At 64.5% G+C, this 67,254-nt stretch overlaps 2 protein-coding genes, 1 long non-coding RNA gene and 1 other non-coding gene across 5 annotated transcripts; 2 read left to right on the forward strand and 2 right to left on the reverse strand.

Moving 5' to 3' along the window:
- Positions 1-16,013: 16,013 nt before the first annotated feature.
- KCNN1 (potassium calcium-activated channel subfamily N member 1) lies at positions 16,014-39,300 on the forward strand. Its single transcript, XM_012735689.3, has 9 exons — positions 16,014-16,438; positions 18,576-18,671; positions 24,812-25,230; positions 28,657-28,798; positions 30,753-30,863; positions 31,327-31,454; positions 34,455-34,463; positions 34,682-34,751; positions 38,739-39,300. Exons 1-9 carry the CDS (start codon positions 16,037-16,039, stop codon positions 38,985-38,987), a joined length of 1,626 nt encoding a protein of 541 aa, XP_012591143.2. The 5' UTR covers positions 16,014-16,036; the 3' UTR covers positions 38,988-39,300.
- Positions 35,195-41,819, reverse strand: LOC142870559 (uncharacterized). The gene is made up of 2 exons (XR_012918878.1): positions 41,568-41,819; positions 35,195-35,542 (listed from the first exon to the last, which is right to left on the reverse strand). It is a non-coding gene; the product is annotated as an uncharacterized LOC142870559 (long non-coding RNA).
- On the reverse strand, positions 35,254-35,387 carry LOC142870822 (small nucleolar RNA SNORA42/SNORA80 family). The gene has a single exon (XR_012919152.1). It is a non-coding gene; the product is annotated as a small nucleolar RNA SNORA42/SNORA80 family (small nucleolar RNA).
- Positions 40,898-47,522, forward strand: ARRDC2 (arrestin domain containing 2). 2 transcript variants are annotated; one of them, XM_076001532.1, is made up of 8 exons: positions 40,898-41,171; positions 43,836-43,902; positions 44,092-44,239; positions 44,730-44,832; positions 44,992-45,248; positions 45,374-45,536; positions 45,778-45,935; positions 46,391-47,522. In XM_076001532.1, exons 1-8 carry the CDS (start codon positions 40,913-40,915, stop codon positions 46,439-46,441), a joined length of 1,206 nt encoding a protein of 401 aa, XP_075857647.1. In that variant the 5' UTR covers positions 40,898-40,912; the 3' UTR covers positions 46,442-47,522. The 2 variants fall into 2 exon arrangements, with proteins under 2 accessions (XP_075857647.1, XP_075857646.1); XM_076001531.1 differs by lacking the exon at positions 40,898-41,171 and adding an exon at positions 41,806-43,712.
- The last annotated feature ends 19,732 nt before the right edge of the window (positions 47,523-67,254 follow it).

Genomic DNA, 67,254 nt, shown 5'->3' on the forward strand with positions numbered 1-67,254 from the left:
TTCCAAAAGGCTTTCCCGAAAAGGGAAGTCGTTTTCCTCCCGGCATGTTATTCTGCGGACCCTCGCCGAAGACGCCTTTGTGCGCCGCCTCCCTGCGCCCCCAGCCCTGCGCGCGGCGCGTCCCCTCCCCCGGCCGTCTCCCTTCCTCCCTTCCTCCCGCCCGCCGGAGGCCGAGTCCCCGCTGCGCACGGCGCGCACCCAGGACACCCGCTCGCACCCTCGGGGGGTCTGCTGATGTCCCCCGCACCCCCTAAAGCCCCCCAACTCTCCGCTGCGGGCCTGGCCCCGCCGGCGCCAGACCTCCGCGCCGCCGCCTCCCGGCACCTCGGGGCTCCCCGCCCTCGGGCGGCAGCCCTCCCTCTCTGGGCGCGCGGGCGCGTGGTGGGCGCTCGCGGGAAAGGCCGGAGGGCGAGGTCGTGCGGGCGGGTGTGGAGGAAGGGGCCTTTCGTTTCCGACACGGACGGCTGCGTCCTCGGCCCCCGGGAGCCCGTCCCCTCCCTGCGCCCTGGCGCCCTCTAACACACCAATTTTCTTCTTCTTCCCTTCGGCTTCGAAAAGTGTAAGATAATAAAACGTGATGAAAAGCTAATAAAAGGGGAAAGGTCAGTCCCTGAGCTGCCCCAGCGCCTCCCCTCCCCCCACTTCTCCTCTTTCCTCTTCCTACTTGTCGTGGGAACACTAGTGCCTCCGGCCTGGCCCGGGAACTCGGTCCCTGGGCATCGTTTTCCCCGGTGGCGTGTCATTCCGAAAACAGCCTAAGCGGCCCCTGGTGGAAAGGGCGAGGGCGCCCGTGGTTTGCGTTTCGCTGTCCCAGGCGACGCCCTGCGAAGCCAGGCCCGCGCCAGTTCGGTGCCGCGTCTCAGAGGCCCTTTCCAGGGGGCTCGCTGGGCAGGGTGGCGCCGTCCCTTTCTCGGCAGCTGAGCGGGCCTCGTCCTCCCAACACCCAGGCCCGAGTGGCACCTGGCCCCTTATTCCCTGGGGGAAGCGAAAGGCGGGAAAAGCGACAAGGTCACACCAGGGGCGGAGCGCAGGGAGGACAATGAAGTCAGGCGACCGTGCCCCGAGAAGGGGCGACTCCAGGCATCCAGCTCTGAAAGACGACAGAGCGGAGGGAGAGGGGGTGAGGGGGTGCGAGGGGAGGGCAACGCCGGCCGAAGGAACAGCAGATGCGAGGGCTCAGAGGCGGCTCCGGTTCCTAGAGCCGCTGGGCATGTCCAGAGAGCGGGGATGGGGGGATGGGGGTGGGGTCGCTGTCCAGAGGGGAAGGGGACTGGGACAAAGGGTGGGGGTTGAGGGGACAGACCTCGAGAACCTGCGCGGAGTCAGGGTCCCCCTCTTGGCTCTAGGAGAGACGGGGGTTAGGGGGCGGTTATGCGGGACGGCTACGTGACCTGGCACACGAGTGAGGACGGAAGTCTGTGGATCCGTCACGGAGAAGGGACTCTGGAGGGACAGCCGGGACAGCGCGACCTGCGGGACTGGGGAGGGCTTGGGGGGCTCCGCAGGGCGATCGTGGGGTCCAAAGGGCGGGGGTCCCCGATGATGGGCGCCCTTGTGACCTTCCGGTCTCTCTCCCTCTCCGTGTCCAAAGCAGGGTCGCGGTCTCCCCGCACAGGGCAGGGAGTCCCCGATGTCCCCGGAGGTGCCGGGTGGCGGCCCCCGCGTCCCCCTGACTCTTTTGGGTCCCCCGTGCGGACGCGGGAGGCTCCCGCCCCTTTGTTCTCCTCGCCTGTGCGCGCGGTCGCGGTCGCGCCGGCGGCTCCCTCTGGGCGGGTCGCGCACACACAGCGGGCGGAGTGCGCCGCCCGCCTGCGTCCCCCGCCGCCCGCGTCCCCGCCCGCGCCGCGGAATCCCGGCCTCGACCCCGCCCGCGAGCTCCGCGTTTCCCTTCCGGAGACGCGCCCGGCCGGGGGGGCTGGGGGGGGAGGGCTATTTTTAGAATGAATGGAAGAAAGAGAGAGAAAAAAAAAAACAAACATAAAAAGAATGGAGGCTCGTAGAAGCCTCCCGGCTCCCAAGAGGAAGCCCCCTACCCCAGACCCAGGCGGAAGGTGGGTGGGGGATGGGGGTGCGGCGGGGCGGGAGGCTGCGAGGAGGGCCGCGGTGGTCTCCGGGGGAGGGTGCGGAAGCCGGAGCGCCGGCCCCACCGGCCCCAGAGCTGGAGGGACCCGGGAGGTGGGCGCTGTCCATTCGCTGGAGGGAAACTGAGGCTCAGAAAGGGCCTTGCGCAGGACCCGGGTCACGGGAGGGGGTTTCCCCCCCCCCCCCGCTTCCCCCATCCGTCTTCTAGTGACCCAGACCCCAGGAGCCGCATTGTTCTAATGTGGCAGCGTGACCTTCACGACTCTGTCGCCCAGGCCTCGGCCGTTTGGGCTCCGTGGGGTCCCTGAGCAGGTGCGGGGCGGGGGGCGATGTCACAGACCCTGCGGAGAGACAGAGAAGTTTCTGTGCTTTGCTTTCTGGCCTTCCAGGCTTCCCCCTTCCCCGCCGGGACCTTCCAGCCGGGTCAACGTCACCAGGAGCCCGAAGCCTCCGGCTCCCCGTCGCCCAGTTCCCAGAGCCGGTGGGGGTGGGGGGCAGGCTTAGCGCCCAGCCTTTGCGCCTCTCCTTGGCTCGCTCCTGCCCCGGGTGCCCGAGAGCAGCTCCCAGCCGTGCCCCGTGTTGCTGGGACGCTGGCCACTGGCCAAGGGCTTCCGCCCTCTGGGCCTCAGTTTCCCTGTCTGCCGAACGAGCGCCTCGGGCCCGCGGCGGCGGAGGGTCCTCCCCTGTCTTCCAGCGTTCCCAGACAGTTGCAGTCACGCCCCTGGCGGGGGGCGGGGCGGCGGGCGCGTGCGGGGACTGGAGGGGGGATTCCCTCCCGGGCCGGGCCGGGGCCGCGCGGCGGGGGAGGGGCCGGCTGGGGCGCGGGGCGGGCGGGGCCCGGCCGGCGGGGGGTGGGCTCTGCGGCGGCGCGCGCACACCCTGGCTCACACGCCCTTGCCCGGCCGTGCTCTCCTCTCCGCGCTCGGCCGGCGCGGGGACTCGGGCCGCCGCGGCCGCGTCTGCCGGTAAGTGGGCGGGGAACGGGATCGCCGGGACGGGGTCCCCCTCTCCTCGGGGGGCGGGTCGGTCTGGGCAGGCCCGACTCCCGGGAGTCGAAGGGGGGCTGCGGGACGGAGGAGGGAGGGAGGGAGCATTGCTTTCCTTCTCCCCAACACCGAGCCCCGAGTCGGCTGCAGACCCCACCCCCAGGCCCTGGGGGTGGCAGGAGGGGCTCCTGCTTTCCGGTCTGGGGACCCCCAGGCATCGCCCCGTTCCTGGCTGCGGGGTGAAGGTGGGGACCCCCCAGGCCAGCGCCGTCCTCAGTGGCGGCGGCGGCGGCGCAGGGCTAGCCCCATCGCCCCCTCCTCCTGCCGGGTCCCCGGTCTCCTCCTCGTCCGCGTGCCGGGGATTCCCCGGCCGGCGCGGCTGCGGTGGGCGGGAGCGAACCCCACCTGCCCGCCCGCCCCGCGCGGGGCTCCGCGCTCCCTCCCGTCCGCTGAGCTGCCCGCCCCCATCCCCTCGCTCTCACGGGAGGAGGGGCCGAGGCCCAGAGAGGGCGCCCACTCGCCCAAGGTCACCCAGCTGGGTCGGGGCAGGGGGGCTTTCTGGCCGCGTCGCCTAACCCCAGAGCCCCGCGGGCCGAGTCGCCTCCTCCGCTGCGCGCGTCTGACCCTGAGGGCGGGGCTGGGCCCCGGAGTCCGCACTTTCTCCAGTCTCTGCCCCGCCGGCCCTGGCTGTCCCGCTGCGCTGCCCGGTCCTGGCCCCTCGGCCCTCTGCGCGCAGCTGCCTGCGCAGCCCCAGTCCCCGCGGAGGACACCCCGGCGGCCGGCCGGGCTTCCAGACTGGGCAGTCGAAGCTTCCCGCAGCCGCCGCAGGGAGGGAATCTCCTCTCCCTTGTGTGACCCCCGCAGGGTGACCTTGGACGAGCCCCCTGCCCTCCCAGCGCGGGGCTCAGCTCCAAGGCCCCCTGGCTGGAGCCCGCAGCCCCTGAGCCACCCAAGTGGCCATGGCCCCGCCCCAGATCTGGGCGAGAAAGGGCACTAGGTGATCCCCTTTCAGCCCAGCACGGTGAGGCACACTGGGGACTCTGGGGACAGCCCTGCGTCCTGGGGGGTGGGGGCTGGTCGGGGGAGGGACCTTTTGTTCCTCATCCCCCCCCAAGCCAGCCACGCCCCCCACCCCCCCAGGTCTCCCACGGTGAAGAGCCTGGGTGGCCGAGGGGGGCGGGCAGGAACAGCATGGGGAAGGGCGTTGGAAGCGCTCAGCGTCCACTGCCTGGTGCACTGAGGCAGGGACTCCGGGGAGGGGGGCTGGGATGGGGTGGGGACAACGTGTGGATCGGGGCTCACCCAGGGGCCCCACCGGACAGACAAAGCCACTGACCTTAAGTTTCCTTAAAACTCACAAGGGGACCCAGCCTGGCAACCGCTGCGTTAGGGGGCAAATCTGCTCTCAAGACCGTTGTTGTGGTCCTGGAGCTGTCGCGCCCACCCCCGCGCCGCGCCCCCTGGGGCCCTGCCTCCACCCTGCCCCCCTTGTCTGCTCCTCCAGGTCTCAAGGGGGAAATCGAGGCAGCCGCGGGAACCGGCAGGACTGAAGGGGACAGGCCCCTTGTCGCGGCACCCAGAGGAGACCCCTGCACCCCAGGGTGAGTGAGGCCCAGGCCGGGGTCACCTTGGGGGGGTGGGAGGTGCGTAGACAAATCAGTGACTTCAGGGCAGAGTGCCAGCCTTTGAAATAGTGACAGTAATATCAAGAGCGGTGACCGCCTTCCCGAGCCCCAGCGGGTCCTGCCCACTTCCATGTTCGCGGGCGGCAGGGGGTCCTGGCTCCCGTAGCCGTGACCTCCCGGGGACTGCCGTGGCCTCCCTCCCCGGAGACGACCCCCAGCCTCAGAGCGGCTCCTTCGCTCCTTCTTCCTCCTGTGGACATCGACTGACCCCCGGGGTCAGCAGGAGGCGGCCCTCGGGCATGTGGAGGGAACAGAGGTGGCGGTCACTGAGTCGATCGACAAACACCCGATGGCTAGCTACTCTGTGCCGGGCCCTGGGGACACGCAGCAAGGACCGAGGCGGGCCCAGGCCCAGGCCAGCCTTCGTGGAATCTCGCGGGGCATCCGTTAAGCAAGTGGTGTGACCTAGGAGGAAAACAGAGGGAGGAGGGTGTCCTCTCGTAGGTGGGCCGAGGGCCCTGTCCGGGGAGGCGGCCATGAGCCACCCGAGGTCTGCGGGAAGTGGAGGCGCCAGTCAGGTGCGAGCTGGGGGAACAGCGCACCCTGCGGAGGGAATGGCATGTGCAAAGGCCCTGAGGTGGAGACGGGCTGGGCCCGCTGGAGGAACAGAGAGGAAGCCTGCGTGGCTGGAACAGGTCGAGCGAGGGGGAGAGAGGAGGAGGATGAAGGCCGGGAGGCCGGCAGGCAGGGGCCAAGCCACAAGGAACTCGAGAGGCTGAAATGAGAGGCGGGCTGCAGGGCCACGGGGATCCATGGCGGGTGTGTGAGCAGGGGGAAGCCGAGGCCAGGGAGGAGCAGAGGCCTGGGAGGAGCAGAGGCCGGGGAGGCATGGGGTGGAGCCAGCCGGGTGGGGGCCACGCGGGGTCTCGGGGGGTGGAGACAAGCAGGCAGACGGGCAGACGCTGGGACCTGGTCTCCACCTAGTGCTGGGGCAGCCCGGGGAGGGAAGGCGGGGTCGGCTGTGCCTAGGGAAAGCCTGGAGGCCATCCTGGAGGCGGTGCTCTTCCGGCTGAGTCTGGAAGGGCGAGTGGGAGTTTGCCAGCGGTGAGGGCTGGCGTAGTCGTGCTGGGGTCTAACTGCTCAGACGCCACCGGAGCCCCAGGCAGTCGGGACACTGGGAATCGGGGACCACGGGATCCGATTCGACCCTCCCGGGGCGGAGGGGGTTCCGGTGGAGGCTAGACTTTTGAAGGGGCCACGTCCTGCTTAGGCCGGTGGCAGCTGTCAGCATTCATTGGGCACTTGCTGTGTGCTCGGGGCATTTGACGGGGACGGTCGCCGGAGGCTGATGGGAACGACACTCCCTGGCCTCTTCTAACTCCCGGTGGCGCGGGGCGCGGGATCCTTGTGGCCGCGCCACTCGCATGTCCCTCCTCGTCTTCACGCCGCCCCTCTCTGCGCCTGTGCCTTCCCGTGACCCCCACGCCAGTCGTTAGATCAGGGCCGCCCTGTTCCGGCGTGGCCTCGTCTTAGCTGCAGCCGCAAGCAAGGCCCTGTCTCCAAATAAGGTCACCTTCCGAGGTCCTGGGGGGACCCACGTTTTTGGGGGACGCCGTTCAAGCCAGCACGCCCACGCCCGCCGCAGGATGCCGGGCCGCGGGGCCAGACCTCTGTCCCCCGGGTGCCACCGCTGCCAGGAGGAAGGGGTGGCCAGGAACAAATGGAAGGGAGCGGGGAGACCGGCCCGGGGCCACTGGGTGCGAGGTCGCCGGCCTGAGTCTGGGGAGGGAAGGGACACTGGTGTCTGAGCGGACGGACGGGCGGGCGGGCAGGCGGGACAGTCCTCGGGCGGGTGCCAGGGGCGCCCTCCGTGCCCACCATGCACGGGGCTGCGCCCGGCCTGTCACCCCGGCTCCCACCCTCCTCCAGGGCAGCGGAGGGCGAGGCGGGCTGTCCCTGAGGGTGACCCGGGGCACCAGACGCAGCCCCTCCCTGGCCTCCATTCCTCCGAGGGCCTCCTGCGCAAGCCTCCTGTGTTTGCCGTTGTTCCCTTCCGTTTTGTGTTGCTTTCTAGCTCAGGCTGGAGGGCGGTGGCGTCACCACAGCTCGCTGCGGCCCCGGACTCCTGGGCTCAAGCGATCCTCCTGCCTCAGCCTCCCCCCCCCCAGTAGCTGGGACTATAGGCGTGCGCCACCACGCCCAGCTAATTTTTCTATTTTTTATAGAGATGGGGTCTTGCTCTTGCACAGGCTGGTCTTGAACTCCTGGGCTCAAGCAACCCTCCCGCCTCGGCCTCCCAGAGTGCTGGGATGACAGGCGTGAGCCACCACACCCGTGCCCTTGTATGTTTATTTGTCAACTGACGGTCAGTCTCGCCTGCTGGACTGAAGTCTTTTTTTTTTTTTTTTTTTTTTTTGAGACAAAGTCTCACTCTGTTGCCCGGGCTAGAGTGAGTGCCGTGGCGTCAGCCTCGCTCACAGCAACCTCAGACTCCTGGGCTCAAGCGATCCTCCTGCCTCAGCCTCCCGAGTAGCTGGGACTATAGGCATGCGCCACCATGCCTGGCTCATTTTTTTTTCTATATCTATTAGTTGGCCAATTAATTTCTTTCTATTTATAGTAGAGAAGGGGTCTCCCTCTTGCTCAGGCTGGTCTCGAACTCCTGACCTCGAGCGATCCGCCCGCCTCTGCCTCCCAGAGTGCTGGGATGACAGGCGTGAGTCTCCGCGCCCGGCCAGGGCTGAAGTCTTGAGCTGGGGGCATTTTGTGTGTCTTGGTCACCGCGGCGTCTCCACCTTGGGGCACAAGCTCTACTGCATATGGGAGGTGCTTAATAAATGCTGATAGAATGAACCCCAGGTCCCTGAATCCTGGAGCGCCCAGGCCCCAGCCTCCCCACTCCCCTCCCTGCCCCGGGCAGCCCTTCAGGCCTTCTGCCCTGCGTCAGCCATCCCCTGCCCTGCCCGTGACCCCACCATGGCCTTGGCGACCTGCCCACCCGTGTGCCCCTCGCTGTCCCTTCTCAGAGCCCTCCCTGACCGCTGAGGTTAAAGTCTCCCCCTCCCCCATGCCCCTGTGTCCTGCGTCTCTCCCTGCGGCCCCTCCCGGCCCTGCTGTGCGTCTGCAACTCGTGCAGTCCTGTTTCCTTATTTGGAGAGGGTGGCCCTCTTCCAGAAGGTCAGCTCCAGGGAGGGCAGAGTTTGTGTTTGTCCTGGACTCTCTGTCCCCGGTACCCAGCTGAGAAGGGGCTGGGTGGATATGTGAATGGGTGAATGAATGAATGAATGAGTGGGTGAATGAATGAATGAGTGGGTGAATGAATGAATGAGTGGGTGAATGAATGAATGAGTGGGTGAATGAATGAATGAGTGGGTGAATGAATGAGTGGGTGAGTGAGTCGACGCCTTCCCCGACCTTGTGCTCCTGACACCCACTCAGGTTCTGGTCCGCATGGGTCCAAGAGTTCGGTGGGAAGAGGGCGGTAGAGGTGTGGGGGGACAGTCCAGTGGCCCAGCCACCCCCTGCTCAGGCCGCTGCCCCTGGGTCCCCCGCACCCCGTTAGGAAACGGGCCTCGATTCACCGGCTGAGCCCGGCACCCCGCCACCCACGACACCCCACCCCGCCACCCCTGGTCCGTGAGAAAACCGTCTCCCTTGAGACCGGTCCCTGGTGCCAGAAAGGTTGTGGCCACCGCTGTGAGGATGTCCCAGGCCTCCTGCACCCGGACGCCACCCGCTGCCCAGGGGCTGAGGGCCCGGCCCTCAGGCCCCCCTGGGGAGGGGCTTCCTGTCTCGCCAAGGCCACCAGCCCTGCTGGTCTGCAGAGTGTTCTGGCGATTCTCGGGCCGTGAGTGGGGGGCTGCCTGGCCCGGCCAGGGGCGGCTCATTCGCAGAGTCCTGGGGTCCCTTCCAGCCAGCCCTGGCTGGCGAGAGAGGCTCTACTTGCATGGAGACGCCCCCTCCCCCGCAGCCCCACCCAGAGCCCACCCTCGTCTGCCCTTGACCCCCACCCGCCACCGAGGGTGGGAGTCTAGCAGGTGGCCGGGCAGTCCTTTCCCCCCCCACCGTCCTAAGTTCTGCCCCTTGACAGGGGCAGCCGTGGGCCCCTGAGCCCTCGGGGCAGGCGGGCGCGAAGGGGGCAACAGGGGGCTTCTCGAGCGGGAGAAGGTGGGTGCAGGGGCGCGGGGCCGGGGCAGATGGGGAGGGCGGGGGAGCCCCCGGGGGGCCCAGCAGTGGCGTCTCTGTGAATTTCCGTGGTGCGTCCACATGTGGGACTCCGGCTCAAAGAGCATCCAACACCGCAGCCGGCGTAGGCAGGCCGGGGTCAGGGACCTGCACAGGGGCTGGCTGGGCCCGCAGGGGGCCGGGGGCCTTGGATGTGTGGCAGCAGCCTGTGCCTGGCCCCTCGGGAGCCGTGGGTGGCTGCGTCCATGCTGTGCGTTAGAAAGGGCACCCAGGCAGGGTTAGGGCGGCAGGTGCAAAGGCCCAGAGGTGGGGACAGCGGCGGCAGGGGGAAACCCGGCTTGCTGGCGGGGTGGTGCCTGTGAGTGACGAGGGAGAGGTGGCTGGTCCCCCCGGGCATGCCTGGGAAGCTGCCCCTTCGGGGTCCCCGTGCCCGGAAGCTGCTTGTGTCTGGTCACATCTCTCTGGCAGTCAGTGCCCCTTTGCCGGCCTCGGAGGGACCACCCAGGCCTCCACTTCCCAATCATCCATCATGGCCACCGCCCCAGACATCGGCACCGCAGCCGGGCCGTCCTCGGGGTGGCCCCGGCAGGCTCTGGAGGGGAGGGAACGGGGGTCCTCCTGTCTGCCGACTCTGAGGCGTCACCTGGCCCGACTGTCCACCATCACCAGCACAGGGGGACACCCCGCCCCTGGGGCCAGGCCTCATTCACCCCCGCGCCCATCCATCCATCCATTCATTCATTCATCCATTCATTCATTCAGCCCAACTGTCTTCTGAATGCAGCAGAGGAAACAAAATAGACCAGCTGCCCTCCGGCGGTGACAGATGTCCCTGACCCGGTCCAAAGCTCTGAGCCTGGAAGAAAACAGACAGAGGGAGAGAGAGACACAGAGAAAGAGAGAGAGTGAGAGAGAGACAGAGAGACAGAGAGAGACAGACAGACAGACAGAGACAGAGAGAGAGAGAGAGTGAGAGAGAGAGAGAGTGAGAGACAGAGAGAGTGAGAGAGAGAGACAGATAGACAGAGGATGAGAGAGACAGACAGAGAGAGAGAGAGACAGACAGACAGACAGAGGGCGAGAGAGAGACAGACAGAGTGAGAGAGTGAGAGAGAGAGAGAGTGAGAGACAGAGAGAGTGAGAGAGAGACAGACAGAGGACGAGAGAGACAGACAGAGAGAGAGAGACAGATAGACAGACAGAGGACGAGAGAGACAGACAGAGAGAGAGTGAGAGACAGAGAGAGAGAGACAGAGAGAGAGACAGGCAGACAGAGAGAGGGTAAGAGAGACAGACAGAGTGAGAGAGAGAGACAGACAGATAAACAGAGGGAGAGAGAGACAGACAGATAGACAGAGGGAGAGAGAGAGAGAGACAGACAGAGAGACAGACAGACAGAGAGATGGGTCGCCCCCAGGAGCCCTCAGTCGGGAGGGGATGACAGTGCTGCACACGGTCACCCCTGGCCTGGGGGGACCAGGTGAGGCCGAGGCAGGGACAGCAGGGGAAAGCTCCTTACATCTCGGTCCCCAAGGCCGTGGACATTGAATGAATGAGTCACCCAAGTCCACCCTGGGAGCTTGGGGATCGGTTTGGGGACCCCCAGCTCTGGTCACCCACGATCCCTGGGGGGGGTCTCGCTCCCTGCCCTCCCAGGTGTGGGTGTCAGGAGTTAAGACTGCAGGGCCAGGGTCTCCCTTCCCGAAGAAGGTGTCCCCCGGGCGGTCATCTCGCCGGGCCCACCCAGGAGCCCACACCCGGCGCCAGGCACCCCCACTGGGGACTCCCTGCCCTGCCCAGGGCTCCCAGAGAGCAGACCACTGAGGAGGTCATTGGGGGACTGAGTCGCTTTGCAAACTTGTCCCCTCAGCCGGTGCCTGCGGCACAGACACCCCCCGGGCGAGCAAAGGTTGAAGGGCTGCTCAAGTTTGGGGACCCAATTTTGGGGAGGGGGTGGCTGGCGGGTCCCGAGGGCTGTTGGGGGCGGGGGCCGTCGCCTCTCCAAGGTCCCCTCGGTGACGGCGGAGGGGAAGGGGGGCCCCCCCAGGACCTGCCACGCGCTGGGGGGTGACGGGGCCTCCGGGAATGTGGGATCTTTAAATACGGGCGGGGCTCGCGGGGTCGTCGGGGGCGGTGCCAACCCGGACTCGGCCAATCAGCGGCGGCGCCCGCGTCGCGCCGCCCCTTGTCTCCCGGCCCGGGCGGGCGCTCGCCCCCCGCCGGGCCCGTGCACTGGGCGGCGGGGGATGCGCCGCCGGCCGCCGCCGCCCCCGGCCCCGCCGCCCCCGGGCCCCGCGCCCGCCCGCCGCTGCCCGTCCCGGCTGCGGCCCCCGCCGGGGGGTCCTCGGCCGCGCCGGACGCTGTCCCCTCCAGCCCTGTCCGCCCGCCCGGGCCGAGCCCCGCAGGTACGGGGAAGATGGGGGGACGAGCGGGGGCACGGGGGGGGGGACCCCGGTCTGCAGCGGGGTGGGGGGCGGGGGAGGAGGCACGTCGCCAAGGCGACGCGTTTGGGGGCATGGGATGGGGGGACGCGGTTTGGGGCAGGGGCCAGGAGGGGGGGTCTCCGTGGGGTCCGGAGGGGGGGGACACGGGAGGGGGATGAGCCTGAGCATGTGCGCTGCGCGAGCGGGTGACAACGCGGACCCGCGTCCTGGAGGGGGAGGGCCCGGGCTCGGGCTCGCGGCGGGGCGAGGACAGAGCCCCGAGTCTCCAAACTCTGCACACACGGGCGGGGGTGGGTGGGCAGCCGCCCGCGGCGACTTGGGAGTGGGAGGCTGGAGCCCTTCATCCCCGCGGCCCTGGATCCAGGCTGGGGGCACTCGGGAATGGCCCGGGGAGCCGGGTCCCTCAGCTCTGCCTGGACAGAGGTCTGGGTGGCCAGCTCAGGGCACCGTCCCTGCTGTCCTGCACGGAGGGCCAGGCAGCACACCGAGTGCCCGGGCTGAGCCGGACGCTGGAGGTAGGCAGCGGCCCGGGAGGGCAGGGCAGGCTCCTTGCACCCTGCTGGCTGCTGCCGAGACCAGGTGGGCTGCCCAGGCCACCACCGTGGGGCAAGCAGAGCCTGTGCGCCCTGCAGAGCTAGGGACACACGAGTGGGGGGACGTCCTCGGGGACCTTCCTCACCCTCCACAGGGCCACCACCCAGCCTCTAGCTGCCCCAGCCGGGAGCCCACAGCAGGCCCAGGCGCCCTGGAAGTTTCCGCCGTGTGCTGCTCTGGCTGAGGTCCCTGGCCGGGGTGGGGTGGGGGCGTCCTGCCCCACAGAGGACGGGGGTGGGGGTCGCTCTGCCTGGCGGCTGAGGGCCAGGGGACACCTTCTGGTCCGGTTTGGCAGGGTGGAAAGAGGCGGCACCAAGCTCTTAGGGGCTGCAAGGTCGCACCCCGTTCTGGCCACCAAACCTGTTGGTGGCACCAGGAGGACCCTTTACGGGGAGGCAGTGACTTCACTCTCTGCCGGGGCTGCCTGAGGTTCTGGCCTTAGGGGTTCTGGCCGGGTTTCTTTCCCTTCCTGCTTCCTCTCAGGCCGGCCGCCCTCCCCTCTGCCCGTCCTCTCCAGAGAAGCCCTCCCCGGGGGTCCGGGTCCCCAGGTCCCCGCAGACCTGGGTGACCCCTGGGGGCGTGTGGGACAGGGTCTCTGCTCGTCGGCCACCCGGCCTGCAGGGAGCAGAGTCCTACTTGTGCCCAGACTCAGCCAACACGGCGACTCCAGGGATTCGAGTCCAAACGCAGCCCACAGGGTGTCGTTCCCACGCCCTGGGGGACTCCATGGCAAACCCAGAGCCTTCGCCCTGAAAAACTGCTCCCTTCCATGGACATCCTGGCCCTGGCTAGGGTCCCTGGGAATCGCTGAGGGTCCCGGGGACTCCAAGATGAGGCCGGGGTGCCTCGGGGGAGGGCACAGTGTCCTGGCAGCGCGAGGTGTCAGGCCCTCGCTGTGCTGCGAGCCTGTGGCCGCCCCTGGGGGACATCGCTGATTTAGTCCCTGCTCTTCGTGGCTGTGTGACCTTGGGCAAGGCGCTAAACCTCTCTGACCTTTGTCTCCGGCCTGTGAAATGGGAACACTGGCCACAATGATGCTGGCAGCAGGGATGAAATGTGAACGCCCCGGCCGGGGACTCAAAACACAGCGAGAGCCCGGGGCACGCTGGCGCAGACGGGCGGGCCGCGGGGAAAGCCCCCCGCCCCTCCGCCGCCCGGGAGCCACCTGCGGTCTGTCCCCTCCTCCCCACCCCCTCCCTGCCCAGGGCACCTTAGGACGCGGCTGCCAGGCGAGGAGGAACATGGCAGACACACGGCTGAATTTGGCCCGTGCGCCGGGAGGCTGAGTCACATCCCCAAATTGCATCTCCACCGGTGCGTTTCCGAAGGTCGTTGGCGAGGCCTCTGCGGCCCCCGCCCCTCCTGCCTGCGCCCCCAGCCCCAGGCGGGGACCTTCTGCGCCCTGGCGGGGAGGGTGGAAGGGGTGCGGAGCTTCCTGGCCACCCCCAGGACAGGGCAGAGTCGGGGGGCGGGGGTCCCTGCGGGCATCCTGGCGCCAGCCCCGCTGGGCCCTGCGGGAGGCGGGAGGGGTTCAAGCCTGGGTGGAGGCCGCCCACCGAGTGCGCGCGGGGCTGCAGGAACTTCAGCACCAAGGTCAGCGCCAGGCACGACCCGCTGGACACGCGGGAGGCCGGGCCTCCCAGACCGTGAAGGGCTGGACACGCGGGAGGCCGGGCCTCCCAGACCGTGAAGGGCTGGACACGCGGGAGGCCGGGCCTCCCAGACCGTGAAGGGCTGGACACGCGGGAGGCCGGGCCTCCCAGACCGTGAAGGGCTGGACACGCGGGAGGCCGGGCCTCCCAGACCGTGAAGGGCTGGGCACGTGGAGGCCGGGCCTCCCAGAACGTGAAGGGCTGGACACGCGGGAGGCCGCAGGTGGATGAGGGGAGCGAGGAGGCAGGGGCAGGGTCCAAGCCTCCCGAGGTCACCCGGCCTTGGCAGGGGCGGTCATTGCCCTGTGGGTGCAGACACCAGGATCCGGGGACGTGGAGAGGGGGGACATGGTGCCGCGGCCAGACTTGGGCACGAGCGGCCCTGCCGTGTGAGCAGCGGCCACGCTCACTCGTGCCGCCCGGCGGTGCAGCCTACCTTGGCGTGGCCTAGCGTGATGGCCTCCGTGTCCGTGCCCCCAGAGTAGGTGGGAAGTGTCCTGCCTGTGCCCGCGGCCACCGCCCACGCCCTCCTCCCAGGCCTGGCACCCGGGACCCCGAATGCAGCCGGTCTGGCCTCCTCCAAGGGGACAGCCCTTGGCCCCCACCTGCCCGCGCCCGGCTTGCTGGGACAGTCTCGGCCCTGTGGGGAGACAGCACGACTTTGGCGGGCTCTCAACCCCGTGCCTCGGTTTCCCTGTCTATGAATCTGGCCAAATCCCAGGACTCCCTTCCCGGGGCTGTCGTGAGGGTGAGGGAGGACGGCTGTGCGGGCAGAAGCGGGCGCAGAGCAGATGCTCATCCAACTCGGCTGGGCGGGTGGGGGGAGCCGGGGCTGCCCGGGAGGGCCTGGCCCGGGCGGGGCAGGACCCGGCGAGACTCCAGACGGCCTGTTCGGTACCCTGGCGAGCCGCTGTGTCACCGTCGGCCAGTCCCTGCTCCCACTCGTGGTGCCATGGGACACTGCCTTGTGATCCGCTAGTTTGTCGGGGAAACTGAGGCTTGCCCGAACTCACAGGGCTGGGCCATGCGTGTCGTACGAGGGCCCGTGCAATCAATTCTGGGCTCCTAGTGTTTTTCTTTTCTTTTCTTTTCTTTTCTTTTCTTTTCTTTTCTTTTCTTTTCTTTTCTTTTCTTTTCTTTTCTTTTCTTTTCTTTTCTTTTCTGACAGAGTCTCACTCTGTTGCCCAGGCTAGAGCGAGTGCCATGGCGTCAGCCTCGCTCACAGCAACCTCAGACTCCTGGGCTCAAGCGATCCTCCTGCCTCAGCCTCCCGAGTAGCTGGGACTACAGGCATGCGCCACCACGCCTGGCTCATTTTTTCTATATATATTAGTTGGCTATGTTTTTTTATTGATAGCAGAGACGGGGTCTCGCTCAGGCTGGTTTCGAACTCCTGACCTTGAGCGATCCTCCCGCCTCGGCCTCCCAGAGTGCTAGGGTTACAGGCGTGAGCCTCCGCGCCCGGCCCTGGGCTCTTAGTGTTAAATCCCAGATGGCCATGTCGGCCCTGGAGTCTGCCTAGGCGGGAGGCAGCCTCCGGTCTCTGTGGCCACCCCCGGCCATGGCCCCCGTGTCCGCGCCCTGCGCCTGCCTGAGTGGGAGGCCCAGTGGGAAGAGGTTAACCCAGCCAAGAGATGGGGAGGCTGGGAGGGGGCGAGGCCAGGTGGGAACGGCCCTAGGGAGCCACAGGAGGTCCTTGAGCAGGGGAGAAACACCTCCGAACCGTGCGCTCAGTCTGCCGTCTACAAGCCAGCCGCCGGCTTCCATCTGGTCGCGTTCGGCAAAAGTTTTGTTTTTGTTTGAGACAGGGTCTCGCTCTGCCACCCAGGCCGGAGTGCAGAGGTGTGACCGGGGCTCACTGTAACCTTGAACTCCTGGCTTGCAGCGGTCCTCCCGCCCCAGCCTCCGAGAGTGCTGGGATGGCAGGTGCGAGCCGCCCGGCACGGCGCTGGGTGCTTGCAGGCACAGAGCGGCAGGCGAGGGCGGGCGGGCGGGCGGGCAGAGGGTGCAGCCCCTGCAAAGGCCCCGAGGCAGGGAGCAGCCCGCTGGGCTGGGGGCTCGTGGTGGGCGGGCGGCCCGTGTGGCTGGAGGGAGTGTGCCGGGCGGGAGGGGAAGGGGGAGGATGAGGCCGGTGGGAGCCAGGCCACAGGTGGCAGCGTCTGGCCGCGTCGTGGAGGAGTTTGGTTTGTCAGCGGGACGGGTCGGCCCTAGGGAGCCATGGGAGGTCTCTGAGCAGGGCAGGGGTCCCGGCCGGCCTGGGTGTGTCTGGGACGGCAAAGCCACGAGTGGGCTGTGGGCTGGCAGCCTCTCAGGGGAGCTCCGAGGCTGAGCGTGCGGCGTGGCGGCCCCTGCCCCTCTGGCCGGCCGGCGGGGGCTGCCGTGACCCTGCGTCCCTCTGTGCCCTGCAGGTCTGCGAGGGAGCCCCGCCGCCGCGCCATGCCGGGCCCCGGCCCCGCGCCCGGGTGGCCATGAACAGCCACAGCCACAACGGCAGCGCGGGGCGGCCGCTGGGCGCCCCGGGCCGCGAACCCCCGGACCCCGAGGCCGGCCGCCCCGCGCAGCCCCCGCACGGGCCCGGCCTGCAGGTGGTGGTGGCCAAGAGCGAGCCGGCCCGGCCCGCGCCCGGCAGCGCCCGGGGGCAGCCCCAGGACCAGGACGAGGAGGACGAGGAGGAGGAGGAGGAGGAGGAGGATGGGCCGGGCGGGCAGGGGCGCTCGGGGAGGCCCCCCAGCGCGGGCCACCGCCTGGGCCACCGGCGGGCACTGTTCGAGAAGCGCAAGCGGCTCAGCGACTACGCGCTCATCTTCGGCATGTTCGGCATCGTCGTCATGGTGACGGAGACGGAGCTGTCCTGGGGGGTGTACACCAAGGTAGGCGCCCCCGCCCTGCACCCCCGGGAGGCCCCTGGGCGTGGGTCGGGCTGCGGCGGCCCCCCAAGACGGGCAAGGGGTGCCTGGGGGTCTCGGGAGGGGGGTCCCGCCCCCCGCATGCCGCCCCGGGCGTGGGGACCTGCACCCCGTGCCACCCCGTGCGCCAGGCCGAGCGGCATCGGCCTGTGAGCGTGAAGTGCTGTCCCCAGTGAGACGGCCTCAGACACTGCGAGGTTCCGTCCCTGTGACGCCCGGCCCGGCGACAGCTCTGAGAAATGCCGGGCTCGGCTGAGTCCACAGCAACTGTGGGGCGCTGCGCCTGAGTCAGCCCAGGCCTTGTAAACTGTGGAGCGCTGTACCTGACTCAGACCAGGCCTTGTAAACTGTGGAGCACTCTGCCTGAGCCAGCCCAGGCCTTGTAAACTGTGGAGCGCTCTGCCTGTGTCAGCCCAGGCCTTGTAAACTGTGGAGCGCTGTGCCTGTGTCAGCCCAGGCCTTGTAAACTGTGGAGCGCTGTGCCTGAGTCAGCCCAGGTCTTGTAAACTGTGGAGCACTGTGCCTGAGTCAGACCAGGCCTTGTAAACTGTGGGGCGCTGCGCCTGAGTCAGACCAGGCCTTGTAAACTGTGGAGCGCTCTGCCTGTGTCAGCCCAGGCCTTGTAAACTGTGGAGCGCTGTGCCTGAGTCAGACCAGGCCTTGTAAACTATGGAGCACTGTGCCTGAGTCAGACCAGGCCTTGTAAACTGTGGGGCGCTGCGCCTGAGTCAGACCAGGCCTTGTAAACTGTGGAGCGCTCTGCCTGTGTCAGCCCAGGCCTTGTAAACTGTGGAGCGCTGTGCCTGAGTCAGACCAGGCCTTGTAAACTGTGGGGCGCTGCGCCTGAGTCAGCCCAGGCCTTGTAAACTGTGGGGCGCTGTGCCTGAGTCAGACCAGGTCTTGTAAACTGTGGAGCACTGTGCCTGAGTCAGACCAGGTCTTGTAAACTGTGGAGCACTGTGCCTGAGTCAGACCAGGCCTTGTAAACTGTGGAGCGCTGTGCCTGAGTCAGACCAGGTCTTGTAAACTGTGGAGCGCTGTGCCTGAGTCAGCCCAGGTCTTGTAAACTGTGGAGCACTGTGCCTGAGTCAGACCAGGCCTTGTAAACTGTGGAGCGCTGTGCCTGAGTCAGCCCAGGTCTTGTAAACTGTGGAGCACTGTGCCTGAGTCAGACCACGTCTTGTAAACTATGGAGCACTGTGCCTGAGTCAGACCAGGCCTTGTAAACTGTGGGGCGCTGCGCCTGAGTCAGACCAGGCCTTGTAAACTGTGGAGCGCTCTGCCTGTGTCAGCCCAGGCCTTGTAAACTGTGGAGCGCTGTGCCTGAGTCAGACCAGGCCTTGTAAACTGTGGGGCGCTGCGCCTGAGTCAGCCCAGGCCTTGTAAACTGTGGGGCGCTGTGCCTGAGTCAGACCAGGCCTTGTAAACTGTGGAGTGCTCTGCCTGTGTCAGCCCAGGCCTTGTAAACTGTGGAGCGCTGCGCCTGAGTCAGCCCAGGCCTTGTAAACTGTGGAGCGCTGTGCCTGAGTCAGACCAGGCCTTGTAAACTGTGGAGTGCTCTGCCTGTGTCAGCCCAGGCCTTGTAAACTGTGGAGCGCTGCGCCTGAGTCAGCCCAGGCCTTGTAAACTGTGGGGCGCTGTGCCTGAGTCAGACCAGGCCTTGTAAACTGTGGAGTGCTCTGCCTGTGTCAGCCCAGGCCTTGTAAACTGTGGAGCGCTGCGCCTGAGTCAGACCAGGCCTTGTAAACTGTGGAGCGCTGCGCCTGAGTCAGACCAGGCCTTGTAAACTGTGGAGCGCTGTGCCTGAGTCAGACCAGGCCTTGTAAACTGTGGAGCGCTGTGCCTGTGTCAGACCAGGCCTTGTAAACTGTGGAGCGCTGCGCCTGTGTCAGCCCAGGCCTAAGCAGTAAGGACGGGAGTGTCACCTCCCGAGTGTGGCCCAGCCGAGTGTGGCCCAGCCGTGAGGAAGCTCTTTCACACGCAGCGGCCCCAGGACCGGGGACCTAGCGGGAAGCCGCAGGGGGGAGCCCGGGGGCCGGGGCGGGGCGGGGCGGGGCACCTTCTCGGGGTCTCCACCCGTCTCCCGTCTCTCCCCGCGCAGGAGTCTCTGTACTCGTTTGCACTCAAATGCCTCATCAGCCTCTCCACCGTCATCCTCCTGGGGCTCGTGGTCCTGTACCACGCGCGCGAGATCCAGGTCAGTGCCCAGCGGACGGCGGCGGGCGGGGGCCGCTCCTCTCCCCGCACCCCGAGCCCCCTGGTCCCCAGCTTCCCAGAGAAAGCCATGCCTGTGCTCCCCGTAGGAGAACTCTGGATTCCCTCGGGGGCCCACACTGTAAGCAGGAGGCCGAGCGGGACTCTGGGGCAGGCCAGTTGCTTGCACGCCCTGGGGCTGCTGCGGGTTTGCAGCCCTGGAGACAGGGGTTTGCGGCACGGGGCCCCTTTTGCAATTGGACGGGAACCCGAATTTTTTTTTTTTTTTAAATCAGTGAAGACTTGAAAGGTTGCCCAGGCTGGAGTGCAGTGGCTATTCGTGGGCGCGATCACAGCTCAGCGCAGCCACCAACTCCATGGCTCAAGCGATCGCCCTGCCTCAGCGTCCCCACTGGCTGGGACTACAGGCACCTGCCGCCACCGTGCCCGGCTTTGGAGCCCGATTTTTTAGAGATTCAGTGCGTGCCGGGGAGTTTGTTCTCCTCTTTCAGGCCTTAATCAAAATCAAGTTGGCAGCGGGAGAGCCCAGCTCAGGGCACCTCGGACAGACGTCACCCGGGGCTGGTGCCAGAGTCTGGGGACAGCAGCGGGCATTGGATCTGGCTCCTGACCTCTGGCCTCTGATCCCTGACCTCGAGGAGCCACGGTCTGGCGGGCAATGGGTGCAGGAAAGTCCCGCCTGCGTTACGCTGCGTGCAGATGTCTTTGGGTGCGACCCACGGGGACAGGAGCCTGACAGCCCCTCAAATAGTTAAAGTTACCCTATGGCCTGGCAGTTCCTCTCCTGGCTACATACCCGAGAGGGATGGGATCCTTCATCTGTGGGAAAACTTGCACACGAGCGTTTAGAACACCATTCACAGTAGCCAGAAAGTAGGAACAATGTCCCAACGTCCAGCAACAGGCAAGCGGCTAGATACAGCGTAGTGTGTGTACGATACAGCGTAGCGCGTTCCTACAATACAGTGTAGCGTGTTTGTACGATACAGTGTAGCGCACTCCTACAATACAATGTAGCGTGTTTGTACGATACAGTGTAGCGTGTTTGTATGATACAGTGTAGCGCGCTCCTACAATACAGTGTAGCGCATTCCTACGATACAGTGTAGCGTGTTTGTACGATACAGTGTAGCGTGTTTGTACGATACAGTGTAGCGTGTTTGTACGATACAGTGTAGCGTGTTTGTACGATACAGTGTAGCGTGTTTGTACGATACAGTGTAGCGTGTTTGTACGATACAGTGTAGCGTGTTCGTACGATACAGTGTAGCGCGTTCCTACGATACAGTGTAGCGTGTTTGTATGATACAGTGTAGCGCGTGTACGATACAGTGTAGCGCGTTCCTACGATACAGTGTAGCGCGTTTGTATGATACAGTGTAGCGTGTTTGTATGATACAGTGTAGCGTGTTTGTACGATACAGTGTAGCGCGCTCCTACGATACAGTGTAGCACGTTCCTATGGTACAGTGTAGCGTGTTCGTAGGACACAGTGTAGCGTGTTTGCACGCTGCAGCGTCAGCCCGCCGGGTTGGCCTGGGCTGTCATCGCAGGGTGGCGGCTCACAGCTTGGAGACTGGACCCCTGAGGTCCAGGTGAGCCGGCTGACTTCTCCTGAGGGCCGCGGGGGAGAACCTGCCCCAGACTCTGCCCCTGACTCCTGGCCGGGGACGCCAGCAATCTTTGGAGTTCCCTGGCCTGGGGACACATCACTGGCATCTCTGCCCGGAGGTTCACGTGGCTCTTCCCGTGCGGGAGCCTGTGTCCAAATCGGCCCTTTGTAGAGGGACTCCGCTCCTACTGGATTAGTGATGTCACTTCATTTATTTATTTATTTATTTTTAACCTACTGACTTGCACAGAAGGCAAACATGTGATGTCACTTTATTATTTTTTTTTATTTTTCATTTTATTTTTTATTTTTTGAGACAGAGTCTCACTTTGTTGCCCAGGCTAGAGTGAGTGCCGTGGTGTCAGCCTCGCTCACAGCAACCTCAATCTCCTGGGCTCAAGCGATCCTCCTGCCTCAGCCTCCCGAGTAGCTGGGACTACAGGCATGCGCCACCATGCCCGGCTGATTTTTTGTATATATATATATTTAGTTGGTCAATTAATTTCTTTCTATTTTTGGTAGAGACGGGGTCTCGCTCTTGCTCAGGCTGGTTTCGAACTCCTGACCTTGAGCAATCTGCCCGCCTCGGCCTCCCAAAGTGCTAGGATTACAGGCGTGAGCCACCTCGCCCGGCCTGATGTCACTTTAAATCGGTGACACTTGTAAGGACCCTGTCTGGCAGCGAGGGCGCGCGCCGAGCTGCAGGCAGGGGGCTCGGCTGCCACCGGGTCTCTCCTGAGGGGAGCACGCTGCAGCCGGTGGCCAGTTCCGACGCGCGCTGCAGGGACGGTGGCCAGCAGCAGCCGCCGCCCGGCGAGGGAAGGCAGACGGCAGGCCGCGCGGCGTGGCCCCAGGGACGCGGAATGTCCCGAGCGGGCAGGCCCACGGAGCCAGACGCAGATGGGTGGCTGCCAGGGGCTGGGAAGTGACCGCCGACAGGGACGGGTGTCCCTTTGGGGTGGCGGAAATGTTTAGGGTCGCTGTAGACAGGGGCGGCGTCTGCGCAGAGCCGTGAACGTACTGGACGCCACTGAACTGCACGCTTCGAACGGGAGACGGGCGAATTGTGGGACACGCGACCTATATTTCAGGACAAAACAGCCCAGTGGGGCTGCTTCTGAGGGTGCCGGGGAACGCCCAGGGCGCGGGCACACAGTGGGACCCCTCCCGCCGGAGCCAGGGGCCTGGGCGGGAGGCGCTAACCTTGGCACTGAGCAGACGGGAGGGACAAGAAACTCAGCTGTCAGGATAAATATTATTTTAATGTGGCATTTACAAAAAATCTAAATAAATGCCAGAAAATTCCGTGATGAGCCAAGATCAGCATTTACATTAAGAGGGCGGCAGGATGATTCTCAAGGCCACCTTTGGCCTGCGGCTCCACACGGCCGTCCCGGCGCTGTGCACACGCTGAAACCGTGAGGTGTCTCGGGGCTCCTCCCCAGCCCTGAACACGGCCGGGTCCCCTTCAAGGCCCCAGGGGTGCGGCGACGCCAGGCGGCGTGTCCTTGGCGCCCACGCTCCTCGGATGCACTCTCGGAGGCGGCCCTAGAACGAGCTGCCGCCACGACATTTTAGGGAAGCGATTTTTTTTTTCGTTTCCTTATTTTAGAATGACTTTATTGCTTCTTGTTTTAAAATGAGACGTGAAAAGGGGAAAAAATCGATTCTTGTGAGTCATACACGCGTTCGGAAGGCCGGGCGCGGCGGCGGCTCACGCCTGTATAACGCCCGCACTTTGGGAGGCCCAGGTGGGAGGATCGTGCTTGAGGCCAGCCTGGGCAGCATAGCAAGACCCCATCACTACAGAAAAATTTTTAAAAATTAGCCAGGCATGTAGTTCAGTGGCATTCGTACATTCACAATGTTGTGCAACCGTCAACTCTGTCTAGTTCCAGAACATTCTCACCCCCCCAAGAGGAGACCCCGTCCCCATAGGCAGTCACTCCCCTGTTCCCCCTCTCCCAACCCCCGGCAGCCACCCATCTGCTTCCCGTCTCTGTGGGTTCACCTGACCCCCTCCACTCCCCAAAGCCCCCCAAATCTCAACCCGTCCCGGCATGGGGTCTCAGCCCACAGCCTCTTCTCGGCCCACCTCACCCAGCTGGGGGGCCTCGAGGGCTGGTTCGCCCCGGGACAAAATCCCCTGCAGAGGCCAGCCCGTGAGGCCGGCCGGGTGGGCTCCACGCCCCCACCCGCAGTGCCGGGCCCGACACAGGGGCCGCGAGGGGAGGGGACAAGACGCAGGGGACAGGCAGACCCCACGCAAGCTCAAAACCCAGCAGGCCCCGTGCCGTTGCACCCTCGGGCTCTTGAGTCCTCCTTCCTGGTCCCACGTTCCACCTCCCGCGGGGCTCCTGGGGCCGGGTGACCCTGCTGCCCCCGCCGCCCTGCACGGCCGCCTTTTGTGGCTTCTCTCATTCGCTGTGTGTTGTTTTCTTTGTTTGTTTGTTTTTCTTTTTGACACAGAGTCTCACTCTGTTGCCCGGGCTAGAGTGCCGTGGCCTCAGCCTCGCTCACAGCAACCTCAATCTCCTGGGCTCAAGCGATCCTCCTGCCTCAGCCTCCCGAGTGGCTGGGACTATAGGCATGCGCCACCACGCCTGGCTACTTTTTTCTATATATTTTTAATTGTCCAATTAATTTCTTTCTATTTTTGGTAGAGACGGGGTCTCGCTCTTGCTCAGGCTGGTCTCGAACTCCTGACCTCCAGCGATCCTCCCGCCTCGGCCTCCCAGAGTGCGGGGATGACAGGCGTGAGCCTCGGCGCCCGGCCTCACTGGGCATGTTTTGGAGGTTCCCCCAAGTCGTAGCGTGCAGGGCCGCGTCTCTGTCCGTCTCTGTGGATGGAAGACACGTGCTGTGTGGCCGCCGGTGCAGTGCGCACGCGCGTTCCCCCGCCCGCGCGGGTTTCCCTGCGTACCCGGCCTCCTCCCGCGCCCGCGGCCCTGCGCGCGGATGAATCGGCACCTGTGCTCGGCCGCCTGAGCGAATGTCGGGGTGTGCGTGCGCCCTGCGACCGGCCCGTGACGTCCAGGGCTGGTGCCCGCGTGGCACCTGGGCAGCCGGGCTAGGCTCCAGCCGCCCGAAACCCTGCACTGCAATTTTTTTTCATGTATTTTTATTTTTATTTTATTTTTTGACTAGCCACTATTATAACGAGGATCCCTCTTAGATGACATTTTGGTTGCATCTGTTTGTCTTACGGAGAAAGTCTCCGATGGATAGGCCGTCTTGAAGGCCTAACAGTTGCCAATTTTTTCCTTCCGACAAAGGAGATCAGGCAGGGCTGTATCCAGCAACACTTTAATCACCTCGTTCCAGTCTTGCTTGAGCGGCTGAGACTTAGCTGGGCCCCCTAGGACTCTGAATTTCTGGAGCTTCCAAATTTCTGAATTTGGAAGCAGAAACTGCTTCGGAACCCAAGTTCCTGACCTGCCCGCGCCCAGCCCCTAGCCCTACCAACCTGCGCCTGCGCAGTGAAACGCGTTTGCTCCACGGACCCCGCAGCTTCGCCCTGGGCCGCGCGCGGCGCCTGCGCACTGGATCCAATCGTCCCCAAAGTAATCCTCACACTGCACCTGCGCGTAGGTGCGCTGGGTTTTTTTTTGTTTGTTTGTTTGTTTGTTTTTTTATGGCTCCCCCACGCATGTACGTACAGCTCCCGTTTATTTCAACACCAAATGTTAAAAAAGTGCGTTGGGTCTTTACTTAGGAGGTTGTGGATGTTTTTGTGACCGTCAGCCTTTGGGAAAGTCGGTTCCGTTCCGTACCGTTTTGCTAAACGTCGCAGTTCCCGAAAACGCGTCGGCGACGTTCAGCGAGCGCTGGCTGTGCCGCGCGAGACGCGCCCGCGTCCGTGGGGCGCTCGGGCTGCGCCCGCTCTGACTGCGAAGGTGTCTGCACGCGGCCTTGCCGGGCACCCGTCTTCATCCCCTGCTGGGCTCACCTCTCTCCTCACCCCGCGGCTAGGAGAGGGGCTGCCAGGCCATCTGTCCAACTTTTGGGGGGACCCCGTGGGATGGTTAGTCTCCATCGTGGCCAATGCCAAGAACTAGGGAGTTTTTTAATTTTTTTGAGACAGAGTCTCATTCTGTCACCCCGGCTAGAGTGCCGTGGTTTCAGCCTCGCTCACAGCAACCTCCAACTCCTGGGCTCAAGCGATCCTCCTGCCTCAGCCTCCAGAGTAGCTGGGACTACAGGCATGCGCCACCATGCCCAGCTAATTTTTTTCTATATATATTAGTTGGCCAGTTAATTTCTGTTTATAGTAGAGATGGGGTCTCGCTCTTGCTCAGGCTGGTCTCGAACTCCTGACCTCGAGCGATCCTCCCGCCTCGGCCTCCCAGAGTGCCAGGGTTACAGGCGTGCGCCACTGCACCGGGCCAGAACTAGGGGGCTTTGCCCGCACCGTCCTTCCCTTCGCAGAGTCCGGGCTGGCGGGTCGGGCCGCGGCTGGGAGCGGGGCCTCGACCCCGCCCGAAACCCAGCGCCGCCCCCGCCGCCCGCAGCTGTTCATGGTGGACAACGGCGCGGACGACTGGCGCATCGCCATGACGCGCGAGCGCGTGCTGCTCATCTCGCTGGAGCTGGCCGTGTGCGCCATCCACCCGGTGCCCGGCCACTACCGCTTCACGTGGACCGCGCGCCTGGCCTTCACGTACGCGCCGTCGGTGGCCGAGGCGGACGTGGACGTGCTGCTGTCCATCCCCATGTTCCTGCGCCTCTACCTGCTGGGCCGCGTCATGCTGCTGCACAGCAGGATCTTCACGGACGCGTCGAGCCGCAGCATCGGCGCGCTCAACAAGATCACCTTCAACACGCGCTTCGTCATGAAGACGCTCATGACCGTCTGCCCCGGCACCGTGCTGCTCGTCTTCAGCATCTCCTCCTGGGTCGTCGCCGCCTGGACCGTGCGCGTGTGCGAGAGGTGCGCCCGCCCCGCCCCGCCCCCCTCCTCCCAGCCCCCACCCCCACCCTCCACCCCCTACGGACCATCCCCCACTCCCCCATCCCCCACCTCCCCCATCCCCCACCTCTCCCATCCCCCACCTCCCCCACCTCCCCCATCCCCCACTCCCCCACCTCCCCCATCCCCCACCTCCCCCACCTCCCCCACTCCCCCACCTCCCCCATCCCCCACCTCCCCGGGGGACTTTGGGGACCCCGGGCCTCCCCGACTCTGAGACACACCCTGTGGTCTCAGTTGGTGGCAGCATCCCTGGGGACTGCAGCCCTTTGTCCTCACCCCCCCACCTGGGGAGGGGGGCCCTGCTCTCTCCCCGGCCCTCCCCAGGGTCTCACACTCCTCCTTCTCCTCCTCCTCCTCCCCTTCCTCCTCCACTTCCTTCTCCTTCTTCCCTTCCTCCTCCTCCTCCCCTTCCTCCTCCCCTTCCTCCTCCTCCTCCCCTTTCTCCTCCTCTCCTTCTCCTCCTCCCCTTCCTCCTCCTCTCCTTCCTCCTCCTCCTCTTCCTCCTCCTCCTCCCCTCCTTCCTCCTCTTCCTCCTCCTCCCCTTCCTCCTCCTCCTCTTTCTCCTCCTCCTCCCCTTCCTCCTCCTCCTCCTCCTCTTCCTCCTCCTTCCCTTCCTCCTCCTCCTCCCCTTCCTCCTCCTCCTCTTCCTACTCCTCCCCTCCTTCCTCCTCCCCTTCCTCCTCCTCCTCCCCTTCCTCCCCCTCTTCCTTCTCCTCCTTCCCTTCCTCCTCCTCCTCCCCTCCTTCCTCCTCCCCTTCCTCCTTCCCTTCTTCCTCCTCCTCCTCTTCCTTCCCTTCCTCCTCCTCCTCCCCTTCCTCCTCCTCCTCTTCCTCCTCCTCCTCCCCTCCTTCCTCCTCCCCTTCCTCCTTCCCTTCCTCCTCTTCCTCTTCCTCCCCTTCCTCCTCCTCCTCCCCTTCCTCCTTCCCTTCTTCCTCCTCCTCCCCTTCCTCGTCCTCCTCTTCCTCCTCCTCCTCCTCCCCCCCCCCCCCGGGATGCTGACTTCCCATCTCCCGCCCTGGCGTTGGAGGCGGCGGGAACAGGGGCGCCCCCACGCTCCTCTGCCCCGCCCCACGTTTAACCAGCTTTCCTTCTCCCCTGTGCCCGCCCCACCGGACTGTAGGGAGAACATGTGAGTCCCACTCTCCGCCCAGCTGTGCGCGCAGAGCTGCCACCGCCTCCGCCCCGCCCGCCAGGAATTTAAGATTAGCTGCCGGAGGGGAGGGCCGCGGGGGTCAGCCCGGCGGGCACCCTGTCACGGCAAGGACGGGCTGGGGCCGGGTCAGGCTGAGTCCCTGGGCCGAGGGAGGCAGGCTGCTGTGCGGCTGCGGCCACGGGCATCTCCTCCGAGCCTCGGGGACCCCGAAGGCCAGCGTGGGGGGTGGAGGGACAGAGGCCCCACGCTTGGGGCCTGGCTTGTCCTCCCGCCAGCGCGCCGGTCTGCAGGAAGGGAGCTGCTCCCGACTTGAGAACCTCAACCCATCTTTTTTGTTTTTTGAGACAGAGTCTCACTCTGTCGCCCGGGCTAGAGTGAGTGCCGTGGCGTCAGCCTCGCTCACAGCAACCTCCAACTCCTGGGCTCAAGCCATCCTCCTGCCTCAGCCTCCCGAGTAGCTGGGACTACAGGCATGCGCCACCACGCCCGGCTCATTTTTTCTATATATATTTTTAGTTGACCAATTAATTTCTTTTTATTTTTAGTAGAGACGGGTCTCGCTCTTGCTCAGGCTGGTTTCGAGCAATCCACCGGCCTTGGGCCTACCAGAGTGCTGGGATTACAGGTGTGAGCCACCTTGCCCGGCCACCTCAACCCATCTTACAGATGAGGAAACTGAGGCTCTGAGGGGGAAGGGACTTGCCTGGGGACCTGATTTCTGGTCGTTTCCAGAGACCAGAGGGCCTGGCAGGGCGTAGGAGGGGCCTTCTCTGCCTTGTGCCCAGCCGGCGGGGTCCCCAGAGGGGCCCTGGGGGATCTGCGGTCGGGCCGCTGCGCCCGGCTCCCTGTCCTCCCCCCTTTGCCGGTCCTCCCCCGCCTAGGCCGGTGTCCGGCTAGCTGGAGGGCCCAGCCCCTGCCGTGTTCGCGGCCTGCCGTCCGGGGCGCCTGGTCTCCTGGAGCCCTGCTGTGACCGGGGCCAGTCCGCAGCCCTCGCCCGTCGGGGCGGGGGCAGGAGGGGCGCCGTACGAGGTCCAGGCGGGGTCATGCAGGGCTCCGCCCACCGCTGGGGGTGGGGACGGGGCGGGGCCGGCGGGCAGCCAATCCTAAATCCTGAGCCCCGCGACAGCGCTTGAAGCCCCGCCCCTGCCTCGCTCCGCGCCCCCCCTGCCCGCCCCCCTGCATGCCTCCCCGCGCCTGCTCCCGCGTGGCCCCGCGCCCCCAGTAGCTCCCGCCAGGCCTGGGGCGCACTCGGCCACCTGCTCGGCCCCGCCCCTCCTGCCCCCTGCGGGGCGGGGCCGCGTGGCGCGCGGAGGCCCGGGTGTAAGACGGGGTTCCACCAGGCCTGGAACCCCCAACCCCCAGCGAGCGGCCGGGGACAGCCGGGCTGGAGGGGCTGGAATGCGTCCGGCCCTCGCAGGGGCAGGGACCCCAGACAGCCGATTTCAGGGTTGTTCCCCCTCCGCTCCGCTCCATCCCGGGGGCTCTGTCACCCGCTCCCCGAAACTGCCCCTTTGTGCCCGGGCCGGGGCTCCGCCTCCGACCTCGAGCCCCCGAGTGCTCGTGCCCCCCACGGCGGCCTGCGCCCCACGCCCTGCGTGCTGGGAAGGAGACGGCTGTCCCCGCAAAGGGCCTCCCGCGCCGGCGGGACAGGGGGCCAGAGGGGCCAGCCCCGGGGTCTGGGGAGGGGCTGAGCTGAGCAACCCCTCGGCCTCCAGCCCGGCCCAGCCCGGCCCTGTGGCCGAGTCCCAGCCCTGGCTGTGACCGGGACTAAGTGGAGTCATTTCCGAGGCCTGGGGGCCTGTCCCCCCAGATACCAGAGTAGAGCCCCAGGCCCCCCACGGTGCCAAGGCAGCTGCCCGCTGGCGCTGGGGGCTCGTGTTCCCTCCACATCGAGTCCCGGGGTGCTGCCCCCCCACGCGCCCCCGTCTCCTAACGGCCCTCAGCACTGGGGGGGGAGTTCTTCCTGGTGTCTGACCTGAGTCCTCGCCTCCACTCCTTGCTGCTTCTGGCGCTGCGGCCGCCCGTCTCCCCGTCTGTCTGTGTGTCTGTCTGGGGGGGGCGTGTGTTCCCTCGAGGTCGGAAGGGGTGCAGGGGGAGAGGGCGTGTGCCCCCCGCCCCCAGGGGCACCAGGCACCCGCAGCAGTCCCCGCCCTGCCCCCGCGGTCGTGGTGGCCGCGGAGGGACCCATGTGGGCTGACCGAGCCCCCCACCCCCCGCCCCGCCCCCCTCAGGTACCACGACAAGCAGGAGGTGACCAGCAACTTCCTGGGGGCCATGTGGCTCATCTCCATCACCTTCCTGTCCATCGGCTATGGCGACATGGTGCCACACACCTACTGCGGCAAGGGCGTGTGCCTGCTCACCGGCATCATGGTAAGGGCCCGGCCCCCCAGGGCCCGCCTCCCGCTGCGCCGGTGGCCCTTGCACACCCCCGCCGACGGGGAGCTCACTCCCATCCGTCCTGGCCTCAGCCCCGCCCTCCCCAGCCCTGCTCCTTCCCCCTGGTTCCCAGGGAAGCGGCACCCACGTGTCCCCCGTGGGCCTGCCCCCCGTGGGCCTGCCCCCCAAGGGCCTGCCCGCCCCCATCCGCAGCCCCCACCGGGCCTGGCGGCCAGAAGCTGTGGTCCACTCTGAGTGCAGTGTCCTCATCTCTCCTTTACTCTGCGAAGCCCAGTTTCTCTGCAGCCCTGGGATGCAGGGCGGGGGGGAGGGGGGATGCTTAGACACCCCGCCCACCCCACCCCCGACAGGCCGTGCCCCCCCAGCCCACATCTCCATCCTTGGCCGACTTTGGGGGTGCCCCCAAGTCTCCACACGGTAAAGTTTGTCTCGCGTGACTCAGTGGGCCCAGGCAGCACCCCATCTCCCCCCCCAAACCTGTCAAGTCTGCCTTCCCTGGATGTCTGGTGCCTGCCCCTTCCGGAACCTTCTTTCTCTCCAAGGGTCTTTCGTGCCCACACATGCTTGTTCCGTGTTTTGGGTCAGGAGCCCGCGGACGCACAGTCACGAAGGCCTCTCCCCGCCTGGCCTGCCTCGGTTTCCACTCCGCCCCCGGCCCGGTCACTGAGGTCATTCTCGGAAAGTCAGCAAAGCCAAACGGGCCAAAAGAAGCCACCCTGGTCCCGTTCCCAGCGGCGGCCCTGCGCCCTGCCCGAGCGTGCCCTTCCTTTTCTCAGCACAGAGAGACTTGTCGTTAGTCCTTGCAGAAACAGGACCAACACTGTCCCTGCCACAGTGTCCTTTCTTTTTCTTTTCAAGACAGGGTCTCACTTTGTTGCCCCAGGAAGAGTGCCGTGGCGTCATCACGGCTCAGTGCAGCCTCAGACTCCTGGGCTCAAGCGGTCCTCCCGCCTCAGCCTCCCGAGTAGCTGGGACTACAAGTGTGCTCCATCGTGCCCCGCTAAATTTAATCCCCCGAAATTAATTGGCCAACTAAAAATATATAGAAAAAATTAGCCGGGCATGGTGGCGCATGCCTGTGGTCCCAGCTACTCGGGAGGCTGAGGCAGGAGGATGGCTTGAGCCCAGGAGTCTGAGGTTGCTGTGAGCGAGGCTGACGCCATGGCACTGTAGTCCAGGCAACAGAGTGAGACTCTGTCTCAAAAAAAAAAACAACCCAAAAACAAATGAGCGAATGTCACCACCACCCGGATAATACGACAAACCGAGACCCGGAGAGCCCGGGCAGAACGGAAAAGCCTCGGGCCCTGCCTAGGACGGGGCTGTCAGGTGGCGGCTCCTCCGGGAGACCAGAGCCTCGGCCCGCGTTCAGCCCGGGTCCCGCGTGCGGCGGCCGCGCTGGGGTCCGCGTGGCTTCGCGCTGCCGCCGGCCGTTTCCCGCGACGCGGCTTCTCCTCGCTGGGTGGCGTCCCTCGCGCGGGTCCCGGCTGGTCGCTTTGTCCCCGCGGACAGGGCTTTTCCTGAGACCGGGCTTCCAGGTCCCCCCGCGCCCCTCCGCCCGGCTCGCCGCACCTGCCGGTGTCCGGCGCTCACGGCCCCCGTTATCTCTCGCGGCACAGCGAGCCCCCATTCCCGTCGCGAGACTCCTAATTCTCCACGGGGAGACTCCCAAACGCTCCCGCCGCCGCGGTCCCCCCAGCCCGGCCCGCGCCTGCGCGTTGCCCGCCGCTCGCTGATCTCCGAGCCTCAGTTTACCCTCTCCCTAGCAGGGGCAGGGGCGGGGTTGGTGGCGCTGAACTCATCTGCTGGCCCGCGCCCTCCGCAGCCGTGTCCAGGCTCCCGGGGTCCCGGGGCGGGTGAGATCGGGGCGGGCTTCCTGGCGGAGGGGGCAGCGCGCGCAGGACGCTGACGCCCCGCCCCCACGCAGGGAGCCGGCTGCACGGCGCTCGTGGTGGCCGTGGTGGCGCGGAAGCTGGAGCTCACCAAGGCCGAGAAGCACGTGCACAACTTCATGATGGACACGCAGCTCACCAAGCGGGTGAGGACCAGGGCGGCCCCCTGCCTTGCCCGCGCCCGCCGGCCACCGGCCCCCCGCGGCCCCACACCGTCCGGGCTCTGCCGCCCGCCGCCCACCTGCAGGCCTTGGGCGCAGGGACGCCGAGATGACCTCAGGTGTCCACCCGTGTGCCCGCTCACATCCAGCTGTGGCCAGCTCTCTGACCTCGGCAGGCTGACTGCTCCGTGCCTCGGTTTCCCCAGGTTGAAAGTGAGGGCCAAGTCTGCACATGGACACTCACTGGGTTACCCGTGGTGCGGGCCGTGAACATGTCAGGCACACGTGCACACACGCAGACGTGAGGGCATGAACCCCATCCCCCTGCCTTACAGTCCGGGCACCCGTTTCTGGGGGTTTCCAGAGGCTTCCGGAAGCTTCCAGAGGTTTCTAGAGCCTCCGGTGGGTTTGTGCCCAGCCTGAGGCGGGGTCCTCTTCCCGGCCCCAGGTGAAAAACGCCGCGGCTAACGTTCTCAGGGAGACGTGGCTCATCCACAAATACACCAGGCTGGTGAGGAAGCCAGACCAAGCCCGGGTTCGGAAACACCAGCGTAAGTTCCTCCAAGCCATCCATCAGTAAGTCCAGCACCTTTGCAGCTCGCGTTTCTGTGTCCGCCCCGTGCGGAGCAGCCCCCGGAGCTCAGCGTGGCCCCGTCACGGCCCACGGCCCGGGCTGGGTGGCCACCGGCTGGGGCCAGCAGCCCCTGTGCTGAGGGGGAGGGGAGGACCCCCAGTAGGAGGCAGGCCCTGGGCTCTGATGCCACCCCTCGTAGGCGGCAGGAAGCCCGTTTTATTTTCTGGAATCATCACAATGATTTTTTTTTGCCCTTTAGACGTTGAAGCAATTTCCCCTCTTTGCTTTGGCTGTCAGGAAGCTCAGAATTAAACCTGTGGCTTGATCTATAGAATCCTGCGGGATAATTAGAGATTACCTTGATTTCCTTCCTTGTTCCTTTTCCCAGAAAATTGCTCGATATGTGTGGGTCTCATCCCTTAGCTACTCATTGGAGTTACCTGGGGGGCTTTTATAAAATCCCAGGGGCCGGCCGGGCGCGGAGGCTCACGCCTATAATCCCAGCACTCTGGGAGGCCGAGGCGGGCGGATTGCTCAAGGTCAGGAGTTCAAAACCAGCCTGAGCAAGAGTGAGACCCCCCATCTCTACTGTAAATAGAAAGAAATTAATTGACCAACTAAAATATATATAGAAAAAATTAGCTGGGCGTGGTGGCGCATGCCTGTAGTCCCAGCTACTGGGGAGACTGAGGCAGGAGGATCGCTTGAGCCCAGGAGTTGGAGGCTCCTGTGAGCGAGGCTGACGCCACGGCACTCACTCTAGCCTGGGCGACAAAGTGAGACTCTGTCTCAAAAATAAATAAATAAATAAAATAAATAAATAATAAATAAAATAAATAAAATATCCCAGGGGCCGCACCCAATACCAGTTACAGCTGAGTCTGAGATGCGCCCTGACCTGAAATTTAAGTTCCTCGGGTGAGCCCGGCGTGTAGCGAGAGTCGGCCGGCTTTTTCTGCAAGGGGCCAGATAGTAAATGTTTCCGGCTTTAGGGGCCAGGCAGTCTTTGTCCAGCCACGCAGCTCTGCGCTGTGGTAGCAGGGAAGCAGCGGGGATGAACGGGCATGTCCGCGCCCCACGAACCCTGAGTTTCCAAGACAGACACCTGGCTGCCTTGGGGCCACAGTCCACAGTGTACCCACCACGGCTGCGCTGCCCACCACAATAGCATGTGAGCAACGTATGTAGCTTGAAACGTTCTTTTTTTTTTTTTTTTTTTTTTTTTTGAGACAGAGTCTCGGTTTGTTGTCCAGGCTAGAGTGAGTGCCGTGGCGTCAGCCTAGCTCACAGCAACCTCAAACTCCTGGGCTCAAGCGATCCTCCTGCCTCAGCCTCCCGGGTAGCTGGGACTACAGGCATGCGCCACCATGCCCGGCTAATTTTTTATATATATATCAGTTGGCCAATTAATTTCTTTCTATTTATAGTAGAGACGGGGGTCTCGCTCTTGCTCAGGCTGGTTTTGAACTCCTGACCTTGAGCAATCCGCCCGCCTCAGCCTCCCAAGAGCTAGGATTACAGGCGTGAGCCACCGCGCCCGGCCTTTGAAACGTTCTTATATCCACATTTTTGAAAAGTAAAAAAGAAAAAAACAACTCACAAGTGATGTAAATTTTAATGTATTTATTTAATCTAATACAAAGTATTATGTAACATATGAATAATATTTTAAAAATAATTAATGAGATTTTTTTTTGAGACAGAGTCTCGCTCTGTGGCCCAGGCTAGAGTGAGTGCCGTGGCGTCAGCCTCGCTCACAGCAACCTCAGACTCCTGGGCTCAAGCGATCCTCCTGCCTCAGCCTCCCGAGTAGCTGGGACTACAGGCATGCGCCACCACGCCCGGCTCATTTTTTCTATATATTTTTAGTTGGCCAATTAATTTCTTTCTATTTTTAGTAGAGATGGGGTCTCGCTCTTGCTCAGGCTGGTTTCAAACTCAACCTCGAGCGATTCTCCCTCCTAGGCCTCCCAGAGTGTTAGGATTACCGGCGTGAACCACCGCACCCGGCCATTAATGAGATTTTTTTAAAAAATGTTTGTGCTAGGCCGGGCGCGGCGGCTCACGCCTGTAATCTCAGCACTCTGGGAGGCCGAGGCGGGAGGATCACTCGAGCTCAGGAGTTCCAGACCAGCCTGAGCAAGAGCGAGACCCTGGTTCTAATAAAAATAGAAATCACTTGGCCAACTAAAAACACATAGAAAAAATGAGCCGGGCATGGTGGCGCATGCCTGTAGTCCCAGCTACTCGGGAGGCTGAGGCGGGAGGATCGATTGAGCCCAGGAGTTGGAGGCTGCAGTGAGCTGTGATGACGCCAAGGCACAGCAGCAGAGCAGGATGACGACATGTCTCTAGGGACAGAGTTCTGAAAGGCTTGTCCGGGCTGCTCCACGGCCCCCTCCCCCAGGGCAGCCCAGCCTGCAGCTCCTCCGGGCCCGCTTGTCTGTGGTCCCCTCCTGCTTTCCAGCCGGGGCCTTCCCGGGGGCGGGGCAGAGAGCTGGATCCTCTGGGCACCTGCCACACGGGGCCACATGGGGCTGAGCCTGTGCACAGGCGTGTCACCCGTGGGCAGCTGTCCGGAGCCCAAGAGTGCTGAGGCCAAGTGTCGGGTGTGGGTTCGGATCTCGACAGGGTGTTGACGGGCAGTGGCTCTGCCCCTCTGGGCCTCAGTTGTCCCCTTGGGAGAGGGCATGGGCATAGTTTCCTGAACCAAACGCCACCTTGGGGGCCAGGGGCCTGGGGCGGGCTTATCCGGTGCACTGTGGGGCCTGGCCAGGGCCGTGTAGACGCTGCTGGAGTTGGGGCAGAGAACAGCCGCGACCCCGGGGTTGGGCCCCTCCACAGAGCAAGGGCAACCCCCCCCACCCATGGTGACCCAGGGCGCCCAGCCCGGCCCTGGGGTGTCGCGGTCGGCAGCGGGCTGGGTCGGGCTCGTGCCACCCGGCCGCGCCGAGATTAAAATTGCCTTGTGGTTTCTTTCCTGCTGCGCTGGGCGCCGCCAGGGCTCAGAAGTAAGTCTCTCCCGGCGGGTGGGCGGCGGGCGGGAGCCGGGGCGCGGGGTGGTCACGGGCAGGGCGGCCGCCGTGGGCGGTGGCGGGAGGAATAGCCCCGGGAGCCTCAGCCTCCGTGCACGTCCCAGGAGGCAACCCCCGGCCGGTGCACGAAGGCCCCCCCCACCCCCGCCCTGCTGTGGCCTCATCTGACCCCCACCCCACCCGCCCGTCCCCAGGCTCCGGAGCGTGAAGATCGAGCAGGGCAAGCTGAACGACCAGGCCAACACCATCACCGACCTGGCCAAGGTGAGCCGCCCGGGCGGGCAGGGCAGGGGGCTGGGGGGTCGGGCAGGGCAGGTGGGCCAGGGGGTCGGGCGGGGCAGGTGGGCCAGGTGGGGCCGGGCGGGGCAGGTGGGGCTGGGTGGGGCCGGGTGGGGCAGGTGGGGCAGGGTGGGGCAGGTGGGCCAGGTGGGGCCTGGCGGGGCAGGTGCGGGGCAGGTGGGCCCGGGTGGAGCCGAGCAGGGCAGGTGGGCCAGGTGGGGCCGGGCGGGGCAGGTGGGCCAGGTGGGGCCGGGCGGGGCAGGTGGGCCAGGTGGGGCTGGGCGGGGCAGGGGGGCCGGGCAGGGCAGGGGCGGGGGCGGGGGGGGGGGGGCGGGGACGGCCCAGCTCCCGCTGGGGGAGGGAACAACGGCCCACCACAGCCAGAGCCGCGAGTGTGAGGGCGACACTAGCAATCTACAGCGGCGTGTAGGACCTTGACTTCTTAACATTGGCAGCCGCTTTTTATTTATTTTTTATTTTTCTTTTCCACTGTGCAACCCGATTCAGTGCCGGGAGCCTGCGGGCTCAGGCCAGGCAACGGTTCGGGGCCACAGTTTGCCCCGGCATGGGGCACCAGGAGAGGCCCAGGGGGGCAGGCCTGGCATAAATCCAAACCCATGCACGGCAGCCGCTTTTTACTTTAAAAACTGGGGGGCCAGGCATGGTCGCTCACACCTGTAACGCCGTGACCCTGTTGCTTCAGGAGGCGGAGGCGGGAGGATCAGGGGAACCTAGGAATTGGAGACCAGCCTGGGCAACATAGCGAGATCCCGGCTCTGCAAAAAAAAAAAAAAGAAACATTTAAAAATTAGCGGAGCGTGGTGGTGTGCGCCTGTAGTCCCGCTTGAGCCGGGAGTTGGAGGCTGCAGTGAGCTACGATCACACCACTGCACTCCAGCCTGGGCCACAGAGCAAGACCCCACCTCTACACAAAGATAAATAAATATAAGTTTTCGTCTCTAATAAAATAGTTTTAGGCCGGGCGCGGCGGCTCACGCCTGTCATCCCGGCACTCTGGGAGGCCGAGGCAGGAGGATCGCTCAAGGTCAGGAGTTCAAAACCAGCCTGAGCAAGAGCGAGACCCCGCCTCTACTAAAAATAGAAAGAAATTAATTGGCCAACTAATATATATAGAAAGAATGAGCCGGGCGTGGTGGCGCATGCCTGTAGTCCCAGCTACTCGGGAGGCTGAGGCAGGAGGATCGCTTGAGCCCAGGAGTTGCAGGTTGCTGTGAGCGAGGCTGACGCCACGGCACTCACTCTAGCCTGGGCAACAAAGTGAGACTCTGCCTCAAAATAAAAAAAATCGTAAGGAAGAGAAAATACACTGACTGCTCCTTAAGGGGGGGTGGATCATGGGGAAGGTGTTCGCCCGTCTTCCTTGCCCTGCGTAGGCGGAGGAGGCGGCGGGGGGCGGGGTGGTCCCGGAGTGCCAGAGGCCGCAGAAAACGAGTGGGCCGGGCGGTGCGGACCGGGCGCTGCAGGGCCAGCTCCAGCGGAGGGCCCGTGCTCAGGGCGCGCAGGAACCCTTGGCCAAGAATTCCATGTCCTACGAGATAAAAGGTATAACTAGAAAATGCCTTTGAAAACCTCAGTGTGAGCTGCCAGTGGCACGTTATAATTTGGGCCACCGTGGCACGCTTCTGTTAGTTAGACGACTGAAACTCGAAGTTTAAAAAGGTATTTAATAAACCTTTTCATCGTGGGGTATAACTCATCACAAAATACTTTTTTTTTTTTAGACAGAGTCTCGCTGTGTTGCCCAGGCTAGAGTGAGTGCCGTGGCGTCAGCCTCGCTCACAGCAACCTCAGACTCCTGGGCTCAAGCGATCCTACTGCCTCAGCCTCCCGAGCGGCTGGGACTACAGGCATGCGCCACCACGCCCGGCTGATTGTTTCTATATATTTTTAGTTGTCCAGCTGATTTCTTTCTATTTTTAGTAGAGACGCAAGGGCATCTCGCTCTTGCTCAGGCTGGTCTCGAACTCCTGAGCTCAAACGATCCTCCCGCCTCAGCCTCCCACAGTGCTAGGATCACAGGCGTGAGCCACCGCGCCCGGCCCCACAAAATACATTTAACAAAGGCTTCTTTTTTTTTTTTTTTTTTTTGAGACAGAGTCTCGCTTTGTTGCCCAGGCTAGAGTGAGTGCCGTGGCGTCAGCCTCGCTCACAGCAACCTCCAACTCCTGGGCTCAAGCGATCCTCCTGCCTCAGCCTCCCGAGTAGCTGGGACTACAGGCATGCGCCACCATGCCCGGCTCATTTTTTCTATATATATTAGTTGGCCAATTAGTTTCTTTCTATTTATAGTAGAGACGGGGTCTCGCTCTTGCTCAGGCTGGTTTCGAACTCCTGACCTCGAGCAATCCGCCCGCCTCGGCCTCCCAGAGAGCTAGGATTACAGGCGTGAGCCACCGCGCCCGGCCCAAAGGCTTCTTTAATTGGATTGGATTATATGGGGCTTCTAATGTTTTTAATTTAACAAGGTTGAAAACTTTTTAATGTTTTGTTTTTTTTTTTGTTTTTTTTTTTTTTTTTTTTGAGGCAGAGTCTCGCTCTCTTGCCCAGGATAGAGTGCTGTGGTGTCATCACAGCTCACAGCAGCCTCAAACTCCTGGGCTCCAGCGATCCTCCTGCCTCAGCCTCCCGAGTAGCTGGGACCACAGGCACGCGCCACCACGCCTGGCTAATTTTTACTATTTTTTATAGAGACGGGGTCTCGCTCTTGCTCAGGCTGGTCTCAAACTCCTGAGCTCAAGCGATCCTCCTGCCTCGGCCTCCCAGAGTGCCGGGATGACATGTGTGAGCCGCCGCGCCCGGCCTAATATGACAGCAGAATGCTTTCCAAGGTTGCCAATTTAATATTTCTCTCTCTGACAAAAATAAGATGTATATATTCTAAGTTTAAAAAAAGAAAGTATCAGCCTGAGCAACATACCAAAAGGCATCTCTACAAAAAAAAAAAAAAAAAAAAAGAAAAATGAGCCGGGCGTGGTGACGCATGCCTGTAGTCCCAGCTACTCGGGAGGCCGAGGCAGGAGGCTCGCTTGAGCCCTGGAGTTGGAGGCTGCAGTGAGCTGTGGTCGCACCACTGCCCTGCAGCCTGGGCGAACGAAGGGGGTGGGGGTGCTGGATGTCACCCTCTGTCTGGCCTTAGGAACTGTGGCCACGGAGGCAGGCTGGGGTGAGCTCAGTGGCCGAGGGTCCCGGGCCAGCTGTTTGCTCACCGGGCATGGGGCGGGCGCGGGCGCGGCGGCTGGAAGGGAGAGACTGGGCTGAGAGAAGCGCGCGGGGCTGCGCGGCTGCACCTCGTGTCGTGCCCGGGCTGGGGGTACCCCTGGACTGGCGCCCCGTGGTCAGCGGTGTTTTAGCGCCACCTTGTGGCCGAGCCGCGTCTGCGCCTGGGGCTGTCCCCCGTGCGGGGGCGGGGGCGGGGCGGGGCCCACCTGGCCGGGCTCTGGGGTCCTGGGGAGACGGTGGAGGGCGTGGGGACGCCCCCCTGGCTGCTGTCACACACGGGAACTGTTGTGGCTGTCATGCTCACAGTGTGTGACCCGGTCAGACCCTCGGGGTGCTCACCTGTCCCGCCAGGCTCCCACCCCCCGCTAGCCTCATGTGGGGTGGGGGGGTTCACAGCCCAGCCGGGACCCCCGCTTGTCCTCCTCCCAGGCCACATCTGGAGCCCCTCCCATCCCCGGCCTGGAGGGGTGTCAGCCTGGAACCTCCCCCAGGTCACCGCTCATACCCCCCCACCCCCCCACCAGTCCCCCCCAGGCGGGCTCAGGCCACATCCACGCGTCCCCGGACGCCCCTCGGCCCTGAGCCCGGCATGCAAGGCCTATCTCTGCCCGCTCATTCTCCCTGGCTCCAGCAAGAGACCGCGGGGCCGGGGGTGTCGTGCCAGCGCCCCTCGCTCGGGTCCACTGCCGGCCGCCGCCCCCGCCTCGCTCACGGCCCCTCCCGCCTCCGCAGACGCAGAGCGCCATGTACGACGCGGTGTCGGAGCTGCACGCCCAGCACGAGGAGCTCGAGGCCCGCCTGGCCGCCCTGGAGAGCCGGCTGGACGCGCTGGGCGCCTCCCTGCAGGCCCTGCCCGGCCTGGTGGCCCAAGCCATACGCCCGCCCCCGCCGCCCCTGCCGCCCCGGCCCTGCGCCCCGGACCAGGCAGCGCGGAGCCCCCCGAGCCGCTGGGCGCCCGCGGCCCCCTCGGACTGCGGGTGACGGCCCTGCCCGCCACCGGACCTCTCAATCTTGGCCATCGTGTGGCCACCTCCTCCGGGAAGCCCTGTACAGCGGCGCCTCTTGGAGTCCAAGAAGCCGAAGCTGAGTTGGGCTGAGTGGGCCGGGCGCGGGCGGGGAGCCCGGAGCTTCCTCCGGCCACCGGCCCCGGCCCTCCCCAGGCCCCCGGCGGGCGCGGGGCAGCGGGGAGGGTCCTTGCTCGTTCCGAATAAAGCGGGACCCACCAAGCGGCTGCCTGTCGTGCGTGGTCAGGGCACACTGGGCGGAGGCGGACGCCCGGCCCGGGCACCAGACGGATGCCTGTGCCCAGCTCTGGCCTGGCCTGGTGGGCTGGAGTTCGGTCTGGGGCAGCTCTCCAGGGACATCCGCCCGCTCCCCCGGGCGCGCCGGCAGACGGGCCCAGCCGGGGCGCGGGTGACAGCGGGCAACGGGCACATCCCTCCCCTCCGACCACCGGGTCCGAGGGCGCCCCCCGTGTGCCAGGCTCCAGCGGGACCCGGTGGGGGAGGCGACCCGGGTGAGGAGGGTCATTCCCTTTTCACTGGACGTGTATTGAGCGCCTGCTGCATACAGGGAAGGTGATGTCAGTTACCACGCCGACTCTCCACAGGAACCTGGCCAGGGCAGGGTGGAGGGAAACTGAGGCTCAGAGAGGTGAAGCTGCCTGCCTGGGGCCACACAGCAAAGAGTGGCAGAGCCGGGGCTTCTGTAGGGGCACCTGGCGCCATCCTGGGCTTAGCGAGACCCCCGCCCCGGGGTGGGCTGGGGACAGGGGCGGGCACAAGTATCACAGAATTGGGCCCTTCCTCTGGGCGTGGGCGCGGGGGCAGCGGGTACCGGCCCCACGCTGAGAGGGGGCGGGGAGGCCCAGCTTCTGGGGAGACTGATCTGGGCTCGGCCCGGGGCGCCGAAGCCTGGCAGCTTCTGATAAGGCCCAGGGTGCCCCGGCTCGGGCGATAGCCGGGCCGCAGGGAGGGTCTGAGGACGAGCCGGCCCTGGTCACACCCACTCACGTTCTGACTCCGCGACCGTCCCGTGCCTCTGGGCAGTGGCTGTCCCCCTGGGGTCCCAGTGGTGGTGTCTCTAGGATGGGGTGACGGGCGAGTCAGCCAGAACCCCCCAGAAAGGGCCAGGCAACTGGTAGGTGCCTAATAAATGCTCTTGCCCTCCCGAGGGCTTACATAGGAGTCAGCCGGGCTCCTCCTAGGCTTTCCACCAGCCCTGCTGTCCAGCTGGGGAAACTGAGGCCTGGCAGGGACGAGGGCTCTCCCGCGGGGCGGAAGCTCCCAGCTCAGTTAAGGGACGTCCCTCGGCGGCCCCCCTGTGCCCGGCGGTAGCTCCTGGGTCTGGAAGGACAGGACACACGAGGTCAAAGCGCCGCCAGCCCAGCCGTAAAGAAACGAGGCCGGCGGGAGCGGGGAGGGGACGGCTCCGAGGAAGCGACCCTGGGGCGCGGCCGGGGCGGCTCTGGCAGTGGAACGGGGCGAGGCCGGAGGTTGGAGTGTCTGGGCCACGGCCGCAGGCGACAGGGAGGCCGGAGGGGAGGCTGGGGCTGGGCCCGGCCAAAGGTCCCCCCGGGTGGCGGCGGGGGACGAGTGAGGCCACAAGGCCGCGCCCGCCACATCCGCCCCGCCTGCCTCTGACTCATCCGCGCCGACCCTACAAAACAGGGCCCGCCCCGCCCCGGGGGACGGCGAAGTCAACAGCGTGGGCGCGCAGGCGACGCGGCCCCGGCGGCCCGGGCGCGTCACGGGGCGGCCGCGGAGGACGAGGAAGTTGGCCGACGGCGCGCCCGCGCGAGTTAGCAGGGGCAGGAGGAGGCGGCCGCGGGGACAGCCGGGCCTGCGAGGAAGGGGCGCCGAGCCCCGCGCGCGCCTCCTGCTGCGTGCCCGGCCCCGCCACGCGCCATGCGGCCGGGGGCCGTGCGCGGCTTCGCGCTGGAGCTGGCGCGGGGCCCGGGCGGCGCGTTCCGCGGCGGCGAGCGGCTGTGCGGCCGGGTGCTGCTGGAGGCGGCGGCGCCGCTGCGCGTGCGGGCGCTCGTGGTGGCGGCGCGCGGCGGGGCGGCCACGCGCTGGCTGGAGGGCCGCAGCCTGGGCGCCAACGCCGTGCCCAGCGACCGCGCGGCCGCCGAGACGTACCTGCGGCGGCGGCAGCTACTGCTGGGAGGTGAGGCGCCCGTCCCCCCGCCACCCTCCCCTGCGCCGGGACCCTCCCCCGGGCTGGGCGCCCGCCCGGACGCGGAGCCTCTGAGGTCAGGCGACCCTCCTCAAGGAGCGGGGAGGGGAGGGCGCGCGCCCTAGAGTCTGGCCCCTCCCCTTGGGATGCCCACGCACCCCAGCCGGGACCCCAACTGCCCGGAACCCCTGCCTAGGGCGTCGAGGCCCTCCAGGCTGGGCAGCGGGGAGACCCCTTTCAAAGTCGGGGGACCCTCCTATCCAGGCTCCGGGGAACCCCTGTGGGGTAGAGTGGGAGGTCCCCCTTACTCTCAAGCCTGCGGTCCTCCATTCCCAAAGAAGGCACCCACCCGCCTCACGTGCTACCCAGTGCCGTGCCTCAGTTTACCCAGCTTTGTCGGCAGCTGTGAGTTCTTCCCCGGGGTTAGGAGGAGGGGGTGTCTGGCGGCGTCTGCAGGTGACAGGGTGGAATGCATCCCAGAGCAGGAAGGGACAGGCTGGCCTGCCCGGGCCGCCCTGGAGACCGCTCCCCGCGAAGGCCGACCTCACCATACCCGTCTGCAAAATGGGCGAGGCGGGGCGCAGCTCCGACCGCGGACGGCTGCCTTTCTCCAGCGCCGGGCGCAACAGCCCGCAGCCTCGCAGGCTTGCTCCGACAGAGCAGAGGCAGCGGCGAGGGGCGCCCTCCCTCCCCGGCAGCGGAAACCGGGGAGCAGGGCGCCCGGGCGGGGCAGGAAGGGCCCCAGGAAGCGCTTCCCTCCCTCCGCGACTCAAGAGAAATACTGGCGCCACGCTCGCCCCAGAGTGCCCGGACACCCACCAGCGGCTTTCTGGAGGGACGGTGCTCGGAGACGCTGTGCGACCACAGGCGGAGCCCCGTCCCTCTCTGGGCCTCTGGAGGTGCATCTCTGAAATGGGTCGAGGGAGGCGCTGGCTCAGTCGTGGCCTCCCTGTCCGGTTCCCTCAGGGCCGCTACACTCCCCCTCCGCCCCCTGCGTCCTCAGGCCTTGCTGCGGCTTGCACTTGGCCCTGGGCGGACGACCCCACATTTCAGCGTGGAAGCCCCTTCTCGCAGGCTGAGCGCTGCTCGTCCAGCCCCTTCGTCCCTGCTCTGGCCCCCGTCACGGGCTGCAGGTGGCTGGGTCTGTTGGTGGCCGCCGCTCACTGAGGGCGCCAAGGCCTTGGGGGTCCCCCAGTGTCGCCTGAGCCGGGCTCCTGAGGGGACGGCCAGGGACGGGGACAGGTTCGAGCGGCTGCTCACCCCGCTGCCACCAGAGAGCGCCGGCGACCCACAGACCGCGCCGAGGCCACTCACTCCCGCAGGAGACATTTTCCGAGTGGCTTTTCTCGAGGGAAACTGAGGCCCAAGGAGAGGGCGCCCTGCGGCCCTGGACCTGGGGGTGCCTGAGCGTCCCCTGCACTTGGCTCCGTCCGTGTGGTGGGGGAGGTGGGTAGGGACAGGGGCGGGGTGCCCGGAGCGGGCACGAGGGCTGGAGGGCGAAGGCTGGGAAGGAAGGGAGCGGTGGAGGCGACGGCACCGAGGCGCCACCGAGGGACGGCGCGCGCGGGGGACGGGCTGGGGCCCGGGGAGCGCGGCCCTCGCAGGGCTGGAGCTGGGGCGGCCGCGCGGCGACCCGGGCGCGACCCTGACCCTTGTCCGGACTCCACAGACGCGGAAACCGGGGCCCCCAGAGGGCGTCACCCGCCCCGGGTCGCCCGGCCGAGGGGCAGCGGGCGCAGAGTGCAGGGCGGTCGGTCCCACCCGGCCCTTCCCGTCCCCGCTGGCGCAGGGGCTGCCGGCTCCCAGGCGTCACCGGGACCAGGCGGGCAGAGTGCTCTGCTGGGTGACCTCGGGCCTGGGCCCTGCCTCCGGGCCTCAGTTTCCCCTCTTGACTCCCGGGGTCCGCGAGAGACCCGCCCTGGCCGCCCCTGGCTCTGCAGCTTCGCCCCCGGGCCGGGGTGGGGTGGGCTGCGCCGGGCGTTTGTTATTTTCCTCCTCGCCCGGGCAGAGCCACGCCCCCGTGGCGCTATTGGTGAGATCCCTTCCGGGGGCGTGGCTGCCGTCTCGCCCCGCCCCCCCGCCGCCCTGCCGTATAAAAGCGGCGCCGCGCGTGCGGCGCTGGGGAAATCGTCCGGTCCCGTCGGCGAGTGCGCGTGCGCGGGAGCGTGCGGGGGCGACTTCGCGTCCCGAGGCTGCCGGGCCGCGGGTTCGAGGCCAGGGCGGCGCGCGTCGTGCGTTCGCAGCCCCGGCGCGGCGCGATGCTGTTCGACAAGGTGAAGGCGTTCGCGGTGCGGCTGGACGGCGCGAGCGCGGGCGCCGAGCCGGTGTTCAGCGGCGGCCAGGCCGTGGTGGGCCGCGTGCTGCTGGAGCTGGCGGGCGCGGCGCGCGTGGGCGCCCTGAAGCTGCGCGCCCGGGGCCGCGCCCGCGTGCACTGGACCGAGTCGCGCAGCGCGGGCTCGAGCACCGCGTACACGCAGAGCTACAGCGAGCGCGTGGAGGTCGTGAGCCACCGCGCCACGCTGCTCGCGCCAGGTACTGCGGCGGGGACCCCGGCCCCGCGCGCCAGGCGTGCGGCCCCCTCCCCCAGGCCCAGGGCGGGGACCCCCGGGACGCCCCCGCAGCCGCTGAGCCGCCCCTTCTTGCTCCCACCTGCAGACACCGGCGAGGCCACGACGCTGCCGCCCGGGCGCCATGAGTTCCCGTTCAGCTTCCAGCTGCCCCCGTAAGTCCTCCGGGGTAGGGTCGTGGGGCGCCCCGGCCCGGCGGCCCCTGACCGGCCCGCGGCTGCAGCGCTGGGGGCCTGGGGGCCCGAGGCGTCCCGAGGAGCGGGCCAGAGTCTCTGCGTGTCTCCTTCCCCTCCGTCTGGGCTGGCACCTCGCCCCCGCTGAAGCTCCTCCGCTCCGCCCCCCAGGACCCTGGTGACCTCGTTCGAAGGCAAACACGGCAGTGTCCGCTACTGCATCAAGGCCACCCTGCACCGGCCCTGGGTCCCAGCGCGCCGGGCGAAAAAGGTGTTCACCGTCATCGAGCCCGTGGACATCAACACGCCTGCCCTGCTGGTGAGCCGCAACCTTGGGGCAGGCAGGGTGGGAGCGTTGGAGGCGGGGGCCTGGCTGCTGGATCGCTGGGGGGCTGATGAAGTTGGGGGTCACAGGTGCACTCTTGCGGGTAGGCAGGCCCGTGTTGGGAATGCCTGTGGAAGCCAGGGGAAACTGGATCCAGATCGATCCCGGCTGCGCCAGTTTGCTGTGTGGCTCTGGGGAAGTGTCCTGCCCTCTCTGAACCTCAGCCGCCTTGTCTGTGAGATAGGCCACAGCTGGGGCATAGTGAGCACTAAATCGCACAGTGACTGCTAGGCTCGTTGGCTTCATTTCCAGCTTCATGGGATGGGCGGCATCTCTCCCCGCTCCGTGTTACAGGCGGTCAGTTCCTGGGCTGTTAGGAAGGAAGCCAGGCCCTGCCCAGCGCCCCCGTCAGCTGGGGTGCGTGGGGAAGGCCGCAGGGTCAGCTCAGGGTGACCCACTCGCGACCTCCTCTCCACCCCTGCAGGCTCCCCAAGCCGGCGCTCGGGAGAAGGAGGCGCGGTCGTGGTACTATAACCAGGGCCTGGTCTCGCTCTCGGCCAAGATCGAGCGCAAAGGCTACACGCCAGGTAGCGGCGGGCGGGCGAGGGGTGGGGGGCGGGGGGAGGCCGGCGCGGGCGGGCGGGCGGGCGGGCGGGGCGGAGGGAGGCCGGGGCCGGCGGGGGGCAGGGGGAGGCCGGCGCGGGGCCGCAGGTGCGGGGACTGACCCGCCCCCGCGCGCCCCGCAGGCGAGGCGATCCCCATCTTCGCGGAGATCGACAACGGGTCCCGGCGCCCGGTGCTGCCGCGCGCCGCCCTGGTGCAGACGCAGACCTTCCTGGCCCGCGGCGCGCGCAAGCAGAAGCGGGCGGTGGTGGCGAGCCTGGCAGGCGAGCCGGTGGCCCCCGGGCGGCGGGCGCTGTGGCGGGGCCGCGCGCTGCGGATCCCGCCCGTGGGACCCTCCATCCTGCGCTGCCGCGTGCTGCACGTGGACTACGCGCTCAAGGTAGGGCGCGCGGGGGGCGCGGCCCGGCGGGGGCGCGGGGCGGCAGCGGGGTCAGCGCGCGCCCCCTCCGCAGCGGGAGGGCAGGGCGGGCCCGCCGGCACCCTCCATCACGCTCCTTCCTCCAGGTCTGCGTGGACATCCCCGGCGCGTCCAAGCTGCTCCTGGAGCTGCCGCTGGTCATCGGCACGGTGCCCCTGCACCCCTTCGGCAGCCGGTCGTCCAGCGTGGGCAGCCACGCCAGCTTCCTGCTGGACTGGGGGCCGGGCGCCCTGCCCGAGCGGCCCGAGGGTGCGCCCTGCCCCGCCGCGGGGGCGGGCTGGGTGGACAGAGACCCGGGTGCGGGCGGGCGGGCTTCCCTTCCTTCTGCGCCAACGGCCTCCTACGCAAAAGGGCGCCGCGGAAAGCACGTGGGTGGCCAGGAGCACCCGGGATTCGGCCGAGGGCACCGGCCTGGCCGCTGCAGAGCCCGCCCTTGTCCCCCGCCCCCAAGGCACCCTCCGTGCCCTCACGCCCCGGCTCTCCATTTCAGCCCCGCCTGAGTACTCGGAGGTGGTGGCCGAGGAGGAGATGGTGGCCTCCGGGCAGAGCCCCTCCCTGCCCCTCCAGGACCCGGACGTGAGCCTCGATGGCCCTTTCTTCGCCTACATCCAAGAGTTCCGCTACCGCCCGCCGCCCCTGTACTCCGAGGTGAGCTCCCGGCTCCGGGGACCCTGCGACAAGTGTGAGAGACACACAGGAGGTGGGGTTCGCTTCGGAGACGGGATCTCACTCTGTCGCCCAGGCTAGAGTGAGTGCCGTGGCATCAGCCTCGCTCACAGCAACCTCCAACTCCTGGGCTCAAGCGATCCTCCTGCCTCAGCCTCCTGAGTAGCTGGGACTACAGGCATGCGCCACCATGCCCGGCTCGTTTTTTCTATATATATTAGTTGGCCAATTAATTTCTTTCTATTTTTAGTAGAGACAGGGTCTCGCTCTTGCTCAGGCTGGTCTCAAACTCCTGACCTTGAGCGATCCTCCCGCCTTGGCCTCTGGGAGTGCTGGGACGACAGGCGTGAGCTGCCGTGCCCGGCCCGGGAGGGTGTTCTCGAGCCTTCGAGCCCCCTCCCCTCCCCGCCAGGCTTAACGGGACTGTCTCCCCCCAGGAGGATCCGAACCCGCCCTCGGGCGCCGAGCGGCCGCGCTGCATGACCTGAGCGGCAGACCCACCTCGGCCGCCAGGTTGCTCCTGGCCATCGTGATCGTGGGGAGTAGCGGGACTAAGCGCCGCCCGCCCGACCGCGCTGAAGTTGGGGAAACCGAGTCTCCCAGCGGCGGGAGCAAGGCTGCTCCGACATCACCGGACAGAGGCGCGGGGCTGGAATCCGGCTTCCCCGGGCCGGCTGAGAGGCATCGAGACGCGGCCCAGCCTGCGGGCCGTGCCGGGGTCGCCCCGGGAGCCCTCGGTCTGGGAGAAACAGAGCCGGAGATAGACACCTCTGGCCTTGTGGAACCAGAATAAGAGACCTGAGGCCCGGCTCGGAGGGTCCCGCGGGGAAGCACAGAAGGCTTCCTGGAGGAAGGAGCATTTTAGCTGAGGCTTTGTCGTAGGAGTAGGAGCTCAGCAGGCGGACAAACGAGAAGTTGGAGAAGGTCAGAGCTGAGTGATGATGCCTGGAACCCACCCGGTTCACCTTGGAACCGGGGGCTCAGAGGGCCTCCGTGGAGGCCACACAGTGACGTCCAGCGGGCAAGAGGGTCCCCGGAACGAGGCATTCGGGGAGGCCGGCAGTCGGAGCTGTGTGGGCCGGCCTGGGGGGCAGGGGCAGCGGCCTGTGCAGACTTTGCAAGCCGGGGAGTCCAGGCCCCGGCGGGCGCTGCCCGAGAGCTCCTGCAAGCACTTGGGGCCAGGCAAGCCGCCCGGGTGTTCTGTGGCCCGGGGCCACCCAGGTCCAGGACAGGCGAGACCAGACGAGTAACTTGCAAAGTGAGGACCTTGGGGCCCCCGTGCAAGGATCGAGGACCACCAGACAGCGACCGTGGAGCATGGCGCCCGGGCCTGGGGACAGAGGTCAGCCCGGGTGACACGGGACCAGAGTGCTTCTGGAGGTGCCCTGGGCCCTGGAGAGAAGCACTAAGGGGCCGCCGGACGGGCCCCCAGCGGCAGCGTCCCAGCCGCGGCCGGGGCTGGACCCCTGCCCGGGACTCGGTGGTCTCCCTGCGCCTTAAGGAATCAGCCCTCTTTTGTACAATTATTTTTTTAAAAAAAATAAATAAATAAAAGTGTGGAGAAAGAGACTGGGCCTTACGGGTTGGTTTATTTCCTTAAGGAACTAGGGTCGCCTGGGCTGCCGTCCGGGGTCACCGGCGCGGGGGCTGGGCAGGGTCACCTCGGTGCGGGAAGACCCCGCCGGAGCCGGCTTTGGTTTTATTCAGGTGACGCTGGCACTCCGTGGAATCCGCCACCTCCCTTGCATTTAGTACGGCCACAGCCTTGTGCCCCCAGCTCCTCCGTGCATTCGGCTCCAGAACATTCCATCCCTGCGAAGTGGGGCCTCCTAGCTCACTAGCAGTCACTCGCCGCCCCCGGGCCCGGCAGTGGACCCGACTCCGCGGCTTTGCCTGCTCCGGGCGTCTCCTATAGAACAAATCCCCTTCGCCACCTGGTTTCTCTCCCTCCGCGCCGTGTTTTCGAGGTTCGGGCCCAGGGACGCGAGTATTAGACCCTCGCGCCTTTTTTTTTTTTTTTTTGAGACAGAGTCTCGCTCTGTTGCCCGGGCTAGAGTGAGTGGCGTGGCGTCAGCCTCGCTCACAGCAGCCTCAGACTCCTGGGCTCAAGCGATCCTCCTGCCTCAGCCTCCCGAGTAGCTGGGACTACAGGCATGCGCCACCATGGCCGGCTAATATTTTCTATATATATTAGTTGGCCAGTTAATTTTCTTCTATTTATAGTAGAGACGGGGGTCTCGCTCTTGCTCAGGCTGGTTTCGAACTCCTGACCTCGAGCGATCCTCCTGCCTCGGCCTCCCACAGTGCTGGGACTACAGGCGTGAGCCGCCGCGCCCGGCCCGAGCCTTGCGCCTTTTTATGGCTGGGTGACATTCCACTGTACACTCACGCCACGCTGTGCCGCCCCGCTCGCCCGCGGACGGGCATTCCGGCTGTTTCCACGCGTTGGCCATTGTGAATCTTCCTGCTGGGGACGTTTGTGTACAAAGATATCTTTGTTTTTGTTTTTCTTTAGACACAGGGTCTTGCTCTGTCACCCACACTGGAGTGCAGTGGCGCAACCACAGCTCGCTGCAGCCTCCAACTCCTGGGCTCAAGCGATCCTCCTGCCTCAGCCTCCCGAGTAGCTGGGACTACAGGAATGCACCACCACGCCCGGGTCATTTTTCTTTTCATTTTCTTTCTTTTTTTTTATAGAGATGGGGTCTCGCTATATTGCCCAGGCTGGTCTTGAACTCCTGGCCTCAAGTGAGCCTCCCGCCTCGGCCTCCAAAAGTGCTGGGATGACAGGTGTGAGCTGCCACGCCTGGCTTTTAAGATCTCTTTGGATACTCTCTGAGCTCTGAGGCAGCGGGGGCAGAGCCAGGCGCACCCGGGGCCGGAGGCTGGGAGGTCCGGCGAGGGCTCTGCTCTCTGTGAGGCCGCGGCAGGCGGGTCACTTGCCTCTGAGCCTCGGTTTCCTCGTCCGAGACTTTGGGACGCACAGGGGCGGGACACTCAATCACCACCCCTCTGTGGCCTGAGGGTGGGTCCTCACTTCCACGCGACCTCCCTGGTCTGGCTTCCAGCCCTGGGGACCCCGAGGGCCCCAGACTGAGGGGAGGCCCCCACGTGGCCCAGCCAGCCGAGCCCAGACCGGCGGGCTTGGGAGGGGGTGAGCTCCCCGTCACCCAGGGTGTGCGAGACACCGGATCCCCATTTCCACATCCGAGTCCCCACACAGAGACGCCCCCGCGGTGTTGATTCCCACGGCGGGTGTGGGCGCGGTTCTCCAGTCCCCCCACCCCCAGGTGGCGGCAGACTAGGGAGGCCAAGACATTCCGTGTCCTCAGGACTCCGGGCGAGTGCGGGGAACCTGATCCCCAAGGAGACCTTTCTGGGGCAGACAGACGGTGACCCCGGGGAGCCGGCCCGCCGGCCCGGACACAGGGAGGGGCCCAGGGAGCCCAGGGGAGGGCGGCCCATTTACATCAGATACAAAACAAACCCCTCCCTCCCCCTCCCCCAGGACCCCTGCCCACCCCTCCCCCTCCCCCTCCCGCCCTCGCTGTTGCTGGTCCCACCACAGGGCCTTTGCACGCGCCGGCCCCGTGGCCGCTTCTCCGGCTCTGCTTTGCAGGACAGCCCAGCCTCCCACCCCCTTCTCCGTTGTCTTCACGGCCTTTGTCACCCGCCGGGGTCCTACTGAGACCGCTCTGGCCTGTCTCAGCCTTCACATCGGGTGGGGCCGGGGCGGGCCCGTCCCCAGTCCCCCACGGCGGCCGAGGTCCCTCGGCTGGGACTGGGGAGCCCTGCCCCCCGACCCTGGTGTGAAGGGGGCTTCTGATGGGGCAGGGGTCACCCCTGCACTCGTCCCCAGGACCCCCTCGAATCAGGCCTGTCACCCAGTCAGGTCTCCCTCTGTCTCCCATTGTCTCTGTCTCTCATTCTTTCACCATGTCTCTGTCTCTGTCTGTCTCCCTCGCTCTGTTCCTTTCTCTCGTGCTCGTCGTCTGTCTTGGCACTGTGCCCTTGTTTCTGTCTCCCTGTGTCCCACTCTCCCTGTCTCTGTCTCTGTCTCACTGTCTCTGTCTCTGTCTCACTGTCTCTGACTCTGTCTCAGACTCTCTCCCTGTCTCTGTCTCTGTCTCACTGTCTCTGTCTCACTGTCTCTGTCTCACTGTCTCTGACTCTGTCTCAGACTCTCCCTGTCTCTGTCTCTGTCTCACTGTCTCTGACTCTGTCTCAGACTCTCCCTGTCTCTGTCTCTCTGTCTCTGTCTCACTGTCTCTGACTCTGTCTCAGACTCTCTCCCTGTCTCTGTCTCACTGTCTCTCTGTCTCTCACTCCCTTGGCCACCATTTCTGTCTCTCTCGGTCTCTGCCTCTCTGGCCATCTGCGTCTCCCGCGGGGCCCAGCTGACCCGGGCGCGGGGTGACAGGCGGTGCCGGCCGCCTGTTTGGCTGCTGCGCTGGCGGCGGCGGCTGTTCAGGAATCCTCCCGCCCCTGCCCGCTCCACTCAGGCGGCCGCGCCGGTCTCCCCCGGCACATTCTGTCCCGAGCAGGGAGCACCGGGGCGGGCGGGCGGGGACGTCCGGCAGGGCTCCAGGTACAGGACAGTCCGTCCCGGGCCCCACGGCACAGCCTCCAGACCCTTCCCCGCCCGCTCTGCTTAGGCCTTCCCCAACGAGGCCGGAGCGCCTCTGCCCGCCCGCCTCGCCCCAGGGCCTTTGCACGTGCGGCCTCCCTGGGGCACCCCGTCTCCGTCTCCGTGCACCTCGCCGGGACCTTCTCCGCCTGCCGCGTGTGCCAGGCCACCCGCCACCTCCTCCGCACGCTCTCCCTGTCCCTAGCCCGGGCACCCCCAGTCCCCAGCCCTGCGTCTTGCTTCCTGGCCTTCCGCGGCCCTGGGGCTATATATTTACTTGTTTGTCACCGTGGTGTCCGGCTGCGTCCCCAGTATCTTAATAATCTGTTTCCTCCCAACTCAACTCTAACCTGCCGCCCGGGGGTCCCCGCCGCCGCCCGGGCGTCCCCGCCGCCACATGCGCCTGTGCGGCGTCGCCAGGGGCGCTCCGCTGCGGGGGCAGCCGTGACCTGCAGGCGCAGGTGCGCACGCGCAGGTGTGCACGCAGGTGCGCGCAGGTGAGCGCGCCGAGAGCACGGTCACCAGCCAGCGAGCTCGGGCGCGAGCCCCTCGGGCAGGGGGCCAGGGGTGCGCGGGCGTGGGGTGTGCACGGGGGCGCGCACGCGGGCCCCAGCCCCCAGGTGGGCCCGCACACGAGAGTTGAATCCGCGCCAGGGGACGCGCAAACCCGCCCACACGCGCGCATTTCGGTCCTCGCGTCCCCCGCGCGGGACCCGCCCCCACCCGGCTTGTTCTCCGTGTTCAGGAAAGTCCCCGGGCCGGGCAGGGGGCCAGGAGGAAACGGTGACTCAGCCCGCGGGCCGGCTGCGCCCCGACCGGGCGGAGTCCGGGGACTAAAGTCCGGGTGGGGGCGGGGAGGGCCCTCTGTGCTCCCACGGCTCCGCTCTACCCAGCCTGACTCATGCGTGGGGAAACTGAGGCACAGAGAACAAGTGACCCGCCCAAGGCCCCCCAGCCCAGGACGAGGACCCCTAAGCCCTCGCGTCTGCGGGGGTGTCTCCCTGCCCCCCCTCTTCTGGCTCAGGAAGAGCCAGGTCTACTTCCCGGTTCCCTATGTGGACATGTGACCAGCACCGGCCAATTAGATGGAGCCTTTTACCGTCACAGCCACAGGGACGGGGTCGGGGATGGCCACGTGACTCCGGCCGGGGCAACCGCCCTGTGAGTCCCAGCGTTCACTGGGGGAGGGCCTGGAAATAATAATAAAAACTATTCAGCATCTTTGCTAGGCGATGAATACAGCAGCACACACAGAGTTCCAAGGTCGCCGTGGGCCGCGCCGCTGCTGGCCCCGTGGAGTCAGGGGGGAGCCAGAGGGAAGGATGGGGCTGGAGGCTGCTGGAAGGCCTTGCAGGAAGAGAGGGCATTGGAGTCGGGGCTTTGATGGATGAAGAGGAGTTCACCGGGCAGCTAGGGCAGGGTGTTCCAGGCAGAGGGAACAGCCTGTGCCAACATGGCAGGCAGGAGAGAGGCAGCCAGTCCTCAGCCGCCCAGTGGCTCCGTGGGTCCGGAGCGTAGCTGGGGCAGGCGCAAACAAGTTGTTTATTTGCCCCTGGCCCCAGTTCTCCTGTGGGGGCGCCTCGATGGCCCTTCGGCAGCGTCTCAGTGGCACAACAAGAAAAGAGTTTTCCGCCCCCCTTCGTGTGAAGCAGGGTGAGGCAATTAGCGAACAGCACACATCTGTTTATACTCATACCTCCGGTTATCTCTTGGGTTGGGAAGAAAGGCAAAAGGGAGGTGGGATGCACAGGGATCGCGCAGAATTCAAAGAAAATTAATCACTTCAAAGGTCAGCTCATGGCCAGCGCATAATTAGTTTGTGCCTTGCTAGGGCCCTTTGGGGGGGGGATAAAAGGCACCCCGCAATTCAGGTCGGGGTCCTTGCCTGCGAGAGTGGCCACTGCGTTGGTGCTCTGGGGCTTGGACCCTGGCTAGCCAGAAAATAAACCTCCTCTTGTGTGATTGCATCCTCGATGTCTCTGCTTCTCTGTCCGGTGGGGCTGTGGAAGGTCGGTCCCTAACATTTGGGGGCTCGTCCGGGATCTGCCTTCCCCACAGACTATCGGATAGAATTCAGGGCTGAGGGAGGAGTGTGAAAATCCACCCCGGACTAGTCGGGTGTGGTGTTGGGCAAGGGACGTGGAATCCCCTTGCAGGACCCCGGATCAGGACGCCGGCACAGGACCTAGGCGGACGCGCTGGTGGGTCGCCGGTCGGAGCCAGGCGGAGACGTCCTCTGGCCCCGTTGGGACTCCGGAGCTGACCTTGTAGCCTAGGGCTCGGTCAGGAGGAGCTGGAGCTGACCTTGTAGCCAAGGGCTCGGTCATGTCCTCTGGCTCCGTTGGGACTCCGGAGCTGACCTTGTAGCCAAGGGCTCGGTCAGGAGGATACCGGGGAGCAGGTCCGGACCAGGTTAGGTTTATTGTTAATTCGTTTTCCGTATGTTATCTGTCGTCTGTCTCGTTTGTCGCCGGCTTTTGTGTTCTGTCTGAATGAATGGGTTTTGTGAGTGAGGTTGTTGATTCCACAGGCCCACGCTAAGACCCGTGAGGAGACATCGGAGTGCCGAGGACTGCAATTAACTAGATCAAAACCGGAGCCGGTACTTCCTTATAGTTGCTTGTCTTACGCCACCATGGGACAAGCCATGACAACGCCCCTTTCCCTTGTACTGGGCCACTTTAGAGATGTAAAGGACAGGGCCCATAATCTGTCCTTAGAGATTAAGAAGGGTAAATTGGTCACCTTATGCGAAGCCGAATGGCCCGTGTTCAATGTCGGGTGGCCTAAGGAAGGGTCCTTTGACAGGACCGTGGTTGAGAAGGTAAAAGAGAAAATCTTTGGGCATCCGGGGCACCCCGATCAGATCCCATATATCGTAGTCTGGCAGGACCTGGTCAGAGACCCCCCGCCTTGGATGCGAGCTTTCGTGCCCCCCCTTAGGGGACGTACAGAGATCCTCACAGTACAAGAGGCTGGGAAGAAGGGGAAGCCAGGTTCGTCACCCGCCAAGGTTCTCCCAGACTCTAACCTCTACCCTGACCTGACCGGGCTTGAATGGAATGCCCCCACATTTAATGCCCCTCCCCCTTATAATCCCAGAGCGGTGCTCGCGGCCCCAGCAGCCCCCGAGGTGCCTGCGCCCCAGCGGGATGCCACTGGAGGGGAGGGAGGACCGGCCTATGGCACTAGGCAACGCACAGGTCGGACTCCAGACCCGGAGCCCGTGAAGGCATTTCCCCTACGGGCAGTAGGGCCCCGGGGAGACGATGGGACGCAGACTTATCAATATTGGCCTTTCTCCACCAGTGACCTGTACAACTGGAAATCTCAGAACTCAAACTTTTCTGATAACCCCAGGGACCTTATTAACCTTTTAGACTCTGTTCTTTTTACACACCAGCCTACCTGGGATGACTGCCAGCAGCTGCTCCAGGTGCTTTTCACCACAGAGGAAAGGGAAAGAATTCAGGGGGAAGCAAGGAAACTGGTTCCAGGAGAAGACGGCAGGCCTACTACAAACCCGAGAACCATTGATCTAACCTTCCCCCTCGAACGACCACTGTGGGACTACAATGAGGCTGAAGGTAGGGAGCGTCTCCGGGTCTACCGCCAGACTCTGATGGCCGGTCTCCGCATGGCAGCGCGAAAGCCGACCAATTTGGCTAAGGTAGGAGACATCCGTCAGGGGCCCCAAGAGAGCCCGGCAGCATATTTAGAAAGGATTATGGAGGCTTTTCGACAGTACACCCCCATAGATCCCACATTAGAAGAGAATAAGGCTGCAGTTATGATGGCGTTCGTCAATCAGGCGGCCCCTGACATTAGACGTAAGGTACAGAAGATTGATAGATTAGGAGAAAAGACGTTGCAGGACCTGTTAGAGGTGGCAGAGAAAGTATACAATAATAGGGAGACACCGGAAGAAAGGGTGGAGAGGATGAGAAGGGAGGATAGGAAGTTCCAGGCCGGGGAGGCGAGGAAGGCAAATAGAGAAATGGCAAAAATTTTGCTAGCTGCAGCTGGCGGAGGGCGACAAGTGAGACCAGGAAACAGGGACAAACCTCGGCGAGAAAGGCTCGACAGGAACCAGTGTGCCAACTGCAAGGAGCATGGGCACTGGGCACGGGAATGTCCCCGGAAAAAAAGGGGGACGAGAGTTGGGAGGGACCAAAAGGATCCTGATGGCGGGCCAAGCAGATGAGTAGGGGGGACGGGGTTCGGCTCCCCTCCCCGAACCCAGGGTAACCTTGCGAGTGGAGGGGAATCCAGTTAATTTCCTCATAGACACAGGGGCAGAACATTCCGTGCTAACCCAGGACAGGGGAAAACTTTCTAATAAAACCAGCTGGGTACAGGGGGCGACTGGAACCAAACCATATCGATGGACTACACGACGAAAGCTAGACTTAGGCTCAGGTCAGGTGAGCCATGCCTTTATGGTTATTCCTGAGTGTCCCACTCCGCTGCTAGGCAGAGATATCCTTACCAAGCTCAAGGCCCGAATCCATTTTGAAGAAGAAGGGGTGACAATAACTGATAGTGAAGGTAACCTCCTCTCCTGCCCCCGGGTCACCCAGGTTCTGACACTAGCTCAGGCAGATGAATACAGACTATACCAGCTCACTGAACATGGAGGAGAAGCAATGGATCAATGGCTCCTCGAGTTTCCCATGGCCTGGGCCGAGACAGGGGGAACGGGGTGGGCCAAGCACAGGCCGCCTCTTTACATTGAATTAAAGCCCGGAGCCGAGCCGGCCAGAGTCAAGCAATATCCCATGTCCCAGGAGGCCAGAATGGGGATAACGCCCCACATTCGGAGACTTCTGGACAGTGGGGTTCTCCGGAAATGCCAGTCGGCGTGGAATACACCCCTATTGCCGGTAAAGAAACCGGGGGGACAGGACTATAGGCCCGTGCAGGATCTTAGGGAGGTCAATGTGAGGACCTTGGACATCCACCCTACTGTTCCAAACCCCTACACCCTGTTGAGCTCTCTCTCCCCTACTTTGTCGTGGTACACTGTCCTAGACTTGAAAGATGCCTTCTTCAGTCTGGCGATAGTGACACGCTGCCAGGAGATCTTCGCCTTTGAGTGGCAGGATGAAGAGAGAGGGATCCACGGACAGTTGGCATGGACGAGACTGCCCCAGGGATTCAAAAACTCGCCTACTCTGTTCAACGAGGCCCTCCAAGATGACCTGAGTGAGTACCGAGCCAACCATCCGAAGGTAACTCTGCTACAATACGTGGATGACTTGTTGTTAGCCGCCCCCGATCCCCAGACTTGCCTGGAAAGCACCAAGGACTTGCTTAGGGTACTAGGCGAACTGGGGTACCGGGCCAGTGCAAAGAAGGCCCAGATTTGTAAGGATGAAGTCACCTATTTGGGCTATAAGATCAAAGGGGGCCAAAGGTGGCTAACTGAGGCAATGAAGCAAACCGTGCTAAGAATACCTACCCCAACTTCTAGCCGGGAGCTAAGAGAATTCCTGGGGTCGGTAGGCTACTGCCGCCTCTGGATTCCGGGATTCGCAGAGAAGGCCCGACCTTTGTATGAAGGGTGTAAGGCGGGGCTGACATGGAAATGGACTGAGCAGATGGCGGATGCTTTTCAGGCCCTGAAGGCAGCCATGCTAGAGGCCCCTGCCTTAACGCTCCCAGATCCTACCAAAGAATTCCACCTTTATATAGATGAAAAATCGGGGATAGCTAAGGGGGTGCTTATGCAAACCCTAGGGCCCTGGAAAAGGCCTGTGGCATACCTATCAAAGAAACTGGATCCAGTGGCGGCAGGGTGGCCAGCATGCTTGCGAATGATCGCAGCCACAGCTCTGATAGTCAAAGACGCTGATAAGCTTACTTTAGGGCAGCGGCTGCTCATCACTACCCCGCACGCTATAGAAGGGGTTTTAAAGCAGCCTCCAGGACGATGGATTACAAATGCGAGGCTGACTCACTACCAAGGACTCCTGCTGGACGCTCCCCGCATCGAGTTCCGGGCCCCCACCGCCTTGAATCCAGCCACGCTCCTGCCCATCCCCGACTCAGCTGCACCTGAGCACGACTGCCTTGAGATCCTGGCTGAAACCCAGATGGCCCGAAAAGACTTAAAAGACCGCCCCCTTCCAAGCAGCGACCTGATCTGGTTCACGGATGGGAGCAGTTTCGTCCGGGACGGACACAGGTACGCAGGGGCGGCCATAGTCGATGACCAGGGCAAACTAGTCTGGGCGGCATGCCTCCCACAGGGGACATCTGCTCAAAAGGCAGAGTTGATAGCGCTGACAGAAGCTCTTTGCTGGGCCCAAGGGAAGAGACTGACGGTATACACTGACAGCCGTTATGCTTTTGGGACTGTGCACATACACGGAGCTCTCTACAGGGAGAGGGGGTTCATCACAGCAGAAGGGAAGGAGATCAAGCATAAGCCCGAAATCCTCCGCTTGCTAGAGGCTGTCCTGCTGCCAAAGGCAGTGGCGGTAGTACACACCCCGGGACACCAGGGTGGAGACTCAGTGGAGGCTAGGGGCAACCGACGGGCAGACGCCGAGGCTAAGAAAGCGGCGGGGGGTGCTACGCCACCAAATATCCTACACATCGGCCTTCCGCCCCCGGGCATGGGACAGATACCTCCTCTGCCAGACTACTCCAGTGCAGACGAAGCCTGGGCTGCAAAACGACTAACTGTGGAAAAAGGTGAAGATGGCTGGCTGCGAGACGAAGAACGCCGCCTGATAGTGCCAGAGACTCTGGGACGTCACCTGTTGACGCACCTACACCAGACCACACATTTAGGAAAGAAAAAAATGTTACAACTGTTAAACACCGCCCAGCTCAGGTTCATGTCGCAGGGACGAGTGGCAGACGACATCGTCCGGGACTGCCGAGCCTGCCAAGTCATGCAGCCAGGGAGGGTCAAAGGGACCCATGCAGGTACGAGGGAAAGAGGGAGGCAGCCAGGACTGTTCTGGGAAATAGATTTTACAGAAGTCAAACCTGGAAAGTATGGGTACCGGTATCTGCTAGTTATGGTGGATACGTTCTCCGGGTGGGTAGAGGCTTTCCCCACTAAGAAAGAGACTGCTCTGACGGTAGCCAAGAAAATGTTGGAGGAAATAGTCCCTAGATATGGACTGCCAGAGGGAATAGGATCAGACAATGGACCTGCTTTTGTCAGCCAAGTCAGTCAGGGACTGGCCCAGGCTCTGGGGACCAATTGGAAGCTACATTGTGCCTATAACCCCCAGAGTTCAGGGCAGGTAGAGAGAATGAACAGAACAATAAAGGAGACCCTGACTAAATTGGCCCTGGAGACTGGCGGGGACTGGGTGACCCTCCTTCCCTTCGCCCTGTTCCGAGCCCGGAACACCCCCTATCATTTAAGCTTAACCCCCTTTAAAATCATGTATGGCACTCCTCCGCCCGTGGTCCCCAGGGTAAGCCCTGAGGCCCTCCCAAGACACCCCAAAGACGTGTTGCAAGCCGTTCGAGCTCTGCAGCGCGTTCACAGCCAGGTATGGCCTGCCCTTCAGGCCATACACCGCGCCGCAGAGCCCGAGGAGAAGAGTGCCGGACATTCACGTCATCCTCACCAACCTGGAGACTGGGTGTGGGTGAAGAGGCATAACAGTAAAACCCTAGAGCCTAGGTGGAAGGGGCCCTTTCAAATTATTCTTGTTACCCCCACTGCTCTCAAGGTAGACGGCATATCAACTTGGATACACCACTCCCACGTGAGGCCAGCCAACGAGAACGACCTAAAACGGTGCCAGAGCCAGTGGAGAGCGACAGTGGACCCAGAGAACCCACTGAAAGTCAGGCTGACTCAAGTAGCAGCAGCGCCACGAGAAGCCAGCTGAGTCCTATTCCTCTTGGACTACTAGTTATACTGTCTAGACTCAGACTCGGGGCTGTGGCACCTGGAGATTGGACCTCACTACAAAAATGTATGAGGGTGTGATAGGGCAAAGAGCTGCTAACCTAATTTTCCATAGAAAAAGAGAGCCCATTACTGCCATCACTCTGGCTACCCTATTTGGTCTAGGGGCAATAGGGGCGGGAACTGGCATCTCCTCCCTAGCCATGCAGCATAGGGGATTTAACTCCCTCAGGGCGGCTATCGATGAGGATATCGCCAGGATTAAAGAGTCCATCTCCCACTTAGAAAAGTCTTTAACCTCCCTCTTGGAAGTAGTTTTGCAAAACTGGAGAGGGTTAGACTTGGTGTTCCTGCAACAGGGAGGGCTATGTGCGGCCCTCCGGGAGGAATGCTGTTTCTATGCCGACCACACAGGGGTGGTAAGAGAGTCCATGGCCAAAGTAAGAGAAGGGCTTGCTCGGCGCAAACGAGAGTACGAAAAACAAACAGGTTGGTTTGAGTCCTGGTTCAATAGTTCCCCCTGGCTGACTACCCTGATTTCCGCGCTTGTAGGACCACTGGTGATCTTACTCTTAGCCCTGACATTTGGGCCCTGCATAGTAAACAAACTCATAAGATTTATAAGAGACAGGGTCAGTGCTGTTCAGCTTCTGGTGCTGCAACAGCAATATCAAAGTATCGGGACAAATAATGCAGACCCAGAACTTATAAATTACCCAGAAGACGAGCAAGAGTGCTCGTCAGCTATGTAAAGGAAAGGGGGAAATGTGGGGGCGCCTCGATGGCCCTTCGGCAGCGTCTCAGTGGCACAACAAGAAAAGAGTTTTCCGCCCCCCTTCGTGTGAAGCAGGGTGAGGCAATTAGCGAACAGCACACATCTGTTTATACTCATACCTCCGGTTATCTCTTGGGTTGGGAAGAAAGGCAAAAGGGAGGTGGGATGCACAGGGATCGCGCAGAATTCAAAGAAAATTAATCACTTCAAAGGTCAGCTCATGGCCAGCGCATAATTAGTTTGTGCCTTGCTAGGGCCCTTTGGGGGGGGGATAAAAGGCACCCCGCAATTCAGGTCGGGGTCCTTGCCTGCGAGAGTGGCCACTGCGTTGGTGCTCTGGGGCTTGGACCCTGGCTAGCCAGAAAATAAACCTCCTCTTGTGTGATTGCATCCTCGATGTCTCTGCTTCTCTGTCCGGTGGGGCTGTGGAAGGTCGGTCCCTAACACTCCCACCCGACCAGCACCCTGGGGGCCGGACCCAACCGGCATTCACATTTGTGGTGCAGGTGAGCCAGGCCGGGGAGGCTTTTTTTTTTGAGACAGAGTCTCGCTCTGTCGCCCAGGCTAGAGTGGCGTCAGCCTCGCTCACAGCAACCTCCGACTCCTGGGCTCAAGCGATCCTCCTGCCTCAGCCTCCCGAGTAGCTGGGACTACAGGCATGCGCCACCACGCCCGGCTAATTGTTCCTATATGTATTAGTTGGCCAATTAATTTCTTTCTATTTATAGTAGAGACGGGGTCTCGCTCTTGCTCAGGCTGGTCTCGAACTCCTGACCTCGAGCAATCCTCCCGCCTCGGCCTCCCCTGAGTGCTGGGATTGCAGGCGTGAGCCGCCGCCCGCCCTAATTCCGTGTAATTTTCACGCGCGGTGAAATCGCCTTCCTTTGGTGCCGTTTACCCAATCGTGCAAACGCGCAAACGGGGGAGGGGGCGCCGGATGGGAACAAAGTATCGGTCCCTGTTTACAGAGTATCGGTGGCAGCTTAAAAGTCACGGGCTAAGGACACATGGGCGGGGCGGGTGGCGGCTGAGAGGTGGCGGGTGGCGGGACCGGCCGGCCAAGCAGCGGCGCCGGCGGGCGCTGGGGCTCCTCGGGTGTCGGGACCCGGGTCCACGTCCAGCCCCGGCCCCGGCCCCACACGCTCAGGACGCTGTTTACCGGGTATCGAGTGACGGGACCGATGGCGGCGTATCGGGTCACAAAGAAGTCACACCGCCAGCACTGGGCACTGTGACAAGCCCGCCAGCCTGGGCGCTGGCTGTTGATGGGACATGACACCAGCTGTCTACAGGGGACCGGTCGGCCCTATGTCTGGGCGCCCCAGTCCAGCTGGCCGGCCTGGCACACGCTGCCGGCAGGTGTCTGTGCGGACAGCCGAGGTCCGGGCATGCCCGGCGCTGTCCCCCGAGGCCACCTCCAGCCAGGGTGAGGAGCGAGACAAGACCTCTTGCCCCAGGCAGGGGCGCAGTGCCAAGGGCCCCGGGCCCCCCACTCCCGATTACATTCTCCTTCTGCGCGGGCCCGGCTGTGCTGCCTCAGGCTCCTCACTTAACCTCTCTGGGCCCCGTCCGTAAAACAGGCATGGTGGTGATCTCTGTTGCCAGGCAGAATACAGCTGCTCAGTTAGACTGGAATTTCAGATAAACAACCAATGCTTTTTATTATTATTATTATTGCGATAGAGTCTCACTGTGTCGCCTGCACTGGAGTGCCGTGGTGTTATCACCGCTGACTGCAGCCTCCAACTCCTGGGCTCAAGCGATCCTCCTGCCTCAGCCTCCCGAGTAGCTGGGACTACAGGCACGCGCCACCACCCCCGGCTCATTTTTTTTTCTCTATTTTTAGTAGAGACGGGGTCTCGCTCTTGCTCAAGCTGGTCTTGAGCTCCTGGCCTCAAGCGATCCTCCCGCCCCGGCCTCCCAGCGTGCTGGGATGACAGGCGTGAGCCCACCGCGCCCGGCCGCCTTGTGAGGAAGCAGCAGGAAGGCCCTGGCCAGACGCAGCCCCTCGAGCTTGGACTTCCCAACCTCCAGAACCGCGAGCCAGGCCGGGCGAGGTGGCTCACACCTGTCATCCCAGCACTCTGGGAGGCCGAGGCCGGAGGATCACTCGAGGTCAGGAGTTCAAATCCAGCCTGAGCAAGAGCGAGACCCCGTCTCTACTATAAACAGAAAGAAACTAATTGGCCAACTAATATACATATAGAAAAAAATAGCCGGGCATGGTGGCGCATGCCTGTAGTCCCAGCTACCCGGGAGGCTGAGGCAGGAGGATCGCTTGAGCCCAGGAGTTGGAGGTTGCTGTGAGCGAGGCTGACGTCACGGCACTCGCTCTAGCCCGGGGCAACAGAGCGAGACTCTGTCTCAAATAAAAAAAAAAAAGAACAGAACCGTGAGCCAGGTGACCGCGGCGGTCTGCCGCAGCAGCGGGAGACAGACCGAGACCGTCCCGCTCGCCCGAAATTCAGAGCTGCCCGGGCGCCGGGCGCTGTGTGCTGGCTGACCCTTGTGCCCCGCGACCGAGCTTCCCTCGCCCGAGCCTGTCACCGCTGTCACCGCCGGGTGCCCAGGGCCAGGCGCGGAGAAAGCGCCGGCGTGTGGAGACACTGTGGCCCCTTGTCCTCGGCCTTCCCAGCTGCTCGCGGGCCCCGCGGCGACCGGCCCACACGGCGACCGGCTCACACCACGACCGGCTCATGGCAAGCGCTGCCTGTGCCTGGGGGCCGGGGACAAGAATGGGGCCGTTATTCCAGGGTTTCACCGGAATGTCGGCAAGACTCTTCAAGCCGCCAGGGGCCCCCGGAGGACGAGGGGACCAGGGCTCTTCCTCTCTGGCCCGTCCCCTGTGTCCAGGGCCACATCCCACACCCGCGGTCACCCAAAGTCCCACTTTATGGCCAGTACTGCCGAGGCTGGAGGCAAATGGCCCAGTGGACCCAAATCTGGCCCCGCATGCTGGGCCTCCACCCTCTCACCTCAACAGTGAGGGTAAAAGGGAAAAAGTGGTGTGGGAGGTTGAGGCAGGAGGATCGCTCAGTGAAGGAAAGGCACGGTCCAGATATTCATCAAATGAATACGCGCGGACGCCGAGGCCCCTCTCGCCGGGCCCGCGAGCCAGGGCTTCCTGCTGGAGGTGAGCCCCAACCCGGACCGGAAAGGAGGAGCGTTGCAGGCACAAGCAGAGAGTTGGGGGAATCCCGGGCAGGAGGCACAGCATGCGCAAAGGCCCTGGGGCGGGGCGACCAGCATGCTCCCGGGGGCTGCCTTCCCGCCACCCCTGGCTCCCCGGACCCATTGCAGCCTTTTTTTTTTTTTGAGACAGAGTCTCGCTCTGTTGCCCTGGCTAGAGTGAGTGCCGTGGCGTCAGCCTCGCTCACAGCAACCTCAAACTCCTGGGCTCAAGCGATCCTCCTGCCTCAGCCTCCCGAGTAGCTGTGACCACAGGCATGCGCCACCATGCCCGGCTAATTTTTTCTATATATATTAGTTGGCCAATTAATTTCTTTCTATTTATAGTAGAGACGGGGTCTCACTCTTGCTCAGGCTGGTTTCTAACTCCTGACCTCGAGCGATCCTCCCGCCTCGGCCTCCCAGAGTGCTAGGATGACAGGCGTGAGCCACCGCGCCCGGCCCTGATTGCAGGCTTGATGAGGCTGAAGCTCGGTTTGGGACGGCCAGGTTCGCACATGGCGTCGTCACTGCACCCCTGCCCCAGGGACAAGGAATTAAATAGCCGGGCGTGGTGGCGCATGCCTGTAGTCCCAGCTACTGGGGAGGCTGAGGCAGGAGGATCGCTTGAGCCCAGGAGTCTGAGGTTGCTGTGAGCTAGGCTGACGCCACGGCACTCACTCTAGCCGGGGCGACAGAGCGAGACTCTGTCTCAAAATTAAGAAGACAGGGGGAGTCGGTCCTGCCTCTCACTGGCCGTCTTGTGTCTTCCCAGCTGCGCGCGTCTGTTCCCCGCGGACGGGGCAGGTGAGGCCGGGCTGACGTCCGGGCGCCGAGTCCGGGATCCTCAGGCCGGGCGGCGCAGGAGGAAGCAGCCGCAGCCTCGTCCCAGTGTCAGCCGGTTCCCGCCGCCTCTGAGCAAGGTCAGTCCCCCGATGGCAGCTATTCTAGAACAATCCTGGGGCGAGGAGCCCAGGCCGGTGTCCTGCCGGCTTGTTCCAGACACCTCACGGGGAGGCCGGACTCGGGGTGACCCCTGGTGGCAGCTGCCCTCCCTTCCCTGGATCAAAAAAGAAAAGGCTGGCCGGGCGCGGCGGCTCACGCCTGTCATCCCAGCACTCTGGGAGGCCGAGGCGGGAGGATCGCTCGAGGTCAGGAGTTCGAAACCAGCCTGAGCAAGAGCGAGACCCCGTCTCTACTATAAATAGAAAGAAATTAATTGGCCAACTAATATATATAGAAAAAATTAGCCGGGCGTGGTGGCGCATGCCTGCAGTCCCAGCCACTCGGGAGGCTGAGGCAGGAGGATCGCTTGAGCCCAGGAGTCTGAGGTTGCTGTGAGCGAGGCTGACGCCACGGCACTCACTCTAGCCTGGGCAACAAAGTGAGACTCTGTCTCAGGAAAAACAAAAAAGGCTCATGAGACCAGACCGGGCCAGGACAAAGCTGCCAGGCCCCGCTGAGAGCACCCACACCCAGGTGTCCACCTGGATAAGATCGGGTTTCGGCTCTTGGATTCCACAGATACCTCCAGCCCCTCCTAACGTCCCCAGCTCTTCCCGCCAAAAGCCCCTAGCCAGGCCCAAAGGGTATAAAAGGCCTCGGCCCCTTCAAACAGAGGCGACTTCTGGGGTCCCAGAACCTCCTCGGGGAGTGTATAACAAAGCCACGTGGTTTGGCCCCCACTCTTTCTGTCTTTTCTTTTCCCCGCAGTGGAAAACCCTTCCGGCAGCCACCTTGGGGCCTCCGTGGCCCGGGCGGGAAACGGGCAGGGGCCGGGCGGGGACGGGCAGGGGCCGGGCGGGGACGGGCAGGGGCCGGGCGGGAAACGGGCAGGGGACGGGCGGGGGCGGAGAAGGGCCGGGCGGGGGCGGGCGGGTGCGCGGGGAGGTGAGCGGGTCTCGCAGAGCCCGGCAGAGCTGCGGGCAGATTTCGTGGAAACGGGCCGGGGCCGCCGGGGTCGCGGGGCCCGGGTTCTCCGTGGGAGGCGCCTCTGCCGTGTCCCAGGACTCCCGGCGGTTTAGCGTGACCCCCGGCCCTGACACCCAGCCCGAGGGACCCCCAGCTCCCCTCGGAGAGCGGCCAGAAAACGCCGGAACGCCCCAGGCCGGGCCGGGTTGCGCCCCATCCTGCCTCGGGTACCAAAGTGGCTGCGGAGACTCCCGGCGCAGAGGCCCGACGGCCCCAGCAGAGGCCGCAGGGCGGGGTGGGGGGGACCCTCCACCCACAGAGCGACCCGCCCTCGGGAAGCCACCTGGGGCGGGGTTAGGGGACCCGGCAGTGACCGAGGCCGGGGGACGGGGTGGCCAGGCCTTGGATGTTCCCCGGGGAGACGGACCGGGACCCAAACGCCCGTTTCTGGAAAATTCCGTGATTTCGCCGGGAAATACCCCGGTCCCCGAACCACGGCTTCCGCGGGTGCGCGGACAGGACAACGTGCCGGGGGTGGACGCGTGTCCCCAATACCGCCGCAGGCAGGGGGGGACGCCAGGCGCGGAAGGGCGCGGCCCTGGGAAAGCAAAAGCAAACACAAGGAAACAGCGACAGGGACAGCTGAGCCCGGCCAGAACCAGGCAGGGACAGCAGGTGTGGGGCAGCGTCCCAGTGGGCGGGATTGTTACCGTGGAGACGTGGGGGCCAGGGGAGGGACCTCGGCCTCAGTGAGGAACAAAAGAAGCGCGCTGGCTCCTGCCTGTCATCCCTGCACTCTGGGAGGCCGAGGCGGGAGGATCATTTGAGCTCAGGAGTTTGAGACCAGCCTGAGCAAGAGCGAGACCCCGTCTCTACTAAAAAAATTAATTGGCCAACTAAAAATACATAGAAAAAATGAGCCGGGCACGGTGGCGCATGCCTGTGGTCCCAGCTACTCGGGAGGCTGAGGCAGGAGGATCGCTTGAGCCCAGGAGTCTGAGGTTGCTGTGAGTGAGGCTGACGCCAGGGCACTCACTCTAGCCTGGGCAACAAAGCGAGACTCTGTCTCAAAAAATAAATAAACAAAATAAAGTCAGCGCTGATTGGAGGAGTGATTGAGGCTCAGTACACCCTGGTGCGCTGAGCCCGGATCCCCGACCGCCCTGGGGTCCGGGCGGGTCGGACTCCTGTTTCCTTGGAGGCCCGGACAGCCTCCCAGGCCGGCCTCGGCAGGCGGTTGCAGCCCCACGCCAGGAGCAGACCGAAACCCGCCTGGGGCCGGGGCCACCCACCTGTGAAACCAGCCCTGTCTCCGCCCTGCGAGAAAGTCCCCACCAGGTGGCCCTGGGCGGGGGCAGGGCGGGGCCGGGAGGGGGGCCGAGTTGGGCCGAGTCGCTGCCAGGGGACCCCGGGCAGTGACAGCACCGCCCTGCGCCTCTGTTCAGCCCTCTGCAACGCGGCAGCGTGGGGAGGAGGGGATCGCAAGCTGCTGGCTGGATCGTTTGGACTTGGGGACCCCGGAGGAGCGACTTCACCTCTTTGAGCCTCAGTTTCCCCCTCTGTGAGCCAGTGAGAAACACGTGGTCCCCGAGAGCTGCTGCAGGCGGGGAGGGGCCTGTCCGTGCTGTGAGAGGCCAGAATGAGCCCGTTTTTTTTTTTTTTTTTTTTGAGACAGAGTCTCACTCTGTTGCCCGGGCTGGAGTGAGTGCCGTGGCGTCAGCCTCGCTCACAGCAACCTCACACTCCTGGGCTCAAGCGATCCTCCTGCCTCAGCCTCCCGAGTAGCTGGGACTACAGGCACAAGCCACCATGCCCGACTCATTTTTACATATATATTTTTCTAGTTGTTCAATTAATTTATTTATATTTATACTTAGGGACAGGGTCTTGCTCTTGCTCAGGCTGGTTTCGAACTCCTGACCTCGAGTGATCTTCCAGCCTCGGCCTCCCAGAGTGCTGGGATGACAGGCGTGAGCCACCATGCCTGGCCCCCTGTTGCTCTTAAGCTGAGACCCACCCTGTCCCCTCCCTCCATCCTCTCCCGCCACAGCCTCCTCCCCCACGCATACGCACAGGCTCTTTCCTGACCCAGGGCCTTTGCCTGGGTCTTCGTTTCTGCCCAGAGCCCCCTGCCCTGCGCCTTGTACGCCCTGCCTCCCCCCAGCCCCAGTGCCACCTCCTCCAGGAAGCCCTCCTTGGCTGCCCGATCTGGCAGCTGGGGAGACACTCCCTCTGCCGTCCCAGGCCGCGTGGCCGGCTTCACGCCTCCCTCCTTGTGCCCAGACCAAGACTGGGCCGTGTCCCCCGTCCCCAGCAGGCTGGCTGAGCCCGGACTCTGTCCAGGAGCTGGGGACCCCACCATGAACAAAATACAGACTGCTGGTGGTGGGGGAGGGAGAAAGGCCACGCGGGGCGAGTGTGGCCTTTGAACTGGGCCCCCGGGTGGCAGGGAGACTCAGGAGATGCACCTCCAGGCAGAGGCTGGGCCGTGCAAAGGCCCTGCGGCAGGCCCGTGCCGGACTCATGGGAGGAGCTTCCGTGGGGCCGAGGGGCCCAGAGTGCATTAACAGGGAGGCCGGAATGGGCCTCGAGGATTGGGCAGGACTTTGGCTTTTGGCCTGAGGGAGGTGGGAGCCACAGAGGGTTCTAGGCAGAAGAGGGACGTCTCTGACTCAGGCCCCCAGGGAGGCGAGCCTGTGGGGAGTGAGAGCAAAGGTGAGGAGCCCGAGGGCCATGGCCGGGCTGTGCCGGGTGGCAGAAGGGATCAGCTCCGGGAGCGGGTGTCCTGGCGGAGGAGTGGAGGGAGAAAAAGAGGGTGAGGGGTGCCCCATTTGAGCCCGTCTCACGGGGGCGGTGGGGGGGAAACTGAGGCTCTGTGGGTGGAGGGATCTGGGTAAGGGAGAGGCTGGAAGGAACAGGTGGGAAGCTCAGAGGTGGC

Source organism: Microcebus murinus, chromosome 4 (genome assembly GCF_040939455.1).
Source record: "Microcebus murinus isolate Inina chromosome 4, M.murinus_Inina_mat1.0, whole genome shotgun sequence".
Classification (NCBI taxonomy): Eukaryota; Metazoa; Chordata; class Mammalia; order Primates; family Cheirogaleidae; genus Microcebus; species Microcebus murinus.

Excerpts from the sequence above, each read along its gene's own strand:
- ARRDC2 (XM_076001531.1), top strand. The coding sequence starts at position 43,439 with ATGCTGTTCGACAAGGTGAAGGCGTTCGCGGTGCGGCTGGACGGCGCG. Across the intron at positions 43,903-44,091 it reads TTCAGCTTCCAGCTGCCCCC|GACCCTGGTGACCTCGTTCG; the intron begins GTAAGTCCTCCG and ends TCCGCCCCCCAG. Across the intron at positions 45,249-45,373 it reads ACGTGGACTACGCGCTCAAG|GTCTGCGTGGACATCCCCGG; the intron begins GTAGGGCGCGCG and ends TCCTTCCTCCAG.
- KCNN1 (XM_012735689.3), top strand. The coding sequence starts at position 16,037 with ATGAACAGCCACAGCCACAACGGCAGCGCGGGGCGGCCGCTGGGCGCC. Across the intron at positions 30,864-31,326 it reads ACACGCAGCTCACCAAGCGG|GTGAAAAACGCCGCGGCTAA; the intron begins GTGAGGACCAGG and ends TCCCGGCCCCAG. Across the intron at positions 34,752-38,738 it reads CCATCACCGACCTGGCCAAG|ACGCAGAGCGCCATGTACGA; the intron begins GTGAGCCGCCCG and ends CCGCCTCCGCAG.